Source organism: Camellia sinensis, chromosome 2 (assembly GCF_055761805.1).
Source record: "Camellia sinensis isolate YWXY chromosome 2, ASM5576180v1, whole genome shotgun sequence".
Classification (NCBI taxonomy): Eukaryota; Viridiplantae; Streptophyta; class Magnoliopsida; order Ericales; family Theaceae; genus Camellia; species Camellia sinensis.
Window position 1 is genome coordinate 111,480,890 of NC_138962.1, and position 72,089 is coordinate 111,552,978.

The 72,089-nt window shown below is 35.3% G+C and overlaps 2 protein-coding genes across 3 annotated transcripts; both read right to left on the bottom strand.

Annotated features, from left to right (window-relative positions):
• Nucleotides 1-13,395: 13,395 nt before the first annotated feature.
• Nucleotides 13,396-16,845, bottom strand: LOC145818351 (uncharacterized). The gene is made up of 6 exons (XM_082912909.1): nucleotides 16,470-16,845; nucleotides 16,143-16,358; nucleotides 14,987-15,989; nucleotides 14,810-14,904; nucleotides 14,227-14,701; nucleotides 13,396-14,098 (listed from the first exon to the last, which is right to left on the bottom strand). Exons 1-6 carry the CDS (start codon nucleotides 16,843-16,845, stop codon nucleotides 13,396-13,398), a joined length of 2,868 nt encoding a protein of 955 aa, XP_082769035.1.
• A 1,089-nt stretch (nucleotides 16,846-17,934) lies between these two features.
• Nucleotides 17,935-43,176, bottom strand: LOC114265918 (uncharacterized). 2 transcript variants are annotated; one of them, XM_082915434.1, is made up of 10 exons: nucleotides 42,687-43,021; nucleotides 36,317-36,381; nucleotides 32,336-32,386; nucleotides 31,592-31,640; nucleotides 24,802-24,896; nucleotides 24,557-24,642; nucleotides 24,403-24,462; nucleotides 24,181-24,262; nucleotides 18,471-18,584; nucleotides 17,935-18,336 (listed from the first exon to the last, which is right to left on the bottom strand). In XM_082915434.1, the coding sequence occupies exons 1-10, from the start codon at nucleotides 42,871-42,873 to the stop codon at nucleotides 18,166-18,168; spliced, it is 960 nt and encodes a 319-aa protein (XP_082771560.1). In that variant the 5' UTR covers nucleotides 42,874-43,021; the 3' UTR covers nucleotides 17,935-18,165. The 2 variants fall into 2 exon arrangements, with proteins under 2 accessions (XP_082771560.1, XP_028062591.2); XM_028206790.2 differs by lacking the exon at nucleotides 32,336-32,386 and having other exon boundaries at nucleotides 42,687-43,176.
• Nucleotides 43,177-72,089: the final 28,913 nt, after the last annotated feature.

Genomic DNA, 72,089 nt, shown 5'->3' on the forward strand with positions numbered 1-72,089 from the left:
TTGATGAAAACGAAGAAGAAGCAATTCCTCGGGCTTTGAAAAACTTGATTGACCAAGAGGAGGAAAGGTGTGCTAAAAACTTATTGAACAAGATCATTTCAATTAACATGGGTACTGAGAAGGATCCTCGCTTAGTTCAGATTGGTTCTGCGTTGTCTTCGGAGGAACGCGAGCGTTTGATCGCTTTATTAAAAGATTTTAAAGATGTTTTTGCATGGTCCTATAAAGACATGCCTGGAATTGATCCTGAGATTGTACAACACAAGATCTCTCTCAACCTCGAGGCCCGACCAGTTAAGCAGAAGCTTCGCAGGGTTCGTCCAAACTGGCATTGAATATCAAAGAGGAAGTCACCAAGCAGATCAATGTAGGGTTCTTGATAGTATTTGAATATCTGACTTGGTTGGCCAATATCTTTGCGTCGACTTCAGGGATTTGAACAAGGCTAGTCCCAAGGATGACTTCCCATTGCCACACATTGATGAGTTAGTGGACTTTACTGCAGGGCATGCCTTGTTATCATTCATAAATGGGTTTTTAGGGTACAATCAGATTATTATGGCACCAGAGGACAGAGAAAAGACTGCGTTCACCACTCCATAGGGTACCTACTGCTATAGAGTGATGCCATTTGGATTGAAGAATGCTGAGGCGACCTACCAGAGAACAGCAACCACAATACTAAATGACACGATCCACAAGAAAGTTGAGGTGTTTGTGGATGATATGATTGTGAAATCCAAAGAGCGAAAAGACCATTACGCCGCATTGGAAAAGTTCTTTAGGCGTATCAGGGAGTATAGGTTGAGGCTGAATCCACAGAAATAAACCTTTGGGGTGACTGCAGGGAAAATGTTGGGATTCCTAATTACAAAAGGGGAATTGAAGTCGATCCATCTAAAATCAAGGCCATCTTAGAAATGCCACCACCAAGGACTGAAAATGAGGTGCGTGGCTTTTTAGGAAAAGTGCAATTCATAAGACGGTTTATCTCCAAATTAACCTTGACTTGTAAACCACTATTTGGTCTCTTGAAAAAGAGAAAGAAATTCCAATGGGACGATCGATGTCATTTCGCCTTTGATAAGTTAAGCATATCTTCATAATCCACCTGTGTTGTCACCGCCAGAACCGAGGAAGCCACTGACCTTGTATTTATTAGTAACAAAGTCAACCATGGGATGTATGCTAGCACAAGAATCGGAAGCAAAGGCGGAAAAGGCCATTTACTATCTAAGTAAAAAGATACTGGATTATGAGACTCGTTACGCTCCTTTGGAGAAGGCTTGTTTAGCTTTGGTTTGGGTCACAAGGAAGTTAAGACACTATTTATTAGCCCACTCTGTAATTTTGGTTTCGAGATTGGATTTCATTAAATATCTCTTATAGAAACCAGCATTTACGGGTAGACTAACTCGTTGGTTGCTCCTTCCCTCCGAATTCGACCTCAAGTATGCCACTCGCAAATCAGTCAAAGTAAGGGTTGTAGCAGAATTCCTAGCGGGCCATCCAGTGAAAGGAGGGGAAGACGTGGAGTACCTATTCCCGGATAAAGAGATCCTACAGGTAGAAAATGAGACATGTGCAATGTACTTTGATGGAGTAACTAACCAATACGGTTATGGAATAGACGTGTTGCTTATAGCACCCGATGATTCCCATATACCCCTAGCTTTCAAACTCCATTTCAAAGTATCTAACAACGAAGCAGAATGTGAGGCATGTATTGCTGGATTAGAAGCTGCCCTAGAACTAGGAGCAACAATGTTGGACATAATCGGAAATTCGAACTTGATTGTTTCTCATGCCAATGGAGATTAAAAGGTCAAAGAAAAGAAAATGAAAGTTTATCACCAAACCCTGGACATTCTGATTCCAAGGTTCAAAAAGCTGACATTTACACACTTATTAAGAGAGAACAATCAGTTTGCTGATGCACTGGCAACTTTATCCTCTATAGTAGACATACTGATTCGGGTTAAGATGTGTTCGATCATTATTGAATAGAAGTATGTGCCTGCACATGAAACAATAGCTGCAATAGAGGAGGTTCAGGACAAGAACCTTTGGTATCATGACATTTGGAGTTTTCTGGAGAAAGACATGTATCCATAAAGGGCAAACGCATAAACGGGGAATACGGCATCTAGCCGTCCAGTTCATCATCTGTGGAAGCAAGTTATACAAAAGAGGGCATCTAGGAATGCACAAACTATGTGTTGAAGAAGAAGAGTCGAAGTGTATCATGGAAGCCACTCACGGAAGAGAATGTGAAGCACACATGAATGGTGTAATTCTAGCCGGGAAGATCCTCAGGCAAGATTATTATTGGTTAACCATGGAGAACGATTGTATCAACTTTGTTAAGCGATGTCATAAGTGTCACATTCATGCTAATCGCATGAACATTCCGCTGTCAAAGCTCTACAATATGACTTCGCCATGGTCTTTCTCAATCTGGAAGATTATTATTGGTTAACCATGGAGAACGATTGTATCAACTTTGTTTGGCGATGTCATAAGTGTCACATTCATGCTAATCGCATGAACATTTCGCCGTCAAAGCTCTACAATATGACTTCGCCATGGTCTTTCTCAATCTGGGGCATAGATGTCATCGGAGCAGTCTCACCAAAGATTAAGGATAACATTGGTTTGTATTCTACCAATTCAAAAAAATTACATATGAGAACACAAAATAATCTTTACACACCATCAGCTAGAAATATATAAACACTGTATTTCTCTATCATCTTTCAACACTCAGCATATTCAAGATTATAATCTAACAGACTACACTCATGATATCATTTATTATCAATTAACTCACCTTATTCTTGTAGTGGCCTGGGTCAGAAAACTCGACCCATTTTATTTTTCGTTGGGACGTGTAGTCGTCCTGAGTGACTTTGACTAGTCTAGGTGGTTTAGACTATCATAATGGGCTCAAAATAATGGTGAAGGAAGATTCTTGATTAAATGAATCCCTCACATTGAGGCAAAGAAAATACTAACAATAATAATCTTTCATATTCTATATATAATGTTTTATATATACCACAAATAATATATATCTAATAATTGATATTCTCTCTCCTAGATATATAATATAATATATATATATATATAATAAAAATCTATAAGGGTAAAATAATCCACATAATAATTTTAATATGGGAATAAGGGCATATTGGAGTCTAAATATATGGTACTTGATGAAACATTAAAAAAAAATTATGAACTTATTGAGCTATAAGTCTACTAAATTAGATTTATAAATAAATCTCCCAATATATTTGATATTGCCAAATGTTAACAAGTGTTTAAGATATTATTTAATATCAAATATGAATAAAAATTAATTTAAAATGTGTGAAAAGGTTGAAAAAATTATAAAATCAATGAATTGTGTCTCATGTTAGGAGGATCTTTTATATTTGTTGTAATTGTGAAGTTTTGGATAGATAATTATTCCTGATGAAAAAAATATATATAAAGGTTTAAAATGTAATAGTTTAAGTTGTTGAGAAAAAGTGTACAAAAAATTATTGTAACTATGCTTAATATAAATAAAAAATTTTAAAAAAAAAGTGTATTTAATTAAAATTAGATATGCTATTGCAACAACAAAAGCATTTTCAATTAAATTTTTCTTTTTCTTTTTTGTGGTTAAAATAGCATTAAGGCATCGTTTGGAAATAGGTTATTTTAATAATTTTTTGACTTTTTTGCGAAAAGATATGTAGAAAAGTAGAGAGATATGATAATTTATAGTGACTTTTTGACTTTTTTAATAAAATATGTAGTTGATAAACGAGGCCTAAGAGATCAAATAAGTTAAAATAATTAATAAGACAAAATATCATATTAAATTCATAATTATTTTACTTTTTTAACTTACTAAAATAGGCAAAAATAAAAAGAGTCTTCTATAGAGCCATGATAGAGACCCACTACATTCACCACCCCCACAACCCCCCACAGACATGTGGCGGGTGGTGATTGGAGGAGAAGGAAAAAAAGAAAAAAAAAAAAATGTAACCAATGAGAGAGAGAGAGGATCAAAGAGGGTGGGGGAAAAAAGGGGCATGAAACATTTTTGGTCTTCTATAATAGCCAACTTCCCAAATGAGACCATTAATGCACTCCCAAATTTGCCATAAGTTACGAGCAAGGATCCTCTAGAGTGATTTTTTCCTAAAGTTTTCTAAAGTGCTACAGTGTGTGGTTGAGATTTACTGGCAAGTCACATCAATTTTTCTGATGTGACTTGCCAGTAAATCTCAACCACACAATGTAGCACTCTAGGAAACTTTAGAGAAATTTCACTCTAGAGGATCCTTGGTGTAAGTTACTTCCATATATACTTCTTGTCATGTTTCTTAATATATGGGGGTAAATCACACTGACACCTTTAGGATCTATACTTAATACAAATTCTTTTTTCATATTCTGAAAATTACAACTTGCTCCCTGATATTTAAAGCCACGTTACAAATTACCCCTACCTTAATTGACTGTTAAGTCAACTAGTGGGTTTTGTTAATGTCAGTTGATATTTTTTTGTAAATACCAATTTTATCCTTTCTTTATTTCCCTCCTCTGTGTAATTTTTTTTTTTTTTTTTTTTTTCATAGAAACAACAATCAATCATCATTCTTTCCTTGCTCCACATCACCACCATGCATTACCACATCACCACCTAACAAATCAAAGTAGGCTTTCATGTTCAGAGAAAATTGCTTCTTTGAAACAATTAATCAAAAATGTAATGTGCATAAGATTTTTGGTGAAATAAAATAACTCAGTGCAAAACAACTAATGCAAGATCCCAAAAGAAAATGGTAAAATCAACACCCAGTCAACAAAACGTAGGCACCTCAAGTAACAACAAATAAAAGAGCACTAAAATTTCAATATGAATGAGATGCGTTATGGAGGACGGTCTGAGAGGGAGATGACGAATGAGAAAGAGAAAGAAGGGAGAGTCCTATGGAAAGAAAAGTTTGTCATTAGGTGAGATAATTTGGTAATTTTCCCTTTAAGTGCGAGGGTATTAAAGTAAATTTTGTTTTTTTTGTTAACCCAGTTAAATTTACATTAACAAGGGGTTCAATATAATTTTTGAAAGGTGGAGGAGGAATATGTATCAAACTCAAACTTCAAGGGACTATCAATATAATTTATCCTAATATTTTTCTTGTGAGTCTCAATTTGAATTCACACATATGATTTAAATTGTCTATCTCGTAAGTCTCCACAATAAATGTCATTCATACAATAAAACAATTTCATCGGATAATTATAAACATAAGAACTAATAGCATTTTATTTTATAAAATAAATAATTTAAGTTCATAATCATATTTGCTATAAAATTGAGTTTACTTTTCAAAAAATTAAATTTTTTGTTTTCTGTAATTTTTATTTTTAGTCAAAAATTTTAATATTTTAAGAATTTTTTATTTTTTAGATCTACCTAACTTAGATATACTTAAAAAGTAAAATATTTACGAAAAGAATCTTTAAAAACTCATCAAATACAATATATATATATATATATATACAATACAAAAAAATAGTACATTTTCGTGTTCTTGTGTATTTATGAATTTTTTTAAATACTTTTTCACAAATATTGTAATTTTTAGCTGCATCTAAGTTATGTGAATCTAAAAAGTAAAAAAATTACTTAAAATATTAAAAAAACTCATTAAAAATAAAAAATTTAATTTTTAGAAAATCAATCAAAACCAAACAAGGTAATTGCGATTTTGTTCATGTGTTTATAATTGTTCTATGGAGCTAATTTTTTGCATCAATGTTTTTTATTACAATGCCTACAAGATAGACAGTTTGGATTATTGGTGCAGCTTTAAATTAGAGCCCATAAGAGCATCTCCAACCATTGTTGCTATAATGCCATTGCTATTGCTATAATTTGGCAATGAATAGTGCTCTTTTGCCAAATTATAACAATAGTGCTCCAATGGTCATTTGCTATTTTGATAAATCTCAACCAACTTTCCCTTCAAATTTATAATTGTTGTTTGTAAATAGCTTTTTTTTTTGTGATTTTATTTTTGACACAAGCTGGTGTTTGTTTTTATTTTCGTTTTTATTTTTTTTTTTAGCCAAACAGAGCACAACGACTCTCTTTGGTTTCATCACCACCGTCCACCTGTTTGTTGTTATTTTTGTTTTTCTTTTTTTTTAGCCAAACAGAGCACAACGGCTCTATTTGGTTTCATTACCACCGTCCACGTGTCTCCTCTCTCTCTCTCTCACTCTCAGTCTTCGTCTCTCTCTATTTGGTTTCATCATCACCTCCTCCCTCTCAGTCTCCGTCTCTCTTTCTCTCTCACTCTCAGATATCATCTATTCTCCCTCTATCACCGAAAGTCTCTCTCTCTCTCTCTCTACTCTACGTCTCTCTCTTTTCTGTCCATCACCAGTCTCTCTCTCTGCTCTCCATCTTTCTCTTCTCCGTCTATCACCTCCGCCTCTCTCTGCTCTCCGTCTGTCTCTACCCCCCACCCTTGTCTTTATCTCACTCTTCTCGCTCTATATCTCTTCTCTATCCATCTGATCGGTCGTTCTCTCTCTCTCTCTCTCTCTCTCTCTCTCTCTCTCTCCTAAAACCCAGTTCTGACTCTCTCTTACTCCTACAACCCGCCGTCGTTTGCCAATCATCGTCGCTAGATCTGCCTCCAAAAGCCTCAGTTCCCTCTGAATCGATCATCCATGTCTCCAAATCTCACAAACCCACCTCCAAATCTATCCCTCTCCCTCTTCCTCTCCCTCTCACTGTCGTCTACCCCCATCCCTCTGTTTCTCTCACTGTATCATCTGTATCAAAAAACACAAAGATCACGTATCTGTATCATCTATAGAATCATCTGTATCAAAGAACACAAAGAAGATCATCTGTCTCTCTTCTTCCTCTCACTGTCAGGTTTTTTTTTTTTACTTCATTGTGTTCATTTTCTATTTTTTTTTTTTTTTTTTTAATTTTGTTTGCTTCAAATTGGTGAAACTGAAATTTGGAAAATTGAAAATTTGGTGATTCTGTGTTTAGTATGTTGAAATTTGGAAAGTTGGAATATATTGTTCCATCTCTGGTAATAATTTCTCCAACTATCTATTGTAATGGCAAATTTTTTGTTCCACTATGTTTTATATATATATATATATATATATATATTATTGTTTCATCACTGGTATATTATTGTTCCACTGTGTTTATTTCTTCCATGAAAATTTTGAAGCCAAATTCTATATTTGGATGATGTGGCAAGTTTGGCAATTACCAAATTTGAGAGATAAAATGGCTTTTGCCAAATTTGGCAGGGGTTATAGCGGCCCATTGGAGCAACATTTTTTAAAACTCTTGTTAAATTTTGGCAATGGCAGCTGAAATAGTTTGCTATTGAAGATGCTCTAAAAATATTGAGATGTATAAAGAGATGAAAGCATGGAGAAGAGTTAATCCCACCAAAAGTATAGAAGTTTGGAAAAATGGTATATCATATCATCTTATTATGTGTTTTTGTGTTGTATGTTACATATTATTGTGAAAAATGTTACGTAATTTTTTTTGATGAAGTTACAATCATTTGTTATTCTAAAATGAAATTACATATTTTGTGATAATATTGTATGTTTTTGTAGTGATGTTACACATTTTTTTAGTCAAACATTTTCTAACATAAAAATGCATAATATTACCACAAAATATATAACATAAAATACATAATTTTATTTCTGAACTTCATTTCTTAACTACAATTTATCGTAACTTTACCAAATAAAATACATAACATATACTACAAAAATATATAACATATACCATGAAAATATGTAGCAATAAGTGCATATGATATACACATTTTGAGGGGTACCATAGCATTAGTTTACAAGAAGTGTTAAGAGACCCATATTCACAAATTTACTCACAATAATATGGCAAGAGAGTTGGACTGTATGCCCAAGCCCTAACTTGCAATGCAGAGAAGATGACATGGGAGAAGGAAGATCCACTAGAAATTCTATGTGAATCTTGGGCTTCTTGTTTTTAAGAAGATCGTCAACAAGAGACCCAATGTTGTTGGGGTCCTTTTCAGAAGTGGGAGCTTTCTTTGTAGCCATGGAAACAAGAAAATTAGGGCTTTTGAAATTTTGAATGGAATGCAAAGAAGCTGTAGTAAAGAAAGGAAAGAAGAGAAATTGAAAGAAAATTGCAAAGCGTTGGAGATATAGCTTCTCTAAGAAGTCTTGGCGACAGGTCTTGGTGGCAAGGATTTAAAATTCAAAAAGGGAGTTGTCAACTTCCTAGCAGCGATTGTGACAGAATGGGCAGCGACGCTATAAGGACGAACGTCAAACGTCCCTTGATGCCTATCGTTTCAAATATACGTATAAAAGAGGTGCAAGGATCAAGGCAAGAAGAGGGGGGGAAATCTAATTTTAATTTAAATATGAAAAATGCTTGGGACTCTCTTTTTTGAGATCTTTACAATAAGTTATGTTAGAGATTTCAAATATTTTATCAAATATTCTACCAAACCTCTCACATATAGGTGTGAGACCCACACACATGTGGATTTGTGTGAATTCCACCCCATGTGAGATATTTGATAAAATATTTGGTAGAATATTTAGGATACATAGCATTTCTCCTTTACAACTATTGATGTATGTATAGAACCCACTCATGTATGTTTGGGGCTCACACCATCAATGGTTGAGATCCAAAACGGGTTATAGAGTCATAAAAAAATGGTCTCAATCATTGTTGTTCAAATATATGCTTAATATCTATATGAATACCTACACTTGTAAACTATGAATACCTACACTTGTAAACTATCAATAGGTCCTAATAGTTATATTTAATTTTCAACAAGACCTACTGAAAATAAGTTTTGATAAAATTATCGTTAAAAATATTTTTTTCGTGACAATTTTTTACATACGTCGCTAAAAATTGACAATTCGTAACTTTTTTTTGTCATGATTTTTATAAATTGTCACTAAAACTTACAATTAGTGACATTTTTTTATGACAAATTTTCCCATAAGACCTATTAGATAATAAGTCCACTTATTAGGACCTACACGTAAGTACCCCTTATTTGTACCCTTTCTGACAGAATGCCATGTGGCAAGAAGGATGACAGGACACTGCTCAACAGGTCGGGGGTCGGGGCAAGAATGGCCTAGAATCTAGGTGGCAGTAGTTGACTTAGTATTCGTTTTTTATTAAATAAATAATATATATGGATAAAGAAAGATCTCAACCATTTTTTACGATGTAGGAAGTGGTTGAGGCCCACCTCCTAGGAAGAAAGAAGTGATTGAAATCATCTCTTACTGAAGTATGGACGGTTAACGCCATGTTTGGGAGAAATAGTGCACACATTGAAAATCAAAACAACCAAGTGGGCCATGAAAGCTATAAAATGGAAAGATTCAACCGTTGGTCAAAGTGGTTGCTAGATTTGAGGCTCAAACCAGAGATCACGAGGACAGGTGACAAAAATTGATGTTGCCACGTACTTGCAATTAGAGCAAAAATGATAGGCCATTAGCATTAAAAAAGGACTCCAAGCACACCTTTTGCAAGGGTCGAGCACCAAAAACTCAATCTAGAGCTCATTTACACACCTTTTTTAGCAATTGTCTTTTACTTAGAGCATCTCCAACAGTTTAGTAAAATTTTCATTAAATTTGAGTAAAAAAAAGTTAATTTTCTTGATCTGATATGCATAGCTCCAATGGTTATGGTTACTGTAGTGTGCATCAAAAAAGAAAAGGGACATCTAGTGGGTCGATCGATTCAAATTTTTTTTGAACCGTTTGAACCAGTTCGCAGGCCAATTTTTGCATAAGCTGGTCAACCGGGTGGTCGACCCCGTAGTGTAAAATTTTCACAAATTTCTGCTTTAACGGCTATGCACAATGAATTAGTGAAAGGAGCAAGCCGTTCTCAGTTTGGTGAAACGTTTGATGTTTTCTCAATTTGATACTAATTTGGTGCAACCGTTGGAGCACAAAAAGCAGCTTTTTTTCATCAAATTTGAATTTGATGTTGGATTTGGTGAATGGTTGGAGATGGCCTTAAACAACTCAATTCTTGCAGTTAGTTGTTTACTCAGGTTAGCCTTAGTTTGCCTATTCAAATTGTACTCCATTCCAGTTAATAAAAGTTCAAAACCATTTTCTTTGCACCTAGTAAATTTGTTACAAGTCCTCTTCATTGGGATACGATCCAAACTAGTGGTTGTTTCTCTTAGCCATACACAGTCAAGTCTTATGGAAGTTAGAAATTCCAAACCATAATTCTAACTTTGGACCAAGTTTTTTTTTTTTTTGATCAGCGAATGTTAGTTGTTAGTTATTAGATTAGCACCTATGAGAGAAAATCTCTCCACCCTTGGCAAAGCACCTAAATGTTTGCACTTCCTTAATTCAACCCCCTAAGGGAAATTCAACCCATGACCTCCTTGGGACTAAGCCCTGAGGAAGGCATGGTGGAACTTTGAACCAAGTTCATTAGTCTTTGACACGCTCGCATTTACAACATTAGCCTAGATATTCACCCTTAGTTTCTGAGACGCAAACAAATTCTTACAATTTTTTTAAAATTTTACTTTGGTCCCTCTAATTTTATGCGTAGTATTTTTCCATTTAAAATGTTTACGACACATAATGAAAAAATCACATTACAACAAAATTGAAAGTGCAAGAATCCAATTATTCAAATTAAAACTATAGAAACTAAATTTTTTTTTTTTTTTTGGGTACACTCCGGGCCGAAGCCAAAAATACAGAATAACTCTACGAGAGGAGCCAAGCCCCCATAAATCACTTTCTAAAGCTGTAGCCAAAACAAAGGGTGCAGCTACTAAACATGTCCTGGTATCAGCCATACTAAGGGCCCCTTTTGCAAGCAGATCAGCACAGACATTGGCTTCCCGCCAAATACGTTGGAGGGTACACTCCCAGCTCCTATCCATTAGATCCCAGATTTCTTGTAAAAGATTATACTGAGGGTGCAGTGGGTTGGGTTTGGCCAAAACCGAAATTGCTTCCACCGTGTCCGATTCAATGATGACCCGATGGTGTCCTGCACTCCAAGCCATCTGCAAACCTTGCCAGATACCTCATAATTCAGCAGTCACCACAAATGCATGGCCCACCTATTGCTTGAATCCACACATCCACCGTCCTTGATCATTACGAATTAGTCCACCACATGCAGCCTTACCAGTGCGCCGACATATTGCACCATCAACATTGACCTTTACCTAGCCCAAATGAAGGTGCTGCCATTTAACGTGGATGGTAGGTACATCCTTCCCATGCAACTTCATTTTAGAATGAAACTGAAATTCCTGAACCCGAACATGAATATGCTCCACGGGTTGAAAGGGCTCCTGAAAAGCACTGTCATGTAGTTGTTGGTTACGCCAAAACCATAAGGATGAGATAGCAGCCATGAAAGTTAGGGCCCAATTACTATTGAAAACAGCAGCCCAAGGAGGATTGCCCAGATTCACGTCAATCCAAACAGATAAAGGAAGGGAAAAGAAATGCATCCAATGTGAAGGAAGAATAAGCTCAGATCAAACTCGTTTCGATTACGGGCAATCTCGAAGAGCATGAAGTGAGGTCTCAGCATGGTGTAGACAAACAGGACAAGATGAATCAACACTCAAATGTCTTTGATGTTTCATGGCATTGGTTAAGAGACGGTCTCTCCGTGCTAGCCAAGTAAAGTGCTTCCATCGATTAGGCCCCACAGTACGCCAGATCTGCTGCCAGCCCCCTGTATGAGCAGCCCTTGGGGGAACTTGCTGCTGACAAGAATGGTAGGTTGGCTTAGTGGAAAAGATTCCATTGGGGGAGTGCTTCCAACTTAAAAGGTCAGGATTGTCTGCAGCCGGTCGAACCATTATCGCACGCAAAGAATCCAAGTCTTCTCTAGATAACCAACAAGCCAATCTTAGCCAATCCCAACCAGTGCCATCCGTTCAATAGTCGCAAATTTTGAGAAGCAATTCATGTGTTGGGAGGGGAGAGAGGACACGCTGTTGAAGAGGGGAGTTACCTAACCACAAATCCGTCTAGAAATTTATTGTTCGGCCATTCCCAACGCGCCAATGGGAACCATCTTTTAATACAGAAGCACTCTTAGTGATACTAGGCCAGGTGTAGGATGAGTAAGTGGGGCAAGGATCCCACAGTTTTCTTCCAACTGGTAAATATTTGGTACGGAGAGCACTAGCCCAAGGTGCAGATTCATGTAACACACGCCAACCCAACTTGGCTAACAAGGTATTGTTTACATCTCTCATTTGTCGAAGGCCCAAACCCCCATCCCCTTTTGGTTGGCACATATCCTCCCAAGCCACAAGAGACATGCGCTGTTGCGTTTGATCACCACCCCAAAGAAAACGACGGTGATATTTGTCAATAGTTGAGCACACTGAACTAGGAAGATGGGTAGATTGCATAGCATAGGCAAGTATGGAGGAAGTGACTGATTGGATGAGAGTAGCTCATCCAGCTAAAGATAGTTAACGAGCTTTCCACCCCGCTAATCTGTCCCGAACTCGATCAAGGATGTGGTTATACGTGGTTTTGGAGACCCAATTGTGTAAGATATGGACACCCAAATATTTACCCAAATTTAAAGCAATAGGTATACCACCTTCCATACTCAGATGCTGCCCAGTTCGTCTAGGAACACTTGGAGGGAAAAATATTCTAGATTTCTGAAAATTTACTCGCTGGCCTGACGATGCACAAAAGGATTGTATAATGTGCTTAATGACCGACATTTGCCTACTAGAAGCCTCCCCAAACAGAAACATGGCATCCGCAAAAAAGAGATGTGAAAAGCTTGGCCCTTGTCGAGAGATTTTAACTGGTTTCCATTGCCGCTGGACGACTGCCTCAGAGATGCTCCGCCCCAATTTTTCAAGGCAGAAGAGAAAAAGATAAGGTGAGAGAGGGTCCCCTTGACATAGGCCTCTAGAGGGTTGGAAATAAGGAGTGACCTCACCATTCCAAAGAATTGCAAGTTGTGTCGTAGACACACATTGTAGAATTAGCGAGGTCCATGAAATAGGGAACCGCATTTCATTTAGCACATGTTCTAAGAAACTCCATTCTATTCGGTCGTATGCCTTTTCCAGATCGATTTTAATGGCCATGGTTCCATGGGTCCTCTTAGACCTTTTCATGGAGTGTAACAACTCTTGAACCAGAACAATATTGTCAGTGGCTTGCCGTCCCGAAATGAAGCTACCATGTAAGGGGCTAATCAATCTAGTTAATAAGGGCCACACTCTAAGCACCAGAACTTTGGAGAGTATCCGCATAGTAACATTACTGAGAGAAATGGGTCAAACGTGAGAGGTGATCAATCTTGGGGATAAGCGTGATCAAGGTTTTATTCAAATCCACAGGAATTTGACCTGACTGGAAAATATCCTGAATCACAGTGGTGAGAGAAGGCCTACAAACATCCCAGAAGCGTTGGTAGAAGAAAGGTTGAATCCCATCCGGCCCAGGGGCCTTAAAAGGGCCCAAAGAAAAAACTACATTTTTTACCTCCATTATGCTGATAGGGCACGCTAAAGCAGTCACCTCTTGCGGTGTTAAGCAGGGCAATGACAGAGGTAATGTAGGAACAGGATCCACAACTTCAGTCGTAAACAGCTTCTGAAAGTGTTGAACAGCTCTAGCCTGAAGCTCAATCTGGTTAGTGCACCAAGTATCATCATCATTTTTTAAAGCCATGATCCTATTGCGTCTGCGCCGAATAAGTGTCGAAGTATGAAAGAAACGAGTGTTGGCGTCACCAAACATGAGCCAGTTGGATCTTGATTTCTGGTACCAAAGCACTTCCTCTTGCAACAACAATTTATTATACTCAACGGTGAGGTGAGATTCAAGCTGCTCAAGGAAAGGATTGGACATCAAACTCAAAGCTTGTTGGATACCATGCAGTCTTGCTAAAACACGCTTTTTATTCCAAAAAATATTCCCAAACACCTCCCTGTTCCAAGTAGTAGCTGCAACCACGAACCTGTCAATTGTAAGAGGCAAGTCTTTCTCAGTAAAGTTCCATGATTGTTGAACAAGGGTTTCAAACGTAGGGTGGGTTAACCACGCAGCCTCCATTCGAAGTGGACGTCGCAAAGGGTGAGGGACAACCCCAATAAGCGAGAGATAAGCAGTGGACAGTGGTCAGAATTAATCCTGGGAAGGTGTTGAACCCAAGCTTCAGGAAAGACGGTGTGCCATGGGTCATTACAGAGAGCTCGATCAAGTCTTTCTTTAATATTCGCTAGTCCATGACGGCCATTGGTCCAAGTGAATTTGGGTCCTGAAAACCCCAAGTCAATCAAATTACATTCATCCATGACTTGAACAAAACGCGAGAGGCGCCGTTGGGTGGAAGGTGCACCTCCTTGTTTCTCAGAATTGGAACTTATTTCATTGAAATCACCCGCAATAAGCCAGGGAAGGGGGAGACCATAAGCAACATCCACAAGATAATTCCATAATTTTGAACAAGAAATAGAGTTCGGACTAGCATACAAAGCTGTGAAAAGCCAATCTACTTCATTCTTTCTTTGAATAATGACACTAAGAGCTTGGGGATGGGGGGGTAGAACATCCACTTCCACTAAATCGTTTTACCAAAACAGCCAAATACCACCAACAAAACCCGTGGCTTCAACTACTGCCATATCTGAAAAACGAGTTCAGCGAATTATCCGTTGAGCTTTATTGCCTGTAGCCCGAGTTTCAAGTTGAACCAAAATAACAGGGTCATGAGACCTAGCAAGTTCGCAGATCGTCCTGAACGTAGCATCATTGCCAGTTCCCCTACAATTCCAAACAAGGATCTTTATGGAGGTGACCAAAAAAGAAAGGCCAAAACCCAGATTAAATGTCCATCTCAGCTGACCTCGGTTGGTCAACCCGTGTTGCCATAGTTGCTGCAACAAACCCATTATCTTCAAGAACCAGGTAAGAAGCAACACGATTTTGCACTATTCCCTCATCGGAATACGGTCGACAGCTTTCACCATCCGCTGGGTCGCAGCGATGGGAAAGTAATGAGTGGTTAGAGTGGGGCAAACCGTCCGGTGGTCGACCAGGAACTGAAGTGACCATCTGATCAAAAGAGAGGGAAGGAGTGGGAGGGATGGGAGGTAGGAAGGCAGGTTGACAAGCCAAGGAGTGTCCATCCTGACTCTCTCTCTTGGTGCCTGAACCTCCTGCCATGAAGGAGCGAAGGGGGGGAAAATCTTGTAAGGATGTGGATGGATTGAAGGGAGCTGAATTTGGGGTATGGGTTGGGCGGTTGGGGGCTCTATCTGGATGAGAGGCAACCTGCAAATGGGGGTTATGTATTTTACGATGTGGGCTTTGAGGGAGAGGCTTTTTGGAGTGGACTTGAAAGGGTAGAGGGATGGGTCGAGAGGCTTGCCTAGTGGAGGGCCCAACATTGGAGTCACAGCCCAAAGAAAAAGGGCCCAATCCTATTGTATCTAAAGAAGAAGTTGGCCCAACTTTATCAAGGAAGACAGTTCCATGGTCATCCACTAGTGCTGAGAAACGATTACCCATACTACCATGTGACACTACAGCTTTACCCTTTTGTACGTTTGAATATGCATTAGTTGGACCAACTGTCCTTCTCCCACCATTACCAGTGACTGGGGGATTATCCATTTTGGCAGAGTTTGTACGACGCGTGCGGCTGACTGTACCTCGAGAACGTGATTGTGCTAGCATCCACGGTCCAAATTTATGCCCTGAACCAACACCGATGCACAAAGAGTCAACAGCCGGCGCCCCTGGCACAGTATCATTCCCAGTTTCCATCACCATAGTTGGCATTAGCGATGGGCACCCCTCTTGCTTGTGTCCATATTTCCCACATTCAAAGCAGATAAGGTGTAAACCTTCATATTCAACAGCAAATTCCACATTGTTAATACCTACCTTGGAGACCAGAGCATTCTTGAGGTTAAGCTCGACACAGACCCTAGCAAATCTCCCTCATGATGCATCCGCTGTAAGCTTATCCGTTTTGATAGCTCGACCAACCAAATTACCTAACCTTAGTAAAAGGTTTTCATTAAAATATTCAATCAGCACACCTGGAAATCGAATCCAAACCATGGTAGATGGTAGTTCATTGGCAACTAGACGAAAGTCTGGGCGCCATTTACTGACTGTTAAATAATGCCCAAGAATAACCCATGGTCCATCCAACAGAACATGAAGATAATCTGCCTTACATGCAAAACGAACCAAGTAATAGCCCTCACCTACATCAATTATATCAATAAATTGTTGAAGCCGCCAAATCTGTTTCATCCTCTAGGCCAATAGACGGTATTCGACAACACGCCCTAGAACTTTAACAATGAGCACCTTACGCCATGGAGCTCGAAGGGTTGACAGTTCTTTAGGTGGGATTGTGATTCTGGGGCAATCAGGGACCAGCAGAGTGTTATCAGCCTCGAGGAGGGTAGGTTCCTCATCATCACTGTCGCCCTGGTACCAAAGCTTGGTATTGTCGCCGGTAAGGACCTCTATGAAAGACGAACCAGGCAACCCGGAGTGAGTGTGAGATAGCTCACGAGCTTCCCCAAAGTCCATGCCGAAGGGACCACCTCCATCGTCCTCAATCTCCTCCAGGGACCCATCCTCCTGCCGGCGTTTGATTTTCTTAGTGCTCTGCCGGAGCAGATCTATTTCCTGAGCGGAGATAGTTTCACTGGCTCTTTCTCTCTCTCTAGCTCCATCTATCATTTCTTCTGTCAGTACTCCTATAGAAACCAAATTGACAATTCACTATCTACAAAATCTTATGACGTGATTTATGTGCTAGTTAAAATACCTAATCAAAATGCATTAGGTATAGGATTAAATATTTCGCGTCAACTCATATTCACTAGTTAAATGTAATTAACTTTCAAAGGTTAGCCAAAACCTATTTGACCCTTATAATTCCTTCCCTTTATTATAATGTGGGTGTTTGGGAAGTAAATTTTTTTGTAAATTTTTTTAGTTGTAAGATATTATTAGAGAAAAAAAATTATGTTTGAGAAGATAATTAGATTTTTTTGTAATTAGATGTGATATTTGTGAGAAAAAAAAAATAATTATGAAATTTGATGTGATATTTTGTTTGAATTGATTTTTTTTAATTTTGTAAAACATTTGTCTTGTAGTGAAAAAAATCAAAAAAAAAAAAATCTAAAAACTAAGTTGCCAAACACCACCAATATTCTTTCTCTTCATCATTGTTGTTGATATGACAATTCATAAACTAAGCAATATTTAGATGAAGAACTAAAATAAAAAAGAGAGTTAGTAAAAACATGAAAATAAATAGGCAAAATAAAATATATATATACATTAATAGTAATTTTTAGAAAAGTATCTAATTGCATTAGAGATGCTCTTGTACAACGCTCATCTAAAGTTTTATATGACCAATAAATTGCGTTTCTACTGCTCACATAATTTACATTTAACAATAAAAAGTAAAAGAAAAGAGTAAGTGATGGATTTCTAAAAATTAAAAATTTAAAAAAAAAAAAAACCATATCCAATTCCAAGTTCGTAGCCCTTTTTGTTGTTTTCCTAAACATGATCAGAATTCCTTTTACATTTACACTGTACTCGGTTGGGAAATTTGGAAAAAAATTTGAAAAGAAAAAGAGAAAAGATGTGTGAAACTAGATAAAATGTAAATATATTTTATTCACCTTTCACTTATATTTTTTATTTCTCTTTTTAAATCCTTCCTCAAATCTCCAAACCAAACACAGCACTAACGCTCTGTTTAGATAGCACATGATATGATACCATAAATTTTAGCAGAGGAATTCCACGGAATCAACAAAAAATATATTATCTCGAATTTGGCTAGAGGGCAATAAAAACTAAAACACATGTTTATTATTTCGCATTCAAAGAAATACATCCTCATTTTAGGAACTGAAAAAAAAAAAACAATATAGAGTACGACAAAAAACCAGAAATTGACTAAACTGTAGTTAGGCCCCCTTTGAATTCGGAGTAAGGGGGCAATAATTAAAAGCTCCAATCAAAAGGGAAGAGTAGTTATGATGACAGTTTTAAGCTTCTCAAGGTCGAACTAAGCAAAGAAAGCTTGCCGGGAGCTGTGTGCTTGTAGTCTTTCTCCAATGCTGTCACTGCCAGAGATTGCAACTCTGACTTCTCTTTGTCATCCTTGTTACGTCCTTTTGTCAGCTGTCCGATGCCAAACGTACACTAAATAACAGGAATAGGACTTTGTTTCAGTCATACAACTTGGCAACCATAAAACAAATATATATATATATATATATATATACACAGAGAGAGAGAGAGAGAGAGAGAGAGAGAGAGAGAGAGTGAGTGCTCACCAAGCAAACACCATAAAGTGCTCTGGTGTTCTTGCCACCGGTCAAGTCTATTGCAGATGCATAATATTTCTTAGCTGTCTGAAGGTTTTCCAGTCCACTAAGTGTGTAAAGCACCTGTTCAAGCCAAAGAATGCAAAAGATTCAATTCAATTGATATCATTAAGAGTTCGGCTTTCCTTAAAGTTTAGAACTTGAGAGAACTTGATAACATGCAACAAGCGTGGTTTAAAAAAAAAAAGGGCACAACTAATCCTGGGGAACCTGATTAAACCTTAGTGGATTGTACCATGCAACAGAAACTTCAATACTCTCATAAACAGGAGAGCTCTATGTGCCAAAAAATAAGAAGAGACCTATGTAGATCAAAAATACAATAATAATAATCACCTAGTCACATCTGACAGCACTTTGATGGTTCACCCAAGCAGCAGATTTAGACTATGTAGTGTAAAACCAGAAGAAGAGAAAAATAATCAAGAAGAAGAAATCGAGGACCACAATCCCAAAGTATCACTCAATATCAATGTCAATAATCAATATTATTCATCAAAATCTAATTAATGTCACCAAAAATAGAATATACAAATAATTTATTAAATTTTAAAAATTAAATTAAATTAAATTAAAAAAAAAAAAACTTTAAAAGGAAACATAAATAAAATCCCTATTTTCTTTAATTGGTTGTCATCTAATGCCTTTCTGATCCCCATCACTAGTTACTTGCAAATGTAAATCTTCAGTTTGACAGCCCCGTCCAAGCCAACTAGAACCCAAAAACAATTTAATCTTCAGTTTCAATATTGCATACCAGTTTGGGCAATTTTTGACAGCCCCGTCCAAGCCAACTAGAACCCAAAAACAATTTTTATCAAGTGAAAAATTCATTAGCGAAAAGAACCTTGAAGGGGCGAACTCTGTCCACTCAAAAAGCCAGGTTCAGAAAAGCACATAATTTCAAATGGCCAGTTGCGCTCCATTTGTTTTGGCGGAAAACATTTTTTAACGAAAAACATTTTCTGAAGAACTTTTTCCTATATTTGGTTGCATTCTTGAAACTAATGCACTAATAGTTGCGTTAATGGTGGTAGTAGTAGCGGCGGCGGGGTGAAGGTAGAGGTGGCGGCGGCAGCGGCGGCAGTAGTGGTGTGGCGGCAGCAGTAGTGGTGGTGGTGGTGATGGTGTGGTGGCGGTGGCGATGGCAGTGGCGGTGGTAGGAGCAATAGCGGTGATGGTGGTGGCGGCGGCGGTGGCGGCAATGGTAAAACCTTAGTTCAGAAAATGTTTTCCACCTTTTAAAAGTGAAAAACATTTTCCGCCCAAATAGATTTATTTTCTATTTATCATGGAAAATGTTTTCAGTTGACTTTTGTTTTTCGTTGCACTAAACACCAGAAAATGTAAAAAAACATTTTCTGAAAAATATTTTCCGCCAAAACAAACGGAGGCTATGAATCACTGACACGTTCCTAGGGCCTGCGCACGAGTTTCGGACACGCGGTGGACATGTGTCCGACACTCTCTCTAATGTGTCCTTTTTTTTTTGAATTTTTGCAGTCGGAGACACCATGGACACGCTGTGACACTTTCCGGACACGCCTGAGGTGGATCGAAGCCCTAACTGTTGGAGAGAAAGAGAGAGAGATCGAGGGAGGAGAGGAGACAGAGAAAGAGAAATAGGGACAAAGAAAGAGATCGAGGGAGGAGAGAAGACAGAGATCAAGGGAGGAGAGGAGAGAAGACAGAGAAAGAGATAGAGACAGAGATCGAGGGAGGAGAGGAAAGGAGAGGAGCCCTAACCTGTTCAGATCAATTGAAGAAGCTGAGGTATTCGTCTGCTCTCTTCCTCTTCGCCTCGTCCTCTTCGTCTTATGTCTCCTTCTTTTTCTCCTCCCTTTTCTTCGACTTCTCCTGTTCTCTCTCTCTCTCTCTGATTTCACTTTCCCTCCTTTTGCCGATTCACTTTCCCCTCTTTTTTATTTCACGCGTTTCTCTCTCTCTCTCTCTCCTTTATTTTCTTCCCTTTCTTTTTTTTCTTTTTTCTTTTTTTTTTATCCTTGTTTTTGTTAAACCTAAAATTTATAAAATAAATTATTTTTATTTAAAAAAACTCATTTTTATTAAAAAAAAATTTAAAATATGTTTATTAATTTTATTATTATTGTAATTGTATAAAAATTAATGATTTTCTTTTTATTTTAGACATAATAAATAAATAAAACTATATATATTAAACGTGTCCCCAGCGTGTCGTGTCCTCTATTTTTTCAAAATTTGCGTGTCCCGTGTCCGTGCTTCATAGAACGGAAGTGGAAACATTGGATTCCAACATCTCAATCTACGTCCAATTAATAATTAATTTTACAAGCCCGTCACTTGAAACTCCATTGAAAACCTTTCCGATGTCTAATTCCAAAACCAGTCGGTAAGAGGTTCCAAACTCTAAAAGAACTTTTTATTTCTATTTTATCACCCTTGATAGCAACAGCTATCAACATAGGTAAATTGGAAAGCCCTTTAACCAGTCAGGGAAGATGAGCTAGTTATACGGGTAATGTACAGTGAGGTTTACACACAGGTTTCCAGTCAAAAACTCGATCAGTCTTAGAACCATCAAACAACAAAGTCCAAGGAATGAAGAAACACAAGAGGCCAGGCCAAATGCAGATTCATTGTCGATTTCTAGACAAGAATGATCACCAAGAAAATCTGACAGGGCCGATCTTTTCACAACTCTTTGAGGAATGTATTGAAAGGAAAATTCGATTAATGCCAAAGCCCATTTGCCAATTCGGCCTCTCATATAGGCCGAGAAAGCAAATCATTAATGAGACCAGTTTTGCAAACCAAGTAAACTAAAACAAGAAGCATATAATGCCTCACTTTTATTGTAGAAAAATACACGACATAATTTCTCAATTGGATTGTGTCTACATTCAACAAGAGTTAGAAGCCGGCTGAGATAATAAACTGCCTGGTCCTTTTCACTGTCATTATCCTGAGCTAATAGACTCCCAATAGAATTCTCATATGCAAAAATGTAAAGCTTCAAAGTTTTATTCTTAATAGGAGGAGCTTCAAAGCTTTATTCCTAGTAGAATTCTTCTTGAACCATCATAGTTTGGTCTTTTGAGCCCAAAAGATTTGTTCCGTAAAAAATCTTTCTTCAAACTTAGCTTTTAATTCAATCCTTTCATTCCTCAAGTTTCCATCCAAACCATCCCTCACCTCAATAATATCCAGCTCTTCTATTCTTTGGGTAAGCTCCTTTTTCCTCTTGCTCAGGCCACCAAAAACCTCTCTATTCCACTCCTTCAATCTCTCCATCATTTTCAATTTCCTCATGAATTTGAAACCCTCCATCCTTGACATCTACAACCTGTCCACCAATCCTCAAAATTGTCTTTAAAAGAATGATGCCTCTAACCACATTTTATAAACCTGAAAGATGATGGTCCCCATTTAAACAAACTCTCAATCACAACAGGACAATGATCAGAAATGATTCATAGAAGTACACCCCCTGCCTTGTGTTTGGGAAAATCTCATCCCATCCTACTGAAAACAAGAAACAATCCAACATACAACAGACCACCCTCTCGAAAAGATTAAACAAGTGAATCCAACATTAAGAACACAAGGATCAATCAAACCACAATCTCTAATAAAGAAGTCAAAATCCCTCTCCTCTGTTAACTGAGGTCCCATTGAGCTTTTATGATAGAAACATAACCACATTAAAATCTCCCCCCACACACCAATTGGAATAACACAACCCATATAGACCTACAGGCTGCTCCCACCACTCCTGCCTTCTCCCAAAACTATTAGGACCATATACCCCAAATAACCACCACTCATTATCAATATTCCTACACCTAACTGACCATTGTTTGGTGGTGTCGATGGTCTTTCTATTCACATTTTCCAATTCTTTATTGATCTTGTCATTTGGCTTGGTCCCTTTATCGTCAATTGGATCATACAATTCCTTGTAGTAAAGAATGTCCTCCATTTTAGGTTTCCAAACCAAATAATTCGGACATGTGAATTTAACCATGGTGTTGGGACTTCTATCCATCTTAAACACAATAGAATCAAGATATCTGATATTGTGTGGGTGCAGCCTATAATAGCATTTATTGCATGCATAAGGAAGTGCAAGAGATGGCCGACGCTCATTCTTTATTATCTGAATAAATTATTGAAAAGATGCATGCATGACTGGATATTTCAAAGCAAGTAATTGCAAGAGCAAGGTCAATGGACTCATTTAAATGCATCATGAGCTTAGAACTCCAAATAAGAGTAGTTACCTTGCTTGGTAATTCGAATGGTCGTACATGCATAGAAGCATTTAGATGTTTCATTCAGCACCTACAAAAAGGTGGTACTCATAGTGTTTTGGGTAGAGAGAAAATATAGTAAAAGACTTTGAACCATGGTTTTTTTAGAGGCTTCAAATGAAACATTACTCTTTAAATGCTAGTCACAGAGAACTATAGCCTTCATTTTTAGTGTTCCACTGTGGGTTCAACCACACCAAAGGAGACTTTGTGCGAGTTGTGCTGTTGAAAGTGAAGTTATTGTATTCAGTCAAGTGAGGTAATTTACCGTCTCCCTTGTATTCTGTGTTTGATTATAGTGGATTCATAGGAGCCTAGGCCGTGAATGTAGGCAATTGCCGAATCACATAAATTCTTGGCGTTTCTTTTGTGGTTGCTCTCTCTCTCTCTCTCTCTCTCATTTAGTCTTGTCTATGTATTCTTCTTATTATTCATTTGGCTTTGGCATTATATTATTGGTTATTTTTCGCAAACTTCTCTTTGGCCCAACAATAAGAATTTCCTAGAATAGGATGGTGTTTGTTGGCAATCTATAAGGTCATCTAACATGTTATGTAAAATAAAAACAATCACCCAACAAGATAACCATGAGCCACAACTTTATATCCCATACTCTCACACACCAATTTACTCAAACATGTTGCTGACTTCTTCGAGCCAGATACCCAATCAGATATTCAGCTTTTGAAAAAGATACTACATTACTACAGGGGGAGCCACATGAAAAACACTAGTCCCACTCCTTGGATCCAGCCCAATCAGGACAGTCTTATTTGCTTCAACAAGAGCTCGGTTAAAGCTTACAACATCATCATCTTATGATATGTTTTAGAATGTTAATGACTTCTATAATCCTCAGTCAATCGAGAAAGAAAGAAAGAAAAAAGAAAAAAAAATCAGAGTTGATTCTGAAGGAAATGAAGCAATTTTCCTTGGATAGGTAAAACCAACCACTTGTCTAGACAAATTTCAGAGAAATAGGAAACAAGCCAGCTGTGTAGATTTGAGCATGTTTAGTCATACACCGTCTACATCCTTCAAGAATGCTCTTTGGCCTAATAAATTTAAAATTGTGGCAGTGATCACCAAGATTTTGATTCCAATAACAATCCAGAATTTACCACTTTCTTGTCAATAGCATTCTGTGAGACAAGCTAAATCATACCTAATGCAACTTATGTAAAATGATGTCCCACGAAAAGTTCTCACTAGGGCTTGTACTGGGTAGTGTTTTGTGCTTTAACCCTAAGAGGAAAACAAGAAGGAAACTCCTTATCCATGACATATGTCTCTACAACTATTACTTTTCCCGGGAAACAGATGGATTTCCAAAAAAAATATAAAGCCCTAAAATAAATTCCACTTACATCGGCATAGGCTAGGTGATACAGTGGATTTGTTGGTTGAGATAAGATCAGCTCTTCATAGCAGAAAGCCGCTTGCTTGTACCTAGTTAAACCATAAAAGGAAAAGAAAAAAGAGAACACATAGCACAAGCTAAGGTAACCTATAAATTCTCCAAACAGTAGAGAAATACTCAATATTTAATTACTTGTTTTCCTGTAAAATACAAACTACAAGTATCTCACATTTGTAGAGAGACATATATTTCAGCGAGTTCCCTCCAGGCATCATGATCTGCCATAAATCTGGAAATAAAAAATAAAAAAAATCAAACCATGCAACCACACAAGTTAGAACATTGATAAAATTGAAAACGTATGCTTTTGAGATCTTCCTCACATTTCCAGATATTTATTTAGCCATTCAATGGCCCCTGAAAGATTGCCTTGGGCCTTTGCCATAGCTGCCCTCCTCTTGTGAATTACCTGAATTAGAATAATGAAAAAGAGTTGACGTGTAAGACATAGGGTTAGTTTTTCTATCTCCACTAGAAAGGACAGCATCCCTTTTCTTGCAAAGGAAGAAGTTGAACCATTCGATTAAAAATGAATGTCAGCTCGTGAAGAACCTGTATAGGAACTTACTTGATCCAGTGGATTATCCTCCAAAAGGCTTGAGTAAGCTTTTTCTGCCTCCGCCCACAATCCCTTAGCTTCAAGCAGCATTGCTTCTAACCGACCTGTAATTATGCCAAACTAGTACTATAAACCATGGCAATTCAAAAAAAAAAATAGGCATTTTCTAATCCAGGCTGCCACACCCTTTTGTCACTAAGAACTATTACGTCAACTGCATTCACAATATTAGAGGAGGATCTTTTAAGAGTCTTGAACAAGTATTTCAATAATATATCCAGCAATTCTATAAACAAATATATCAATTGATGTAGGACAGCGCTGAATTTTGAAAGCAGAGAGTAATTTAGGGTTTAAAGGGTTAAATTGAAGGCTAATAGGTAGGGGAAGGGATTAGGGTTGATTTGGGAGTGATTGAAAGGAGTTTTGAGGTTGAAAAGTGCACTTTGAGAGGGCTGTGAATAGTAATCCGAGAATAGTAAATTGAAACAAAAAGAAGAAGAAAGAAGAGAAGAAGATAGGTCTAGGTATCGCACCTAGATTTCGTAGGCATCACACCTAGGGTTAGGGTTGCATCAAACAAACCAAAAGAGGCTTCAAAGCTCTCAAAATTCTCTAAAATATCAACTCTATTAAAATATAAGCATTACATGGCTTTATATAGAACTAGGAGATTTCTTAAACCAATTGTGAAAAAAATAAATAAATAAAAGAACCATGATTGGTGGCTAGAATTTCATCTTGCCCCGAATGGCTTGAATTTTGGCTTGCCGATCGACTAGCCGGTCATCTGGCCAGTCATCCGGCAAGAAGGTTGATAGCCGCAATCGACAATGTGACAACCGCAATAAACAAGTGTTGCACTGTTCATCTGGACGGTCGCTCAGCCAGTCGTCCGGCAAGCACAAATTCGGGCCATTCAGGCAAGCTCAATTCAAGCTACCAAGAATTATTCAAAAAAGAAACTACTAAAATATCTTTGACTTCTAAAATTAATTTAAGACTAAGCAAGAAACAAATACAAAAACTAATTAAATAACTTGACCCACAAGACGACCCTCGCTTTGGACTCTAGCCTTTACTTGAGTAATAACTAGATCTTCTTGAGGCTCTTTTGCATCATCAATAAGTGCCTCATTATCCTTCAAAATTTAGTCATCCTTCATCTTAGGAAAATTCTGAACATATTCATTGGCATGCAATTTCAATTGTGTACGGTTTTCATCCCTAAGAACAATATTTGGTTTTGGTGCATCTTCTTGTGGCTTTTCATCATCTTCTTGTGGCACCTTAGCCCTTTGTTTAGGAGTTTTTGTTGGTTTCTCTTGTTAGACAGTCTTTCCATTTTGCACAAGCTTCAAAACTATAGATTTGTCCTTAAATTTTACAAAAAACTCAAATTGCATAACTATTTCAATAGCATCTTCGAGATCTTCCAAATATGCATGAGACATCTCTGTTTTAATTCCAAATCTCAATCCACTTTTGAAACGAGTAATAGTCATCCGTTCACTTTCGACAACTCTAGACTTGATAAATAACTCCTTATATTTTCTTGCATAATCAATCACATGCATATTACCTTACTCAAGAGCATACAATTGATCAAGAAAATCATCTTGAAGATCCCTTAGACGAATATTTTCTCTAAGAAGCACTTTACCTTCTTCCCAAGTCAATCCACTTGTATTGGATCTCCCACAATGTGAAAATATCATGGCGAAACCTTAAGCTCTGATACCAAACTGATGCAGAACAATGCTGAATTTTGAAAACAGAGCGAGTAATTTAGGGTTTAAAGGGTTAAATTGAAGGCTAATAGGTAGGGGAAGGGATTAGGGTTGATTTGGGAGTGATTGGAAGGAGTTTTGAGGTTGAAAAGTGCACTTTTAAAGGGCTGTGAATAGTAATCCGAGAATAGTAAATTGAAACATAAAAGAAAAAGGAAGAAGAAAAGAAGATAGGTCTATGTATCACACCTAGAGTTAGGGTTGCATCACACAAACCTAAAGAGGTTTCAAAGCTCTCAAAATTCTCTAAAATATAACTCTATTAAAATATAAGCATTACATGCCTTTATATAGAACTAGGAGACTTTCTAACCAACTATAACCAAAAAAGGAAACTACTAAAATATCTTTGATTTCTAAAACTAATTTAAGACTAAACAAGAAACAAAAACAAAGACTAATTAACTAATTTGACCCACAAGACGACTCATGGGCATATTCGGAAATTCTGCAAATTACCAAAATACCCCTAAGCTTAAAATCCTAGAAAACATAAATATAATTACAAAATAAGACTAATAATACTAGAAACATAATTATAGAAGATTTCTATCAGTTTCTCTATGAAATCATGCCAATGTCTAAATATTATCACTTCTTTAAATTTAACCTTCCTTGAGCTTCTTATATTCTGCATCATCAATCTAACTAGTAGTTGATGTATAGTTCAAATAGAAACTACCCTTACTGATCCAATAGGCAACAATACGTCCTTATCAGCGGGATCAGTCCACTATCAACTGATACATCCTGCGATTGTGTGACAAACTTCACCACAACAAGAAGTCACATAGAGCTCTAAAGGATTTTGAAAACCATCTCTCTCTCTCTCTATATATATATATATATTTACCCCAAAAAAAGTGGGCACAGTACTATAGGACTTAACTGAGAAAGTACTATGTCCTGAATTACTGACCACGAACCTAGTACTTTCTCAGTTAAGTCCTGTAAGCTATCTTCCAATTCATACAATTGATGCAATGACCACCTATAATGTCTTAACTGATGAGGTAGAAACAACCAACAGGATGCAAGGTTGTACCACAAAAAGAACAAAATCAACAAACTTTTGTTAAGATGGATACAATCGTCACAAGGATAAGATATTCTATCCAAATTTCCAAAGGAGAGAACTGGTTGTGCTGTGGATTTAAATGGTTCCACTCTGTCTTGCAGAAAATCCGGAGTAACGTAATTGAAGGAATTAAGTAAATGAGTCATAGCCTCATAGGCTACACAAGGAAAAAACTGCAACATATCTTTTATATTTCATTGTAGACAACTTGGTGATTGTGGATTACCCCATTTTAGATCATTATTATAGGTACATGCATTCCTAATCCATGCAGCCTATCCGCATCATTACGATGCTAGACCTCACCAACACAAGGCAACTGAATAGAACACCACGTGGAGCAATAAGGTGTCGCCACATGTCCAACTAAAAAGCCCAAACACACCCATTCTTTGGCCAAGCATGCCCCACCCTATGCTGTGACCTAATTAGGGTTTCCTTGGACTCAGAAAAGTGGCTCTCTAGTCAAGTAACTTATCCTCCTCAACTTATAAGACCTCATAAAGCACCTACAAAAACCTATGAAGCACGGACATAGACACAAGACACAGGACACGACACGAACACATGGACACGCAAATTTTAAAAAAATGGGGGACACGACACATTGGAGACACGCTCAATATATATAATTTTTTTATTTATTATGTAAAATTAAAAAAAAAATTATTCTATTTATTTATTTTACTTTAATATCAAATATCATTCCCAAATTAATTTTTTTTGTACAAATAAAAATAATTTATTCTATATGTTAATGCTTAGCAAACAAGAATATTAAAAAATATAGAAAAAAGTAAAAGAGGGGAAAAAAAGATTTTTTTATTACTAATAACAAAAAAGGTACACACACACACACACAAAAAAAAAAAAAAAAGAAGAAGAAGAAGAAGAAATAAAGAATAAAAGAGGGAGAGAGATAGTAACACGAAGAAGGGAGAGAGAGTCTAACAAAAAAGGAGAGAGAGCGTCGAACAAGGGAGACGAACAGAGAGAGAGAGACGAAAGAAGCGATACATAGAGAGCACCGAACAGAGGAAGAGAGAGAGTCAAAGAAGATGAACAAGTTTGCCAATGAATAAAGAGCACCGAACAGACGGAGAGAGAGAGAGTAAAAAACACACAGATTGGAAGAACATACATCGATCTAGCCTCGATCTAGGGCTTCAACAAGTTCTTCACCCTTTCTCTTTCTCTTTCTCTTTCTCTTGCTCTCTCTCTATCTTCAATGGGTTAGGGTTTCTTTCTCTGTCTCCTGGGTTAGGGTTTCTCTCTGTCTTCAACATGTCCAAAAGTGTCCAAAAGAATGTCTGGCTACAAAAATTCCAAAAAATAAAAAGAGGGCACGTTAGGTAGAGTGTCCGACACCCATACGTTGCCTCCGGAGAAGTGTCCGTGCTTCATAGAACAAGACTCTCATAGTAACTTGTGCTCAAAGAAAGACCTAGGGTTAGTACCTTGGTCATGGTTCGTGGGGTGAACCTAAGCACACACAGGAGCCACAACCTTAAAACGCTCCCAATCTTATTAATCAATTCCAAATAATACCATGCCAAACACTCTTACTTATAAGCTAATAACCCTAACAGAAAAAAGTAAACTAAAATCCCTAATAAAATAAAAAAACCAAATATTAATAAGACTCATAATTAAAAAATAAATATAAATACTAAAGACATCAAATTATAAAATTGTAAATAAAGCCTCCATGCCAAACTTGTTGCACGCATGCATGAATATTGAACTCCATGTTCCACATCATCCTCCCCGACTGAGGAAAAAACTCAACCTCGAGTTCCCTTTTAAATATTGAATTCATCCATGCAAGTGAGTCAAATACTTCGATTATGCTAACTTCTTTATTTTCTTCAAAATCCAATTAATCTTGGTTTTCAAGTTGTTGACGACATCCACCAGACATGGATTGAACACGCAAAGAAAATCCTCAACACCAATCAAATCAACTTTGTCTAACTTGATTAAAGCATTGGTTGCTTCATAGGTCAATAGGAAGCTCTTCTTTTGGTAAAACCCTTTTTGGTGTAGGATGTGATTGCCCTTCAATTATGACTGCTTGGTCTTCAATACCTTCTGAATTTTCTGTCAAATACACATCACATTTCTCATGCTTGGGAACTTCTTGATCAGGATTTTTCATTTGATCCTCACAATCCCTCTGCAGAATTCCTAAAATATCCCCTAAAAAGTGAGCCAATAATTTGTCCAAAGTCACTAGTATGTGACTCATCTACACTTCCTATCCTCTCTCAAGGGACCTACTCCTCGACCAATCTTGGAGAGAGGATTCCTTTGAAGACATCTCTAAGCCATAATAAGCAATAGATGCAGAGTCATACATCAGTTAGCCGTTGCAGCATCTATGAGCACTCCAGCACCTAATACAAATGACCTCTGCATCTCATTGTAGGCCAAAAGTTGGCAGCCACCTATCCCCAAGTCTAATAGAGCACACAAATAGGCTCCATTTGACTGCCCCTCTGGACTGACTCTTCTATAGAGAAAAGACCTCCACTGGTCCTTGTGCAATATAAAAAGAAAGATCACTTCACCCATGCACTAACTATTGTCCAACGTTCGCTAGAACCAATATTGACCATCCAAAGCCTCCAAGTATATCTAAAAAAAATTACCAATGCATGCTGTCATGACCAACCCTTCTTTAAATAGAAGGCCTCCTCCCCTATTTAATAAGAAGAGAGATCATTCTGCCCAGGTACTAACTATTGTTCACTAGACCTAAGTCCTCTACTGCCCTTCTGATCTCACCCAGCCCTTCTCCAGTGATCTTGAGCCACATTGGAAACCACCATGACTTCCCAAAACGATTCACAACTTGCTGATCCTCCACTTTGACCATAGTTATTAAAGTGTGTAAAAAATATAAGACACAATGACTTGACTTATTTTCCAACGCAAAACCAAAGCTTTCAAGTACATCTGAAAAAACTTATCATGGAACTTTTTTGCATTATGTATTTGAACTCAAAAAACCGAAATTACACATAAATTACAAGAAGGTGAAGAGTGTTACTCTGTTCTGCGCAATGCACATTTCTAGGGAGAGAACTTGACACTTAATTGAAGGAGTAGCTAACATTGTTCACAAAATCAAAGGCCTATAAATCTCTCCCTTGATGATGCTTTGAGTTTTCTAGTTGTTCCTTCTTAGAGACGGACAGGCTTCATGGTATGTGCCACATGTACATGGGATGCACCTCAATTGGTGACTTTTTAACTTTTTAATTAATCCTTACATATACTACTTATGAAAAGAATAGAGGGGGGGAAAAAACAAAATAAATTAAGTCTAAAGTTCGAAAGGGCCCTAATAAATATCTTATATGAATCACTAAAATATCATTTTATAACATAACCATTAACCACTTTAATTCTCATCCCATTTATTTCTATAGCCTCAAATTTCAAGATCTCAAATCATATATATAGGCCTCATCCACCCATGGCATGGTGTTTGTGCATGTGACTACATATTGACACAACTTATGTCAGTTGGCCACCTTTTGGGGCAATGTGGTCTCATTCCAGGCATTTGTTTAGAAAATACCACCATTTTGCAGCAATGCCACTGTCGCTAGAGTGACTGCAGGCAGAAGAGGTACCCAGAATAATGAAAATGATGTCAGTATTGAGCATATTGTTTTTCTGAGATATTTCACTGGCCAGGATATTTTGACATAAAATATGGGCTATGAATTTAAGTCATGTCACTCAAAAACGACCAACTTATTTTTGACATAAAATATGGGCCATGAATTTAAGTCATGTCACTCAAAAACGACCAACATAAGTAAGCGTGCAAAGGCTACCTATTCCAATAATAATAATAATAATAATAAACAAATAAATGAATTTCAATGCCATTATATAGCAATAAGTTAGTTGAACTCACCAACCCTCTTGCTCTCAGGGAATTTCTTTTGTAAAACCTTTATGCAGTCCTGCATACGAATTCATGGTATAAATTGCATCAACTTCATGTTCAACTGATTGAATACCAAATATAACTGCCAGTCCAAATATGCATACGTAGATGCAATGCCAGATACATAGTTCAAGGAATGATGAGAGAAGCTACATGCATTTGCTTTTATTTGACAGGTAATTATTTGACAAATAAGAAAAATCACCAGGACTTCCAAGGGGCCACAACATATGTATACACATTGTGTCAAAGTGAGCAAGAAGACCATACATCCACTCGGTCTCATTACATGAAAACGTAACAAAACTAAAATAAATAATCCACAAAGATAAAGCATCACCCTTACAGCCCAAAAACAATTACAAGAAGAACATCCAAATGCTTCAACTTCCCCATTGTGTATACTCCCCCTCTAATGAGACCTCCCACACTGATCTACCTATAACTCCATACCCTCTTCTCCAACTATTCAAATTTCAACCACCCATCTAACCAAAACCCAGTGAGACCTGAATAGTGAAAAGAGAAGGGACTACTTCCTCACTCCCCAGCAGTAGAATAAAAGAAACTAACCAACATGTCATGTTCACAAGATAATACCAATACAAAGACAATTATATCCAGAACAGAGTCCAGCAATTGATAGCGTCTACTGCAACATGTGAAAAAGCAATGGATACTGTTCTAAATTGGAGTAATGTACCCCCATACCTTACAAGTTTTAGCCCAATAAATATGAACTCCTCCCCAATCTGACATGATCTGATGCATATTAGGCGGTTAATCTATAAGCATGTGTTAATGAAATGGTTTTGGGAGTGAAAAAAAGTATTTATCAAAAGAACTATTTTAACTACATGTAAATAGCATGTCTATTGTGATATCTCAATTAAAAGTTAATAGGACAGATGAAGAAGCTATAACTTGCGGAAAAGGATGCAGGATGGACAACTGAATTTCTGTTAAGTAAAAAGGTTCCACCATTTACGTATAGGAGAAAGCAACATGGCCTACTCTGTTCACTGACAACATAAATTTCAATGTAAAAACCAAGTAGAGGAAAACAGTAAGCAATCATGAGCATTGCATACAAACTATGCAGAATCCTGTATCAGATTTTCATTTGGCTCAGTAAAAAGAGAAAGGAAAGAATAAAAAACACAAAAAGGAAGGAGAATTTCCAAGCTCAAGCCAAGCCCCAAAATTCTTGCTCAGGCTAATTTATTGTACTCAAGAGGCACACGAGCTCAGGGTTGCTTTGGGTACATGCCCTACAGTTCGAAAACTTATATCTTACTAATTGTTAAATACTCAATTCTTAAGTTAAAAATTTGGAAACTTATAGTGATAAAAGAATAATTCATTCTGGCAAATCAAAATGTGGCATCACCTCGAATTTTAAGTCAGATTTCCAAATAATTCTTAAGATTCATTTAAATTTTACTGGAAAGAAAATGAAAACTGAGTATTGCCCTCAAGTTCCTCCCCCGTGAAGTGGCAAACAACCTTGTCTCATCTCTTTTTTGTTCACATGCATTTTCCTCCATTCTCACTGCAGCACGTGAGACCCACTACTAAAATTTTCAAGGGATTCCATTTCCAAGCTCGGCCAAGCTTCAGCGTCAATCAACACTCTACTTGGCATATTCCAAACATTACCTATCTTGAGTTCTAAACTCCTCTTCATCATGATGTGCCTCTGCTGCGATTTGCATCCCAATCCCTCCAAGATGGTGGCCCCACACATTCAAGGGTTCCAAAGTTAACCACAAGAACAATCACCTTCGCAATCTCATAGATCCTCTTTGTCAATAGAGGGATTGTTAACAACCACCAAAACACCTAGCTCCATTGTCAGACCTCAGCATTTGAGTCTCTTCTCTTGACTCGTCCAGTTTAGAATGAAAGTAGCTATAAAGCCCCTACTACCTAGTTTGTTTGATTCGAAAGGCAAACATTGTTGGCAAATTCAACGATTTCTTACAGTTGAATTTCATTCAATCCTCAATGCAAGCTAGCTCTTGCTTGTGTTTAGTGAGAAGGCTACCTAAAATAGATATGAATATACCCCTAGTTGTGATTTCTTCCTTGGGATATGTGAACCAAGTCTCCGGTAAACAATGTTAATCATGATTCTCGGAGGTGAGCGGATCAACGAAAGGCTATTTCTAGCCCATCCTCAGTAGCCACCTTAGTTAATTTGCTTTTCTTCTTGGAAGATCTGTTGATCATGGTTCATGGAAGATGATCATCTATGTGTCTCTCCAAATGGGTTTCCTCTCTTAGTATACCCACAATCTTCCTTCCATGCATCAACCAATGAAAATTGCTTATTTGTAAGTTGGATATTGAGAAAGCCTACAACCATGTAATTGGAAACTCCTAATGTAATGTTTAGGAGAGAATGGGATTCAAGCGAAAATTGAAGGGTTGAATCCAATTATGTATTTCTTTTGTCAGGCTCTCAATATTAGCTAGTGGATCCCCGCTTCGCTTTTTCTAGACATCAAGAGGCTCGCATTAGGGAACCCTAGTATCCTTTGTTGTTCATCTTGATTATGGAGGTGTTTAACAGTACAATTGAGAAGGCAATTTATTGGGCATTGGAACAAAAGTAGGTGAATTGATGGATTTTTATTATTGATATCCCATTTACTTCATATTGATGATACTAATATATTTTTGGAGGCTGAGGAGCAACAATTGAATATCTTTGTTGTGTGCTTTTGTGTTTTGAGGTTGTTTCGAAGCTGGAAGCATGAAGTAAATTTGGAGAAATCGGACCTTATTCCTATTTGTGATGTGCCAAACGTGGGAGATTAAGTTGATATCCTTGGATGCAAAGTGGAGTCTTTGCCTTTTTCATACTGGGTTCTTCTCAAGAGGAAGGGTATTTGGGATTTGATTATTGAGAGATTTCATAGGCAATTTGGGAAATGAAAGAAACATTATTTGTCCAAAGGTGGGACATTAACCTTGATTAAAAGCACCTTGTCCGACTTCCCTACCTAGCTCATGTTGCTCACTATCACAGCCTCGGCAAATCAACATGATTTCCTTTAGGGTGGGGTAAGGGATGAGTTCAAATGCCATCAAGTGGATTCGGATATTGTGTGTTCTCCATTGAGAGGAGGGCTGGATTCAAAGGTTAACAATCTTCAACCAAGCTTTGTTGGGAAAGTGGTTGTGGATGTTTGCTTGCAAGAGGAAGAGATAAGAGTGGAGTACGAACATGCGTGCATGTAGGAGGCAGGCATCAGAGAAGCTAACTATGTTTTGTGGTCTAGGGTTGTGGAAAGGCATCCATAACAGGTGGGGAATAGTAAACAAGCAAGGTTCTAAAATCATTTACGGCATGGCAAAAAATATGTTGGAAGTGACTTATTGGGTATTTCTACAGCATTCCTCATATTGTTCACATTGTGACAAATAGAAAGGCAGGTATCGTGAATATATCAAGGTATATGGCAGCCATGTATTTTGGGATATTGACCTTAGCAGGGAGAGACCTAAATAATTGAGAGATTGGGGGAGGTATTGGATCTTCTTGGGCATCTTTATGCTATTCCTTACTTTGGTGATGTCAGGGACAAAATCAGATGGATGAGGTCAAATTACAAACATTTTGAGGTTAATCAGGGACCAAGGTGGGCAAGGTGGGTATGTTTTCCTTGGAAAGGGAGAATGAGGGACCAAGGCTCCTTCTAAAGTTGAATTTTTTTTTGTGTGGGCAGCAGTGTATAGAAAGATTTTGACCATTTGACAACTTGATTAGGAGTAAGTAGATCCACGTTAGCTGGTGTTGTGTTTGCACACGATGGGAAGTCTCATGTTATTCACTGTGAGGTAGCACAAGATTTGTGGTCTTTTAATCCTTCATTATGTTTGGTTTGGAGTGGGCTTTCCCTTGGAAGGTGGGGGGGCTTTTTCATTCTTGGAGAGGAGGGCAAGTAGAAAAAATGAGGAAAGGCTTGGTGTTTGGTGCCTTTGGAATTGGTGTGGATCGTGTGGGGAGAACATGATAAAACTTTTGATGGGAGAGAGGAGTGGTTACAACTTCCATTGCATCCTCATCCCCTCCTTATAGTTGTTTTCGTTCCCTTCGCCTCTAAATTTTTAAGGTCTCTTTCAAACTCTCAAGACTTTAAAAACCATCAATGAATCAAAACAATTTAGAAGAAACCATTACTACATTGTTGCGCCAAAGGGCTTATCCCTTCAACTAGACAAATGTGAGGAAATTTTATGCTCAAAGAGGGGCTTCTTGAGCCGCACTTCAGAACAAATGATGCACCAAATTCTATAAGTTAGTATATTTAGAAGTTGAATAGGTAGTTCACAGAGAAAGCTTAAGCTCCTTTAAGCAGATGATGGAAATCCAATGATTTACAGATCTCAGATTTTATTCCCTCTTTAGATAAAGACTGCTCTGAAATAGACTTAAAGACTGCTTAAAGCTACTGATATATCACATAGCAAGTAACAGTTCAGCATGGAACTCGCTATCGAAAAAATTATTCAGCCTTTAGAAAGGCCAATTAAGCTGTCTATGAAGATCTCCATATTCTAACATTATATTAGAACTTAAAGATAAATGAATGTGTGCAGGTTCCAGAGTAATCAAATGTTCAATAGAGACAAATGAGTTGGAAAGCAATTCCAGAACTAAATAAAAGAAAGAAAAATCTCTACCCTTGCAACATCAAGGCATTGGCTATCCATAGCTGCAATAGCAACCTGCTCATACAAAGTCCATTCTACATAACAAAAAAAGGAAAGAAAAACACCCATTAATATGAGGTTCAAGCTAAAAAACGGAGGGCATCCTAAGATGTCCATTTCAGTAAAAATTTATCATTAGAAAGTACAGTTGACCATGATACTAATTACTGATAAAATTTTTACTGATACTACTTCATCATGATACTAATTCAATGATACTAATTCGTGATACTTATGATACTAAAATTCATCATGATACTAATTACTGATAAAATAATGCAAGTACAGTTGACCATTCAATGCTGACTTTAATACTCTTAGCCTCATAATTTAGCTTGTGTTTGGTTGTGGCTATCTCATTTTGCGACGATTGGATAGATGAAATTCCAAGCAATACATGATCAACATCTGCACAAAGTACAATTGGTCCCCTACCAATAATTTGAAACATGAGGCACCTTCACAGCCTGATAATAATTGTGCACAACAGAGAAACTTTCTTTGAACTGGTGAATTTTTTACATTCGCATGTTTCACTTTGGAGAAAATCACATTGCCAACTTCAACATGAGTCGGATGCTTGGATCTCCACAATTCTCTTTTAATTGGGTTATTGTTTCAACCATATACAAATGAATTATCTTTTACCTTCCAAGGGAAAGGGAAAGAATTTAACCGTGGTGCACTTGCAGGAAACTCTTTGTCGAGGACTTGTGGACCCCTAGGGATTAGTCGGGGTTTGATCCGGACACCCCAGTGCCAATCAAGAAAAAAAGGGAAAGAATTTATTTCCATACATTTTGTTACCTGTAGTGAACAGCTTCTAAGATAGAATAAATAAAAATGCTGTAACAAGAAGAACAGAAGAGAAAGTTGGAAGCTTGGGGGGGATCTTAACCAGGAAAGTTAAATTAAAAGAATTAACAGGTTGGGGGAAACAGCATTGCAGTGACACATCTTCAATTTGCAGATGATACCATTTTCTTTTCTTGCTTCATGGCAGAGCAGAGAAGTCTACATCATGTCTACAATTAGAATAAAAAGGAAAAACAGAGTCCATACTTGCCAAAGTGTGCAAGTACAGGGTCAAATAAAAGGAGTTGAAGAATCAAGAGGAGAAGCCTACCAAGAGAAGCCATGTGTCTAACGGTATACCAAAATTAAAGTATAAGCTCAAAATTGTGGTTAAATACAAAAATAACTAAAGGCTCAAGAGGGACCCCCTAGGATGGGAACAAAATTTTCCAACTTGCACATAGTAAATTTTGATAAGAATCTAAATGGATGATCCATCGGAACTTAACCTTCAAGAGACAGCTTCTGGACCATGAAATTTGTTCCAAAATTTATTGGATAATCATACTTGGAAATTGGAAATATCTAAGTCAGTTGTGGCTTATAAACAAGAAGATGAGATAACAAGCAAAGGACAATCATGATAGAAGGTTAGACTTATATTCATTCCCTCTGCTCCCAGTGCATAAATTAGTAGTTGACCCTCCCTAAACCTCACAGTGCGGGGAACCTCATGCACTAAGACTTCCCTTTGAGGGGATAATAAAGCAAATAAAAGAATTGTTAATTGCCAATGCCTCAATTGATTTGTGATTATATTATTTGAACCTATGTAACATAGGCTCTTCTACATTAGAGAAGTATTATGTTGGACAAGTGACACTTGAGTAAGGGTATGAGATAATATGTGTCTAACATGCTTAGTTGGATATGGACCCAATAGTATGCCTAAATAGTCAAATTTACCATGGAACTATACAAAAGGCTCAGATTTTAATAATAATAATAATTAAAAAAGTAATTAGGAAATATGAAATCTAGTCGGGTCCTAATGTCCTTAGACATGAGAATTAAATGAATCGGGCATTAAGACGCATAACCTCACATAACACCCCACCCAAGTCCAAGTAATATAGATTTGAACTAAGAAGCACGGACACTTATAAGAAGGTGACATATCTATGTCGTGACGTGTTCGTGTCAGACACTGACACTCTTTGGACAATTCTCCGACGCGTGTCCGACACTCTTTAAAATGTGTCCTATTTTTTAATTTTTTTTAAAGACCCGGACACTCTTTGAACACTTGCGTGTCTATCACTTAAACACATGTCTATCGATTAGACACGGGTGAAACTATTTATAAGTTTCAACAAAACAACTTAAGATACAATAATAAAACAAGAACCATATGAATTTATAGGAATTAGTGTCATATTGCCTTTTTTTTTTTTAATCTTTGAATGATATATTCATATATATAACATATAATAAATATATAAAATTTATATTTTATGCGTGTCCCTTACGTGTCGTGTCCTGCATTTTTTGAAAATTGGCGTACCGGCGTGTCCGTGTCATATTCGTTTCATGTCGCATGTCCGTGTCCATGCTTTTTAGGATTTGAACAAAGCAAATCAAGCATAAGATCTACCATTGCAAGCCCCTATATATGAGTAGAGGGTTGTTAAGATCCCTTTAGTCCTCCAAAAAATGTCTTTTTTCTCAAAATTAAACGAGGAAACTAAATAGAAACATAATGCTTCTCATCCTCAAGCATCATATATGTTGGTACTTAAGTTCAAATTAAAGTAATTTTTGGGACAACCCAAATTATGGAAGATGAAAAATTTAGTAATTATGTATAGAGTGCAAAACAAGTTATGGAAGATGAATTATGCGAGTAATTATGGGGCATTTTAAATTCAATGAAACTATTAGGATCCATGGACTTGGGTACGGGTGTCCGGTGTAGTGCGTATCTAAAGGTTGGACTCATTAGATCTTAAATTTAAGGATACGCGAACTCAACAAAAAAGTCATATTTTTATATTTTTAATCTATTATGTGAGATAAAATGGTACTATATGTAACATACAACGTCAAAAAGATGTTTTATAGCAATTACACAACAAATGATACATATAAGATAGTTTTAAATACAAATATATGAGAAGTGTCCAATGGAAAGTATCAGACGCATATCCCACACCTTTGTCCGAGGGTCGGGTGTCCAACACGAGTATTTGATTTATTTTGTAGAGTTCATGTAACATAGGGATCCAATATGTATTTGCATAGCTATTATTAGGGGTGGCCATCGGCCCGATGGCCTGCCCAGCCCGCCCAGCCTAGCCCAATATTTTTAGAGCTTAGGAAAAATATTTAGCCAATAGGGCCGAGTTGGGCAAATTCTTTAAGCCCATTTAATTTTCAAGCTATGTTTGGAATAAAGAGTTTTAGCCCAGCCTGGCCCGCCCATTTAAAAATTATCAATTTTAAATTTTATATTATTTAGTTATAAAATAAATAAATAAAAATTAAAAGATAAAGAAAAATACATACACATATATATGCTTTCTATAATTTAAATTAAAGCACTTTTTAAAAGATTATATTTATTTTATAATTAAATTTTATTAATACCATAAATTCAAATAGTTATTAAAAGAGTTTAAATAATTTAATAGTCGTTCAAGAGAGGGAAAAAAAAATTAATAGTTCATATTTATTGGGTTAAGTGGGCAGGCTTAGGATTTAGACATTCTTTTAGGGCAGGGCTTGGGATGACTAGGTTAGGCTCAATGTCGGGCTAGGCCGCGTTTGGGATGACACATATACTTTTAATATATAATGTCAGCCTGGCCCAACCCGGTGTTTGTCCATCCCTAGTTATTATGGTTAAAGATAAATAAAATGTTTCTCATGGAAGACAGGTTGGTAGGATAGGAGTTTTTCGGATTTTTGGTAGAGATTAGAATTTGAATAAAAAATTATCTTTTAGGCTTTTCCTATTTATTGTAATCATGTAGATGTCGTATGGCTTAATTTGGGAGGAAATTATTTCAGTAAACAGTCTGTGCAAACACGAGAGAATTATTTATACCTTTCTAATGGTGGACTAGAGATCTTGGCTGCCTCCAAACAACCATTTTATCCCTCCAATCTACTTTTATTCTATTTTTGGTAATCTTGAATTTGATTCGTAATAACTGGAATTAGAACCTCCAGCCTAGTTCATGCAGTGGAACCAATCAAGATTCAAAATGCCATAAAAAGACCTTCGAAGAATGGAATCCATTGAATGAATCATAAAAAAACTTGATTGAATTCAAGCCCCGTTTGGCAAGAAGGCTTTTTGGCTAGCCAAAAAGCCAACAAATTCAATCCCATTAGTAAAATGTCACATTATACGCATCAATCAATCACTTTTTCCCTCACAACTATCTATTCAGTTAAAATATCATTCCAAACAAATTAATTTTTTTCACCTCATAAAAAAGTCAAAAAGCCACTCAGAAAGCTAAGTTTCCAAACGGGCACTCAATATATTACTAAAAGAAGCAAGAGTTGAAAATATTGCTCAAACTCGAAGAATGAAGCAACTAACGAGCCACTGAATTTTCAAAAAAAAAAAAATCTTGCAATGATGACAGGTTGCTCAAACGCTCTAAAGGGCTTCATGACTTGAATTCTAGTTCATCAATCCAATATTCAAGGGAACAGTCGATGCATTCATTTACAATAAATACATAAGTGGATGCAAATTTTATTGTGGAATGCAAATGGTCACTACTATGGTCAATTTTTTTGACTCATGCAGATTTTATGAAGTCAAAGTCAGTCATCAAAGTCCTACGTTATTTTTCTTGAATTTAAAATTTCATGATAATTCTGTTGGCCACCTCCACCGCTGGTTTGGAATGAAGACCCAACATTGAGGACAAGGTTAACCACAATGGGGGTATTTTTTTTAATAAGCAAATGGGGGGTAGGATATTTATAGATTTAGTGCACGTCTCTCTCATATATTTTGGTTGTTGATGATAATTTGATAGGATAGGAGTCGTTGGTGATGGTTTGGTAGACATTAGATTTTGAATAAACAATTATCCTTTGTTATTAGAATCTTAGGATTTGCGATTCGATTCACAATTCATGCATAGATCAATACGAATCTATGAGTGAATGTGAATCTATTTTAGGATAAAATCTATAGTGCATCGCACAATTCACAATCTATTCAATATTCGATTCACCTTTTATGATTCAAGCAATAATTGAAACTATCGTGCCGGATAGATTCCAACCTTTTTTAGCTCCCATTTTTTTTAGTAAAAATGACGTAATACAACTTCTAAGGATATTTAGTGTGAAAATAACCAATATCCATACATGATTTGTTATTTTTTTTGGTAATTATAAAGTTTTAAATAAGATCAAATAAGACCCAACATGTCCTCAAATTTTTTTTTTCCCTCAAAAAAATGTCAAATACATCGTCTACGGATGTTTAAGGTTAAAGTAATTTGCACTAATGAATTATCTATTATTATTTTAGTGACATAAATATGGTTCAATATTACATGGGCCAAGTTAATGGTTTCACACTACTTTTCTTTTTCTTTTAGAACAATAAACATTCATATCTTTTAAAGTGTGTTAAATTTTAAAAGAAAGAATTTTACTTAAATTTTTCTTCTTAATATACTCCACAGGGTTCCTAGGTCCATTTTTAAATTGTCACAAGAGATTACATTACGATTTTTGAATAATTTTACAGTGCTGCGATTTAGACTCACAGCTCTTATTATGAAGGCAATACCTTCCCAATTAGACAGTGTAATCATATCCTCATATAATAACTACAGTATAATACATGTCAAAATCAATTTATTTCATATATACAATTGTTTAACATCATTTTTTATAGTTTGTACTGAATCTTAATGATTCTCGATTCTATTCACGATTAACAAAATTATAATTTTGATTCATGTATGAATCTCAATTTGACAACTATGCAATTATCTATACATGTATTTATCATTTTAGGCTTTTCCAATTTATGTACATGTTGTGCGGCTTACTTGAGGAAATTATTTCAATCAAACACTGGGGATTAGCCATATCGTATCCCTCTCTGATGGTGAACTAGAGGTCCTGGCTGCCTCCAAACAGCCATTTTCTCACCATGCAAGTAAAGTGCAAGTTGCATAGTATTAAATTCATCGACAACTTCACAAGAAACCCAGATAATTGCCCAAACAATATCAGAAATAAATATATGACAATAACATAGTATTAATATTAAGACTACAGTGATCAGAAGCCATAAAAAGGCCCAGTTTTGCATCAAATTCGAACACAATCAAGCAAAGTTGATTCCAAAAACCTCACAACAGTTTAACCAAAGATCTAAAGTACCCAATTACAGAATTTAAAGCTGCGTACTTTTGGGACCCCAATTCAAATCTAGCAATTAGGTATTACGAATTACGCGTTACATGGATTGAAAAAACAAGTTTTTTTTTTGTGTGTGTACCTTCAGGGCCGAGACTAGATCGCTTACTAGGGTCGTTCAAGATCGACAAGCCGTGCTTCAAGACCTTGTCGGAGCGTCGAAGCTTGAGCTTCCGAACGAGACAAAGGTACTCCCAAGCACCTCCTCCTCCATTGTCCACCTGATTCTCCAACCTGTTCACTTGTGCTTCCTCTGTTTTGCTCACCATCTTCACCAATTCCTTCAAAGATATATCACTCTCTCTCTCTCTCTCTCTCTCTCAATTTGCCTAGCCTAGTATACCTGTACTTTGTTGTGTTGTCGTTTATCTCCCACTTGGGATGTATTTGGAGTCGTAATCATGAAGCGGAGACCACAATACAAATCATTCGCCGTCGCAATGTGGTGGGCCTATTAACTCCCACAAATCAACCCGGACCCGACAGCCCGCCCAAGTACAAATGCCATTGATACGAGTCCGCATGGTATGGTTTGGTTTTGTTTGAAGTTTTTGTTTGGTTTTGTTTGAAGTGAGAGCTCTCTTTTGACAACATGACCAGAAAAAGTCAGCAATTATTTAAGGCTATTTTGGAAAGTTGGCTTTTAGTCACTTTTTTAGATTTGTAGTAAAAGTTAAAAGTTGACTTTTTTGTCTTTTTTTTCATTTGGGAAGTTGGTTTTTAGTCAACGGTGAAATTACAATTTTACCCTCATGGGTCAAAATGTGTTACATAGGTGAAGTTGTAAATATTTTCAATAAATGGGAGTAGTTTGGTCATTTTATTATGATTTGACATCATAAAAAAACATTAATCAAAAAAGTCAAAAGTCACTTGTTACCAACTTTCCAAATCATTTGTCTAAAAAAGTCAAAAGTTTGGTTAAAAGTCAAAAAGTCACTTTTTACCATCTTCCCAAAATAAGCCTTAGGTCGAATTATGTTTCTATTTATTTTAATTTTTTTTTTAAATTAAAAAAATTAATAATTACTTCTCAAAACAAGTGAGTCCAAATTTATTAAAGTTGAAGATCTTAACTTCATGATCAAGTTAATTTATATTTGGACTCATTTTGGTAATGATCTAAATTGTTCATCTTATATAACTAAATTAGTTTATTTTTAAAATAAAATTTTGATTTTGAGTCTTGATACTTTATTTGTACAATATTTTAACAATTAAAAATTAAATACAAACAGATTTGCTAATGGTTGATGAAAATTTTTGTAGCTGTGTGTGATTTTATGTAAAAAAATAAAATAAAAATAAAAAAAAACTCATAAGAATAATTTCTTTCAAAGTTATAAAAAAATAAAAATAAAAGGGTGCATTCTGAAGCTGAAATCAAATTCTTATTTGTGTTAATTAAATTTATCAAAAATCATGCATTCCACTTGTATCAAAATATTGTTTTCTAAAAAAAAATAAAAACAGATTATAACTCATGGTGTATTACATTATAATATGTCTTACAAAAGAATAATATTAATTTAAATTTAAATTATTTATTTTAATTATCTTAGCCTTATTATTCTATAAAATTGTTACTTGAATACTTATATGTAATAAATTTAGTTAAATTATTTGTTTATTTTGACAATTTTAGTTTTATAAAAGAGTAATTATCATATAATAATTTTATATGATATATGTTAAATTATAAGATAGTAAAATAAACACTCAGTTTGATATTAAAAATAATAATTAAATTAGAAAGAAAATTAATAATATGAAACTAAAATTGATTTTAATTATTTATTTTTATTCTTATTTTTTTATTTATTTGAAAAATAAAAATATATAGAAATAGAACTATATAAAATTTATTTAAAAGATTATATATAAATATGTTGTGAAAGAAAATACATAAGTTAACTATGTAGAGTATTAATTATTTCTTTAATATTCTTTTTAAATTATTCAAACATATTGTATATAGGTATATAAAATTTAAATAAAATATACATGTTTTATAATAAATAATTTAAGACATCAATAAGATAGGTAAAAAATAAAAAATATATAAAATAAAATTAATTTGATCAGTGCGATGCACATAATTAAACACATTCTGTGTTATTTTATTTATTTATTTGTATATCGAAATAATTTTCTTTTCAAATATCAAAATAATTAAATTAAAATATCAACTATATAAAAGAAATTTGACAACGACAAGACTAAATACAAGATGAAAAATAATCTGTGCAATGCACGGGAATTTATTTTTTAAATGAAAATTTGATTTTCAATCTTAATACTTTGTGTAAAAAAATTTAACAATTGAAAGTCAAATACAAACAGATTTGCTAATGGCTGATGAAAATTTTTCTCACTATGTGTGGTCTTATGTAAAAGCTCAAAAAAAACATTGTTTTTTTTTTTGAAAGTTTTTTATTAAAAAAAAATTGTAATTTCAATGTGAAATCAAATCATCATTTGTGTTAATCAAATTTATCAAAAATCATGAATTCCACTTGTATCAAAATATTTTTTCATGAAAAAAAATAAAAATAATAAAAAAATTCTATAATATACAAATTATGACTTGGTTATAACTCATGGTATATTATTTTGATTATTAATCGAAAAAGACTTTGCTAATTTCTTATATTTTTTGTAATGTATGAAGTAGTGTATTGGGTCTTCAATTATGTTTCAAGTGATGTTTCATTATGATCTATTACAATACTTTTTTATGACAATATTTAAATATTTTATTACACAAAAAATGTTTAAGGTGAGTTGACTCAAAAGTAGGATTTATGCTTATATCAGTAAAATCGTAAAAGTTATTCACATCAATGCATAAAAAATTACAAATCCAAATCATAAACAATGTCCTAAAAGAAAATCAGGCACGAAACATCTATAACCTTAATAATTTTAGTTTTTAATAGGGTTTTGATTAATTATGTGACACATCGTAATAATCACAAATTTTTTATTCCATCCTAATTATTTTTGCATATCGTTTATGGAAAAACTCATGAAGATGCATTACTAGTAATATTATAAATTCAAAATTTTTAATTAAAAATTATTGAAGAAACTTCAAAAGGTGCCTTAAATATATACAATCGTTTTCGATAAATCATTATTCTTTAAAATAATACTCCACACTATTTAGCATTTAGCATTTGTCAATTTATATTCTAAAAAGTTAACGAAAAAGTATTGAGTTTCATTATTTTAATCAATTAATATCAAATTGGACGCTACACATGTATGTAAATCACTTATAGAAATATGATGTCTGACATAAAATCACAATAGAATTAATTTTAATTAATGTAATAATATTTTATACCCTGATATGTGTTACAAAAAATAATATTAATTTAAATTTAAATTATTTATTTTAATAATTTTAGCTTTGTTATTCTATAAAAGTGTTACTTGAATACTTATATATAATAAATTTAGTTAAATTATTTATTTTGATAATTTTAGTTCTATTGTGCTATAAAAGTGTAATTATCGTATAATGATTTTATATGATATATATATATATATATATATTAAATTTTAAGATAGTAAATAAACACTTATTTTAATATGAAAAATAATAGTAAAATTAGAAAGATAATTAGAAATATAAAACTAAAATTGATTCTAATTATTTGATTTTATTTTTATTTGAAAAATAAAAATATGTAGAAATAGAATTATACAAAATTTATTTAAAAAATTAAATATAAATATGTTGTGATTGAATTAAGAAGAAAATATATAATTAAATACGTAGAGTATTATTTATTTTTATTTTTTTATTTAATATTCTTTTTGAATTATTTATACATATTGTATATAGGTATATAAAATTTAAATTAAATATAAATATTTTGTAATAAATCATATTAAATAAAAAATTAAATATAAATTAATATTAAGACATCAATAAGATAGATAAAAAATATAAAAGAAAATTAATTTGATATGTGCGATGTACATAATTAAGCACATTTTGTCTTATTTATTTATTTATTTATTTATTTGTGTGTCGAGATAATTTTTTTTTCAAATATCATAATAATTAAATTAAAATATCAACTAAAATAAATCTAACAATGACAAAACTAAATACACAATACATGTGATTATTTATGTCTAATCAATTTAATTTTTTGTAAATGTGTTCTTTTCAGTTTGTCATATGAGATTAATGGTACAAATCATTGTCATATGTACAGATTAGTCCCAATTTCAGATATTCAACTTTAGTATATTCGAACTCAACGCTAAATCACAATAGATGCATTGTTTAGGCCCGTGGAACTTACTATAAACTCAGTTTTGTAATTCAAATCATTCATTTTTGTAAGATTTTTTTTCTATATATCACTCATAAAAAACTAGATCGGTCTAATAATTGTTACTTATTCAATTTATCGCATTTATTATAAAAAAAAATTATAATATATTTTCAATAATAAACTTGTCGTCTATTTTTTTGGAGACAACTCTTATAAATTGAATAGGTTACAATTACTAATTTGACCTAATTTTTTGTGTGGATAATATATATAAAGGCCTTACAAAATGAATAATTCGGATCATCAAAACGAGACTTATAGCGGGTTTCACAAGTCTGGACAACATCCTCTAATCCAAATCTTGAACAGAAAAAAAGTTTAGGCCAACCATTATCTACAGTTTCATGAAATTACATAACCAAATTATGAAATACATTTCTGTTCAATTTTTTTTTTTTTTTTGATCAGCAAAAGAAAGCTTTATTGATGGAAAAGCAAAACATATGCAAGAATACATCAACAAAGCAGGGAAGTGCACTGAGCATCATAGCTATCCTCTACAATCTCAACTAAGTTGGCACCGCAAAAGAAGCAAAATCATTTGCTAGCACTTGACCCAAGATTGGTGAGAAACCAATCAAGCAAACAACAAAAGAGAAAGAACAAAAAGAACAGAAAAAAAAACACCCTCTTCAAACAATAGCCATTATAGACCGGGGCATTAGATGGCATGAGTAGCAGGATAGCATTTCAATAGCAGAAACCAACACCAGCCATCAATCAAGCAGACCATCAAAGCATCACAGAATCACTCTTTGATCATCCTAACCACTTCATGCCCTTACTTCCAATTGTTGGCTGCTCACTCGCGGTATCACAGCAGACTACCCCAACCAAGAATACCAGCAAATTTACAGCAACAATGCAGAAGCAAAACACAGAAGCAGAACACACAGAAGGGAAGCCACACACACACAGAAGCAGAACACACACACAGAGCACTCAACAGAAGCAGAATTCATCAAATGCACCTCCTGGTCTGGTTCAATTTAGCACCAAAATTTTTATGAACAAGCGCCAAAAGGCTTGCCTTTGTCTTCTTCTTCTAAGTTTTGCATTCATAGTCTGTAAGTTTATTATTTTATTTAATATTTTATTTACTGCATTTGTTCATAATTACTTTCTATTTTTATATTAAATGTATACACTAAATCAAACAAGTACACAATGTTTTCCAACAATCTTAAAATTGATTACGAATCTATTTAGAGTTTTTTTTTAAAATTTTATTAAATCATAACTGTTGGAAATGAAATTCATTTATGCTTTGTGAGTAAAATATAATTGGTTTTATTTTTTACGATTTCAATTTTTTTGAAACCATTTGTTTTAAACCAAAAAAAAAAAAAAATTTATCTTTTTATTATATTGTTTATTATCTATTTTTATTATATTGTTTATATATCTTGTTTGTTTTTCCATATTACTGGTTTGGTTTTCTATACATAGAACTCCAAGATTCGTTTTCATCAGATTTCGAGTTATAGTGTTTTTGGGAAAAAGAAATATGGTTTGATCTTAGGAACCTCTCTTCATTTGAATTGTTATTTATAGATGTAGCAGTTTCTCTAATCTTTTGGTAACTGTTGAAGGAGCAACAATTATCGTCTCATGTGCTCCATCATCCTCACCCATTTTTGTTAAGCCTCGTTTGGAAACTCTCTTTCTTAGTCAAAAAGTCAAAAAGTCAAAAAGTTATTAAATTAGTCAAAAAGTCAACAACTCATACCAAAAAATCAAAGATTCTATTTTCTCTCTACTTTTTGCACATCTTTTCGTAAAAAGCTAAAAAGTCATCCCAAACATACTAATTTTTTTAGCTCGTATTTTAGTTAAATAACCAAAAAATTATTAAATTAACCTGTTCCCAAACGAGATCTGTTGAATTGCCACGCATCTAGCTTTAATTGAACAATTTGATTTTAGGCTCCAACATACCCCCCACACTAGTATAATCAAGAATTGGCTATGCTGGTGGAATAACTGCAACCCTCCATCTTCGCAAGAATTTAGCTAAATTTCTTGAAACATGGGTCACTTTAAATTCATTCATTATTTCTTCAACCGTCTTGATCCATTCATTTTCTTATTTAATGGACCTTCAGTGGGTGATAAATACATACATCATTGGACATTTCATTTTTTTCATTCTCCTTCCCTTAGTTCTCCTTGCCTTTTTCTTTAGTGGCTGAATACTTATTGGCAATATATGATACATATGATTTTCTTGAAAGTAGTGCACAAGGTACTCAAAAGGATAAGACTTCCGAGTTAGAGCGGAAGACAATTCCACATCTTGACCAAGTACTTAATATCAACCCCTGGGAAAACTATTCATGATCCTATTCCTTAAGATGATCATGTTTCCTTTGTCTACTTCTTCGACAAGTTAGGGTAAGTTGGAAAAAATTGACAAGTTTACTTACTCATACCCTCAACTCAACAAATCATTTAGCGTTAATCAAAATTTGATTTATGTTTGGCTAGTTCTCCTACTGGTGTTCAGAATTTAATGGATATTTGTTTTCCAAGATAAAACGATCGACGTCTTGTAGAAATAATATTAGCATGTAAACCTAGTGAATGTTGTTCTGCATGCTCTCTCTTTGTTGAAAAATCAGACTCAGGAAATATGAAGAGTAAATACAGAGAGGGAGGAAGCAGATGGTCGAAACAAATGGTCGAATTTGATGCCAAAATTGAAGTGATGGGATCTTTAAAAACAGTTACAATCATCCCCTAAGAATTATAAACCTCCAAAATGGCATACCCTTCTAACTCAGGAGACAATTTCTAGAGTTAATTTTCATTCAAATTTGCTAACAAATCTAACTATGAAAGTAAATATAATAAATTTCATTGTGGTTAAATCACAACAACTAAATGCCAAAGATGTTGGAAGGAGAAAAGAGTGAACCGATTATATCATACTTAGATTCTAATGTATTGTCATCATAGATAAGTGGCCTTTCAAAGTTCAGAGAAGAATATAGAGTACTTTAATGGAGGTCACATCAATACACCAATTATATTTTCTCTTGGGAGAAAACTTCTACTTAACGGGTACAAGGTTTATTTCCTGAGCACAAAATTGGTACATAAGAGCATCTCCCATTATTCACTATATTTTTCATCAAATTTTTAGCTTTGAAAACTTTGGTAAAATTGAAATCCAATTCATCATCAAAAATTTCGTCTAATAAAGGATGAATCAAAATTTTCATCAAATTTCCAACAATCATTTTTACTTAAATTTGAAGAAATTGTTAAAAGATAAAGGATTAAGATCATTTGGTTAAATGAGATTTTTGGGATAGGTAAGGCATTTGCAAAAAGATTTGATCCAAAATTGAGTTATGCTATTTGTTCTTACCTTTTTTCTTGAGTGCTGCTATTAGCACCTGTCAAAATTCTTTGGACCTCCCATTTTATAATTTTTTTTTATTACAATTATACCCTAAAATAAAATTACATTAAAAGACATTATGAAATGGAACACCCACCTATCAATAATAACTAATACTCTATAATATTGGACACCCACCCACACCCCCACCCCTACCCCCACCTCCACCTCTAACTATACGTATTCCATGTTTGTAAACCTTAAACCTATTACTTTTCATAACCAATTAACATAAACCATAAATCTATTATTTTTCATAATCATCTTAAATCCTGAATGTGTCATCTTCATCACCATCATCAACGCTATTGAACTTGAAAGTTTTACTTCAAGTATAACGTATACTTCATCACTTATTTCACTGTGTAGAGCAATGGAGGACAAGGACAACATTCTCGGTCGTTTATCTGTCTTGTATTAACATTCTCGGTTGTTTTCGGTCGTTCTTGTTGCGTTCGAGCTGTTCGGTACTGGTTTGCTGACTGTTACAATTATGTTCGGTAACACAGTACTGAACATAATCCTTTCGTTCAATACATAGGGTTCCGAACATTAATGCAGATAGTTAGTTATGTAATTTTCTTTGTTAAACTAACTTAGAATGGAAAAGAGTGAATTTGAATGGATTTAAGTTACGTAATTCATGTTATTTTAAGTTGTGAATTAGAATGAATTCAAGTTACACAGTGATGAACAAATTTTGTTCGGACATATAGTGCTGACAGGATCATTATTATTCGACAAAACAATTCTGAACAAAATACATTTTTTCGGCTACACAGTGGTGAACAAATTGGGTGGGTGTGCATTTCATTGTGAAAATATGGAGATTAGTTTTCTATTCTGAAAATATTATGGAAATATTATGGAGATTAGTTTTCCATATATATACATTGTTTTCTATTCCTACAATTCGCATCAATCTTCACTTTCTCATCTGAATTTCTCAATCAATGGCAAATTCCAAAGAGACCCATGTCGTCGAAATCCTAATCGACGAAGAACACCAACCCCACAAGTAAATGCATTGTTTTCAGGAATCACTTTTTAGATGTGGTTAATGTTGGAGAGAGAAGAGAGAGAAAAAGCTAGGGTTTTGAAGGGGTTTTGAGAAAGAGAGAGAGAAAAAAAAAAGAGAGAAGAGAGAGAAAAATCTTCACTTTCTCATATGAACAAGAGGGGTTTTGAGAGAGTGAGAGAAAAGAGAGAGGAGACATCACTGATGAGGAGAGAAAGAGAGAGAGAAGAGAGGAAGGCAGAGAGTGGGTGTGGTTGGGGGTGTGAATTGCGTGCATATGTTGGAATGGATTCAGGTGGGTGTGCATTTCATTGTGAATATGGGTAGATTTGGTAATAAGTATGGTGTCCAAAAAAATATTATTAAAATTTAGGGTTTAGGGTTGGGGTCCAAAGAATTTTGGTAGGTGCTAATAGTAGCACTCTTTTTCTTAGGGCCCTCACCTTTTTCATTTTTCTTTTATTCCAATTTTGTCCAAATATAAAATTCTATATTTACTCTCATCTCTAACCTTCCTAACCCTAATTTCCCAAACCCTAACCTAAATCCCATCTCCCACCTCCAGTCGTGTAACATTTTGGATCCTTAACCCTACTTGTTGCGTGAATTGATAACGGTTACCTTGTACTTGTGTTATTTTCCAACCCTTGGAAATGGTAGATTTACATTTAACCTTTAATTATTAAAATCGAGGCTTTCTCCTAGGCATCTAGAGCCTTAGTTGATATGTTAACATGTTGGTTGGGTAAGATTGAGCAAAAAACGTCAAATTTGGATATTTGCTTTTGAGTAGTCTCCACTCTTTTGCACTTTTTTCTCTCCACATTTTGAATCTTAATGTGAGGCTAAAACCATTGGAAAGTTTACTTTCGGGACTTCGATTAGACACAATAACAACCCAAAACAAAGACTCTACAAAAGAGATGTCTATTCGAAGTTCGGGCTCAAACGCTATCAACATAGTTCGATCGAGTGCACATTTGACTGCTCGAGCAGTTCGTAGATCCAAATTGCTTTGTTTTTCAAAAATAGAGATCATGCAAGCACCCTCAATCATTGCTCGAGCGTACTTTTGATTGCTCAAGTGATCTATTCGACTTTAGTGCGTGAAAAGGCATGTTTTGCTCAGATTTTTGTGCCTATACTATATATAGGAGTTCTAAACAATTGCACATCACTTTTCTCTCTCTATTATTGAAATCTTTTATCCTATCTACTTTCTCTCTCTATGAAACACATTCCACTCTTGATTTCATCTACTTAAAGGGAGATTTTCACCTTAATCCTTTGGGCAAGATTGTTAACCTAGTCAAGGGCTCCGCATTTATCCAAGAAAATATGGGTTTGGGTGACGTTGAATTCTAGGGCATTCTCCTTTTCTTCATTAAGGTAGGGATTTCTTGCTTTTGTTGAATATGCGCTTAAATGTGAATATGTGGTATTCTATTTATGAAAAACATGAAAGGATTTTGCATGCATCTCTTAAGGACTAGGGTTTGGGTATGAAATTGGGATTTTATGATGAAAGGTTGGTTTTTCTTCAATTATCTTATTTAAATCCATGCTTGGGATTGAGGATACCATAATGTATGTAATAAATGGAAAGAATCCCCAAATTTCTAGAGATAAACCCAAATTTTCTTAAGTTTGTATAAGGTGGGAAAAAATGGAAAATGAATGAACATTTTAGAAATTGAACTTATATATTGGTAATTGGAGTTATGTTGAACATTGCAAACATGTGAATTGAGGAAATTGATTTAGAATGTGGAATTTGAACCACTTATGTATTTTTATTGAATTGATTGAGAAGTTATATCATATTGTTATTGTTGGCAATCGATTGAGGATTGTATATTGTGTTGTTGAATTAATTATTAAGCTTTACTAATAATTGTTGAGTAATGAATCCGGGTAGTATAGCTTGGTGAATTAAGCTAGCGAGAGTGTCCTAAGTGAAAGATGGAAACCCATGCGAGAGTAGGTACCATATTTCTTCTGGTTAATACCCAGTAAAGTGGGGGTGTTATTTGGTAGCCCACGTTTTAGGGCCATTAGCAGATACTAACTTGGGGATTCATTACTGTTGCTCTTATATTAAATTATATAATTGTGGGAAATGACATGGAGCGCACACACGCGCGCGCACACATACACACACACACACACACATATATATATATATTCTCGACTAACTGTCTTAACTTTATGACATCTCAAAGGAACTATATTATGTATCACTTGCGTCATGATCATGCTTCATTGCTGCACATATTCCTTAAGCATAGTTGTGGATTTGATGAGCCAAGATGCTCTTTTTGTTGTTTTGTGAAAGGGCCTAGGGCCATTGATGTAATTAAATAGTAATTATTTGAGCAACCCATTTGACAGAGGGAATGCCCTCTTTATTTTGTATAATGCCTTAAGGCAATTATTTTATTTTGTGAATCTAATGAACTCGTGCACATGCCTTATTTTCATGTTGATGTCGAGATGTGATTATAGGTCACATGTATATGTGTTTTGTTGAACCATTCATTTATTGAAATGAATATGTATACATATTCCTTTAATGTATTCTTATTTCCTTAATGCATTCTTCTTAAGCACATATTTCTTCATTTCACCCTAAACCATATCCTCATTCTACCCTCGTTAACTTGAATCTTGTGTAATTATTTGGGACGTTACAAGTCTTCACTACCCCCTTTTTCCCACTTCTAATCGCCCATCTCTGACTCTTCCTTACCACCACTAGCCTCGCATCTCTGCCACCATTCACCTTTTTCTGTCACCACCCAAAGTTGATTGACAACTTCTCTCTCATAGCCCTTTCACCCTCCGCACAATGCCCCAGCTCTCGACGTGCTTTATTAAGAGAGAGAAAGAGAGAGTAAGATGTTTTGCAATTTAGGGCTAGGGATTTTGCAGCAGCAACAACAATAGAACAAGAACAAGAACAAGAAAAAAAAAAAGAGAAAAAGAAAAAGAAATGTGAATTGCAATGGCAGGGATTGTGGTAGTGGGTGTCACGAGGCAACGGGAGTGGAAGAGGGTGGCACAAGTTTTGCAATAGGCAATGAGGTCGCTGGTGGAGATTAGGGCAAGGTTTTCAATGGGGAAGTCGGGGAGGGTAAGGTAGGAGGGGGTTGTCGTGAGAGGGGTTTAAGAGGTGGTGCTAGAAAACATGATGGGCGGAGAAAATGGGACTCCGGCGATAAAGGGCTACTAACAGTAAGAGAGCTAGGAAATGAAGAGTTGGGGGCTCCAAATAAGTGAGATATAGTTCGAATTATGATTGGGGGTTCAAAGAAAAAATGAAAGAGACTTATTTAGGTGGGTGAGGGTTCAATGAAGTGGGGGGGTTCATAGTAAAGAGGTAGGGGTATTTAGTAGCACTTAGAAAATTTTGATTCTCGCCATTAGAGTAACCTATATCAAATTAAGCTTTTTGATTTAAATTATTGAATAAATTTAATGAGAAAAATGTGAAGAATTGGAGATAGGGACCAAAAGGGTGCATGGTAAGCATTACTTCATAATTATACCATAAAATTTTATAATATAAATCATAAAATCATATAATTTCTCTTACCACAAAAAGTGTAACTTTTTACTTACTACAAAAAATATATATACTTTTATTTTAGGGTGCAAAACATAAATTGTTCATTTGTAACATTTACCACAAATTAACATAATGCACCACAAACATTCAACATTTTCACTACAAAAATTAGTAACTTTCTCACAATGTCCCTTTTTTTTATTAATTAGCACCAAAAATTTCCCATCAAAAAGCTCTTAGATCAAATGAAAGGACCTTGTTTAGAAAAACACTTATTATCAAGCGAAACTCATTCCTGTAGATGGTAGAGTTTATAATTCATATCTACTTGGTGGTTTGGTAATCCCATTCTTAATCTCTATGAGAATCAAAATGCACAAATGCAAGGATATCTAATGGTCACAGATTAAACTAAAAAAATGATATATTAGCAGGGTCAGCCCAGCCCTAGGCCATTGAAGCAGTTGTCTAATGTTTTCACTTTTATCAAAGGATTTCAAATTTATAATTAGTTACTTGTCTAAACTCTGAAAAGTAAATAAAAAAAATAATCTTAAGTGTAATAAAGAAACTCCTTTATCAAAGGGCAAGGTAAAAAGAAACCACTCCTAGTCTAAAGCCCTTGATAATATCCAAAGTCTTCAATAGCAAAACTTGATAAACCACCTTGTCCAAAACCCTTAGTAATAGAGACCCTTGGTAAAATACTTGTCCAAATGTCTGGCATACACATAAATCTTTATCCAAAGACCCTAATGAAAACATGTGGTTTTATCTTTCCCATTCAAAAGACTAAAATAAAAGTTTTTTTTTTTTTTTTGTCATTTTTTCCTTTCAAAATTTTTCCTCTGCAAATCTCTTCATAAATTCAAGATTCTTATATTTGGTAGAGGCAAAAGAAGGAGAGTGAAGAAATATTGTCTTCCACTCTCAAAAAATCTTCAAGCATATATACATGAAATTAGAAAGCAAAATTCCGATTTAAATTTAGGTACATAAAATGCAAATTTTTTAACTCACCTTCGTTGGGATCATTCTACAATGCGCACCCCTTTTTGAGGTATGTACTATGCAAATTATGATAGCTATGATAAAATTTGTGGTGTTGATACATAAATGTCATAACTAAATCACTTTTAAATCATAATTACTGATCTAAAAAAAAAAAAAAAAAGTCATAACCAAATACCACTTGAGGCATGATTAAAAACTTTTTTAATCGTAACTAAAATAATAATCATAACAGGTCATAATTAGGCCTCGTTTGGGAACATGTTATTTTAGTAATTTTTTGACATTTTTTTGGCTAAAAAAAAACTAGTATACTTGAAATGACTTTTTAATTTTTTACGAAATGATGTGCAAAAAGTAGAGAGAAAATGAAAATTTTGACTTTTTGATATAGGTTATAGGCTTTTTAGATTTTTTAGTAACTTTTTGACTTTTAGGATAAAAGTGTTGCATGCTTAAGTCATAACTAAATACCACGTAAGACATAATTAAAAACTTTTCAATTATAATCAGATAAAAATGATAAGAAGTCATAATAAAAAATCACAAAAATCATAACTCAGCACATCGTACATACCCTAAAAAAAAAAGGTGTGTATTATAGAATGTTGCCTTTCACGGTTTATCCTTTATCTCAACTAAACAAAGAAAAATAAATTGTTTATTTCCTCCCCTCTTTTTATTATCTTTTCTTTATCCTTCTATTTTCCCCACCAAACCTGGGATAATTTAAAAATAAATATATAAATAAATCAAGAGTGGAAGTAGTAGGTGAAAATACAAAGAAAGAAAAAAAGCAAAGGATGCATTCAATTATTTTTCTGTTGGGATTTTAAAGGACAATAGAAGATGGCTTTGGTCATAATTAAAATCATAGTAATAGAGTTATAATCTTAAAATACAACCAAATATCATATGTATTCTAATCAGTTTTAATTTGATAATTTATTGACTCTACTACCATAAAGAACCATAACCAAAAATAACAAATTCATATTTAACACTAAGTAAGACTATAACTTGAATATAATATGTACCTTTAAAAACAAGATGACTCTTAACAAATGATTAATGTCCAATCTATAAAATAAAAAAAATGAAGAGTGTTTTTCTTTGGTCTTTTTGTTTTGTCTTCTCTTCTTTTATTATTATCCTTTAGTGGGGGAGTAAACCTTAGCTTATGACTATAATATAGCAATGGGTTTCAATAACCTAACCATAATGCTCATGGCCATTCATATCGTGGGCTTTGGTTTCATAAAAGGTATCATATATTTTGCTATAAAAATAAGGGGGCATTCGGGCAATAAATTCAAATTTGAATTTTTTTTTGTCCAAAAGTTCATGCACTAAAATATTTAGTTTATAAGGATAAGGTTCTACGAAATGACCAAATATCCATTCCTACGCATATACGCTTCTTATGCATAGATGCATAGAACAAGGATTGTATCTATCTGTTTAACCTATTTAAATTTTTATTCTCTTTTTCTCTTTTCATCTATCCCTCTGTCTCTCTCACTCCTCCTTATGTCTTTCTCTCTCCACCATTGCCCACAAACCTCCTATCTCTTCTCTTGCGATCCCATTACCACCACCGCAATGCGTTGCTTCAACGCCGTTGACTCCACCATCGATCGTCACCTCATCTAAATCGGTGTCTCCGACGTCTTCTCTATCCCTAGCGACTTCAATCTCACTCTTCTTGACCACCTCATCTTCTTTTTTGCCTCGTCCAGATCGGCCTTCGAGTATTTCTCTCTCATCATTGGAGCTTATAGTGAAAATCTCCCAGTTCCAGTACAACGGAGATCTATTCGTGGCGGTCTAGCACAACGAAGATTTGGTCGAAGTGACCACATCTGTAGCATAATCGAGGAATGACATCGCCGACCTTGCGAGCTTGTAAAATAGTCATACCATTAGGGTTTTGAGTGTGAATATATATACATTGTGTATATCTGTAAGTAGGAGACAGAGATGACTTCATTAGAGAAAATATCAGCAACCGCAGGAGACAAAGATGAAGGTCAGGGCTTCGGCGGTAGCGGGGGCCAAATAGCCGTCGGTGAAGAAGAAAGAGAAATGATAAAAAGAAAGAGAAGTGAAAGAGAGAGTAAAGAGATAAAAAGATAAAAAGAGAAAAGAGAATGAGTTTATGGAGAGAGAAAAAGAAAAGAGGAAGAGAGAGAGACAGATATAGAGAGAAAAGAGAAATCAGTTTGTGGAGAAAACGACCGATAAAGAGAGAGAAAGATAGATAGATAGATAGATAGATAGCGTGGCTATTATTTTAACAGATAAAAAGATCAACAGATAGGAAATAATAATCTTTGTAAATTTGAATAAATAGGAACAAATAAGCTTGGTGGCTTCAACATATAGATTTTTGAACAGATAATTTTAGCAAATCGATTTTTTGAACTGATAACTTCAATAGATAAGAATTTCAACAGATATTTGAACTTATAATTTCAACAAATAATTTTTTTTTGAACAAATTGAACAGAAAGGTTAAAAAAAAATTCAACATAGAAGGGCAAAACTAAAAATTAAATGTTTTTCAAAACAACAAAAGGTACTTCTCGCCATAATATTCGAGAAAGCGTGTACTTCTTAGCCAAAAAATTATCCAGTGGACCCATTGCCTCAAGCAACCTTTAGATTGGACTTATCACCAATTTTCTCAAAAATATATATGATATTATATAAGCATGGATCATGCCAAAATACAAATTTTTTTTTGTTGGGTTTCTTTTTTTGGTTGCCAACCAGAAAAAAAAAAAAAACCGTTTATTTATTTATTTATTTATTTATTTTATGAAGAGCATATATATATATTACAATTAAGAACTAGCTTGGTTTCATTTTTCTGAAAACACTTTTCAGAAAATTCTACTTTCTTATTTTTCGTGTTTTTTTGTTTTTACTAAATTTTTTTAATATTTTAAGCAATTTTTTTTACTTTTTAGACACACCTAACATAAATACACCTAAAAAGTAATAAAAAAATTGTAAAAAAAAATATTTTAAAAATTCACTAAATACCAAAAATATAAAAAAATACAAGAATTCAGTATATTTTTTTTATTTTATGTATTTATTAATTTTTTAATATTTTTTCATAATTTTTTTACTTTTTAGATACATCTAAGTAAGGTGCATCTAAAAAAATAAAAAAAAATGTTTAAAATTTTAAAAATATTCACTAAAAACAAAAAAAAATACGAAAATCAAAAAAGTCAATTTTTTAAAAACTTAATACAGAAAATTCAAACCAAACAATAATTTTCTTAGTCAAGACTATATAAGACTTGGTCCCATATTTGCTAAAGTGTTTAACTGCTAGAGAATTCAAAAATTACTATAAAAAATTATATTCTATACTCACTTGATTGTTAATATCACACTTATATAAATATTATGTAATTTTTTTGAAATTTTAAACATTGCTCGTAATTTAAAAGCCAAGGTATGAGATTTTTTTTTTTTTGTGAACAAAGCTAAGGTATGAGATGATAAGCCATCCATCTCCGTCGCCTCCCCTCCTCATCCTTTGACCAAATAAAATGAAGTTCTCTTCTTATCACCCGTTGGCAAGCTGTTGGTTTTTTTAACTTCATTTGACATTTTTATAAAATTTTAAAAAAAATGAAAAAATTATGAAGAAAATTCTAAAATATGACTATTGTAACAAAATCAATCATGAGTTTTTAATTTTATCAATTTAAATCTTAAACTTTTGATTAATTTTCAATATAGATCATTTACTTAGTTAAGTAAAGTTGAGGAAAAGATAGTATTTTAGTCTAAGGTGGTGTTTGGCAAGTGGTTTTGGGTCTAAAATAGTCACAAAAAATAAAATAGGTCATTTTAGCCACAACAGACAAAATATCACACTCAATCCATAATCATTACACTATTCTCTCACAAAAAAAGTCAAAAAAACCAAAAAGTCATTCCCAAACCAAGCTTTTTAGCCCAAGCTAAAATAATCAAAAAAATCAAAAAGCCAAAAAACCAACCCACTTCCCAAACGGAGGCTCAATAAATTTGATGTGAGCATATATAAAATGTTTAAAATACTATTTTTTGTTAAATTTAATGACTAAACTTTTTTTTTTTAATTTTACTAAATGAAAATAGGTAGATGATTTAGATTAAAAACAAATCAATAAAATTTAAATTGAAAAAAAATTAAAAACTAAAAAAAAAAATTGTTATAAAAATCAAATTGTGAGATTTTTTTTTTACTATTTCTTATACAAAAATTGATGTGTTTAGAAACTTTAGTAGCTTTTTAATTTTTTTTATGAGTGACAATGTTGAGTATTTTTGACTTTTTTTAATTGAAGATAAATAATTCTTTAAACTTTTTAATTTACTAAGGACCTTTTTAAAATATCAATCTTATCTTCAGAGTACGGCCGAACCGCTTCCCCTTTCCATTTAATCACGGACGAAACTGACCTTTCAACCCGACTAAAGCAAACGACTTTACTTTTTAGAACCAGAGAGGTTTCAAAAATTTTATTAAAAATTTTATCAAATATTTTATATGTGTATAAGATTCATATTATGTGGGTCCATATGAGATCTTTGGTAGATATTTTGATAGAATTTTTACGTTGTATTTAATTGATGATTTGAGAAGGTATTTAAAAAGAAAAATATAAAAGATATGTAAAATATGAATTAAACATATTTATATTTCACTTAATTTCAAATACTTTTTCTTATTCTCTTTTCAAATCATTTTATAAATCTCCTAACTAAACACAGTATTACCATCTCTAACATTTTTGTTGCAACAATCAATCCAACGTGTAAGGCCTGTTCATATTCCATATTCAAATTGCTTGGTCAACTTTTTAACTTTTAGGATTCCTAGCTCTAATCAGCAATGGGCAAAATGGGATTAGAGCCTTACTCCTTCAATTTCCCAAACAACCTCTGACTCATCAATTAAGCTCAATAATAATAATAATAATAATAATAATCAAGTAAAAAACTATTTAACAAAGTGTCGCGTCCCAATTTCAACTCGAGAAGGTTTTTTTTATTAATCAATAGGGCAGTAATTACAATTATAAAATATATTAAATTGAGCAATTGAAATTTTTTTTTTTTTTTTTGAACGGAAGATAATTGAAATCTATCAAGGCCTCTTTTAACAAAGAGGTTAAAAGTAGTTTTTTTGACTTTTAACCTTTTTAAAGTTATATCATCTTTCTATTTTTTTATATATTTTTTCAAAAAAAAAAAAACAAAAGAATTAACTTTTAACTAGGGGTGTAAATTTGTCCTGGTCAAGCCCATGTCGGGCCTCGTGGACTCCCGCCAAAATTCAGACCAGGTCGGGCTAGCTCATAGGCCAGAAAATTAGGCTTAAACCCAAGCTTAGGGGTATTCAGACCTTAGGCGGGCTGGCGGACTGAGCCTCGGGACGGAACGGTGGGCCTAGGCTCAGGCTTGGACAGGGCTTGAATAAATTTTTTATATTTTTTTTCACCAAAATTTTATTTTTTTCCTATAAAAAAAGACACTAAGGCCTCGTTTGGCAACTTACATTTTTAGCCAAAAAGCCAAAAAGTTACTAAAAAAACCAAAAAGTCTATAAATTTCACCCTACACGCCTATGTACAGTAGCTTCACGTGATGGGTGGCAGATGCGGTGTAAAAAGACCGTTTTGCCCCTCATTGATTTTCGTTATTCCGTTTTCACCCTCCCTTTATGTCAAACATTGATGGGAATCATTTCAGAGCTACGAATCGTTTCAGAGCTATTATCAGAGAGGGTGTACTACCTTCAGCTATTCAGCGACATCAACATGAAGAGGGTTCTTCGTTCAACACCAGAAGATAGTAGAAGCTCTGATCTGAAGAGAAAGAAAATCGAAGCGACGACGACAGTCCGCGAAGGTCCTCGGAGAAGCAGACCATCCCCTGACGATTCCTCCAGCCGCAGGTATGCTCTTCTTCTCTCTCTCTCTCTCTCTCTCTCTCGCTCTCTCTTCAGCATCTCTTGTTTCTGTTTCGGAATGTAACCATGACTCGTATGGTCTGTTTGTGATATATGTATGAACTCTGTCTCTCTCTCTCTCTGTCGCACTGTGTCTGTGTGTATGTGTCTCGCGCTTTGTCTGACCACTTCCATATTTCAATCTGTCGGTGGAATTCAGATTTGGGCAATTTTTTCAGGAACTACCCTACACACTGCCATGTTTGGGGTTTTAGGGCTTCCTTTGAACTACTGACACCACTTTACAAATTACCGGGTTTTTGGTGGGGGGGAGGTGTGGATCTGATAACCATGACTTGTATGCTCTGCTTTTTTGTATATGGATGAACTCTGTCTCTCTGTGTGTCTCTGTGTGTGTGTCTGTGTGTGTTTGTGTGTGTCTCTGTGTCTGTCTGTGTGTGTATGTCTCACCACTTGCCAATTTCAATTTGTCTTCTAAAAAAAATTTCCTTTTCGTTTGCTCTTTGTTTGTCTCCCCTAAGAAAAAATGTCTCACCACTTTCTTTTTCCGTTTTCAATTTGTCTCACCACTTGCACCTGTAAACTTTCTTTTTGTATCTATGCCATAGTTGATTTTCATGATTGAACAAACCAGTTACTTTTAAATTTATTTTTTAATTTGCTCTTTGTTAAGTGTTGGGTCTTCTGCTAAGGTTGCATGGCTTTACTCTTTTCTATTTGAGAAAGAAAGTATGGGGCCTCTTTCAAATCGGGACTGCCACTGCTTCAGTGGCTTAGGCCTCGAGGCCTAAAGTTTTTTAGCATTGTGATTCATGATGAGAGCGTGTAATGAAGTAAATCTGATAGTTCTTAAATCACCAACCATAGTTTCATTGCTTCCAATGGATTAATAGTTTCTATACTTGATCTTCAAGCAAGAATTGACTCATGTGCACAGTATAGGATTATGGAATGGGATTGGAATGGTATAATTTTGTGTGATGGATCACACCATGACAACCAATCAGAAACCATGGATATCAGATCCATGTGCTCTCATATGCACAAACTTTATTTTAAAATTTTTGTGGTCTTTACGATTTCCTGAAAAATAGGGATACATTATTTATATATGGTAAGGATTAAAATGTTTTTTGTGATGTCGGAATCCTAAAATTAATAAATTTTTAATGAATCTTTTGATTAAGGTAAATTATGAGATAGTGAGTTCAAAATTTTAGATGTAGTAGCCAAACATATTTTCTGAGAAATTGTAGCACTATTTTACTTTAGATGTACTAGCCAAACACATTGCGTTTTAGCCTTCCCTTGACTGCATAACATGGATTTATTGCCTTGCATGATGTTTGAGTGATCAACCACTTTTGGTAATATCCTGGAGAGTTTGGTATATTGTCCTTTTCAAGTTGATTTTTTTATTTATTAATATATACATATTTGATTAAAAGAAGGGGTGACCATTGGTATTCCGGGATTTAAATGTGATGTGGGGGGGGGGGGGTTGGTCCATTTTGTTACCCATTTTCGTATAACAAATTTATGTCCTTAACAAAAGTGTCACACCCATTGACCTACTCTTGTTGTGCTTGTCATGTCCCGAAAAAAGTCACGAAAGAAACCATGGCCTCATTTATGTCAACTGCCACATCAGCAGAACTAGCCCGTATGTGTGCATGTGGGTACGGGCACTGTGTTGTAAAGATTTCCCGTTCTGCAAGAAACCCTGGTCGTGCGTACTACCAATGCCCTCGTGGAGTGGTGAGTACAAGCACGTTTCCTTTTACATTTCCTTCTTAAACCGTTACTAATTTTTTTTTTTTAACCTCAGCCATGTGTCAGTTGGATTGGGTGGTGTGACGAATTTGGGCGCCAAAGGGCAGCTGAGAATGAGACACAGAATGTCACTCGTTTTGAGGGTCGTTTCCGTGACATTGAACAAACTTTGCGTGTACTTACAGTAGTGACATGTGTCCTTTGCATCGTCGTCATTATTTTGCTGTTTCGGATGTGAGATATGTAACCATGGTAGCAACCGTACCTTAATTTTGTTAAGCGCATTATGGTTTGTGGCTGAAAAAAAATTATGAATGTCTGTTTTGTTCGTAAACATGTATTTTCCATCTAATTCCGCTACTGTTTGTTTTTGTTTCAAGTAGTAATGTCTTTAAATGAATCTATTGGGCTATATTTTCTGTCTAATACCACATTTCTGACATAAAATTGTGTTCCTCATATTGGTAATACGCACAATTGTTAGTGTATACATATTTTTATGTTGGTTCCCGTGTCACGCTATTGTTAGTCGCATGGCGTCACATCGATCTACGCCTCGTACCCCTTCCGGAAAAGGGAAACGCCAACAACCCTATCATAAAGCAACTTGGGATGGGGAGTCGACACGGATTTTCTTGGAACTGGTTGTGAAGGAAATTGAAGCAGGAAACCGGCCACACATGTCAATCACTCCAAACGGGTACCGTTCGTTGTCTAAGACATTTGAGGCAGCAACTGGGCGGCTGCATTCCCTCAAACAACTTAAAAATAGGTACAATCTGTTGAAGACCGAGTGGCGTGCGTGGTGTAAGCTAATGGATTGCCGGAAAGGCCCAACTGGAATTGGCTTTGACCAAGTAACTGGGCTGTTCAATGCTTCGGCTGATTGGTGGGCTAAAATGGAAAAGGTAACAGTTTATATTTTCTTTTTCGTGTCCGTTATTGCATAACTAATATCTCAATTTTTGTATGTGTATCATGCTGTCCAGTGTAGTTTAAAACATTCAATTTTCTAACTTTACCTAATATTATGATAACTATAACATAAAATATGATAGCAACTAGAATTTAAATTAGAGTTGTGTTGTCTGTAAAATTGATTTTCTTCAGCATTGTGAAAGTGTTAACGGAGTGAAGCAAATTCAAGATAAAACTCAATGTGCAGTGTCTCTCGTCCAACCACTAGAAGACTTGAACCAAGTCATGAATCAGAGTTGCCCAAAAAAAATGAAAGTATTATTTAACATTATTAAGATGATAGAACAATAGAGGGACAAGAATAGTAATTAAAGGCGACTTTTGTTTCTATATGAATCAATATTATTACATTCCAATTCCGTCCCAATAACTCCTAAGAAAAATCTCGAATTGGATCCCAAATTGACAGGTCAGTAAGAGGACTATCATATATATATATATATATAGTAAAATAGTAACCACCTAACAAAGTCTTATGAATACAAATAAATAGAAACGATCTGCAATAAAGCTCATAATGGATGGTTTCATATTGGTATTGATTATTGAAATAAATTTTGTAACTGATTTATTAAATATATGAAACGTATTTTATTTGTATTTAAATATTCTAACAATTATAAGGTGCTAGTGGAAATCATTTGCAGGTGACAAAAAAAGGAAAATATTTTAGAATTCTGTTTCACAGATACTGAATGATACAGCCACATTTTGCTGTGTATGCAGAGCACTTTAAAAATGTTTGAAGTACAACATAGCAACATTCAAAATCAGAAGATAATCACATGATAATTGAAGTTAGCATAAAAAACTTATTAAAATCACATGATAATTATGTTTCTTTTAATGTTAATGAAATTCTGAAATCAGATGAAGAAATTCAGAATTGAAATGAATTATGAAATGAAATGAATTCTTATATTCTTCAATTGTGGCATGAAAGCGTTGCACTGAAATGATTTCTTGTTTCTGAAAAAGAATTCTGCAATCGAATGAAATCTAAAATTCTGGACTGAAAGGAAGATTGATCCTTCAAGTAGTTGATCAGTTAGTCCCATGTACCAATACAAAATCTTGGTGGAAGATAACATTTTGCCTTGTAAAATGCACATTGTTATAAGACAAATAATGAGTTTAGAATTGACTGAACTTCCGGAAAAAAAACAAATAAAAAATTCAGTAAATACTTGTATTGATTGTTTGGTTCAAGTTGGTTTTCTTTTATCCTTTAAGTAAATAAAATATGTTGGACTATAGAAGAGAGTAATGAAGAAAGTGGAAATAGTAGATAATAATAAAACAGTTTGAGAGACTCACAAAAGCATATGAGATTTAACTAATGTGGAGGAAGGGTAAAAACACATCCTTGGCACTATGATGCTCCTTCTACCAATCTGTGTCATAACTTTCAGCTTGGGACACCATTCTACATGAATTCCAATGGAATTGAAACCATATTTCCTTGATAGATGCTCTTCAATTGTGATAGACAACACACAAGCCATAACTTTTGTGTATATATATGCAACATATTTAACTACTACTTTTGAACTGCGAAACACTCTAATTCATTAAAATTCCAGGCATCTTACAACTTATACAAACACATCTAAGATGGTGACCACACAGATTACTCTTTTAGATCAGTTGACCAACATATCTAGTCTTTTATTTATCTCTCTTGGGTTGAGATTGATTAGGATGAAAGTGGTGGAAAGTGTGAGGCAGAAAATAAAAAAAAAAACAAAAAAAAACTGAAACTTCACTTGCATTTATTCAATATGAGAGTAGTGAAAAATGCAAGAAAATAAATTCCTTGTATAACCCATTTGAACATAACAACTTTTTGAGCAATATATGTATATCATGAAGTAGTCAACTATTATAAGTTTCGCACAAAAATTTCCTCCTACCCAAATGCATAGTAGAAAATAAATTAATATATGTTGTTCTTCACTTTTATTTGATTGGCAGCAATCATCATACTTGACAACATTCTTGTTTTTTTTTGTCAATATGTTCATTGCAACATACTTCACATTACTGTCAACCATTGTTATAACATTAACAAACTTTACTGATTTATGCACCATGTTGCATTGCATTTTACTCAATGACAGTAGGCTAATGCTAGTTACATTGTGTTGATTTACAGATTGACAATGTATGTTGCAAGTTCAGAACCAAAACCTTGGACCATCCGGACTTGATGGAGCGCGTCTTCACTGGCGCTGCGGCTACGGGAAAAAATGCATGGACACCCGGCGAGACTCGTAGCGCAATGGAGTTGGACGGAGAGTCGGACAGTCCAGATTTTTCAAGTGACAGCAATGACCTACGCGCATCGGAAATGGCAGCCATGATGAACTCTGCGCACATCAATGCCACGGGTAGTGGAAGTAAGCGGAAGCATTCCTCGGGGAAAACATTGCAAAACAAGCGCATTACGGGGGCTGAAGCGTTGGCAAGCAGCATGGACGACTTGCTAAATTCTGTGAAGACTCAGAGCAAGGAATTAACTGTCAACCACGTCGTCGGGGGCCATAGTATTACTATGGGACAGGCTGTTGGACGGCTGTACGAAATACAGGGACTAGAGCCTGAAGATGAACTTCTCCATTTTGGAGTCATGCTTATGGAGGTTCCGAACAATCGGGAAATGGTAATGAGTATTCCCACGGACCAAGGCATAATCGGGTGGCTACGAGCGAAGAAAGAAGACAAAGATAGGAGTGGGGGTGTCACTCTTGCGCGTTTGCTGCGGAATCAAGGAGTTCGATTTTAAATCTGCTAAATGAAGGACTTTGATTTATAATTTCAGTTGAATTCTGAACTATTTTTTTTTCGTTTGTTGTGTTTAATTTTAGTTGAATTGTGGTTTGAAGATGGTTTGGGTATGGGTCGTGCCTCTGGCTTACGGAACCTTAAGAATTAAAATGGGGATATGTTTGTGGTATTTTATGTTTTGTTATGCTATAATGGCTGCAGGGTTGGGTTAAACCTTGGACCTTCTATTTTATATTTTATATTTTGTTTTGTTATGCTATAATGGCTGCAGGGAAGTGTTTAATTTTCTGAATTGTTTATGTATTGCCCAGGTGCCATTGGTTTTCCACGAATTGTTTATATAGGTTGGAACATGTGTGTTGCCCGAATTATTTATATAAACTGACCGAATTGTTTGTATAGGTTGGAACATGTGTGTTGCAACACTGAAAAATAATAATTTTTATTACAAATGATGAACCACTCACATGATGTGAATTATGAAAATCTCATGTTCCTTTCAATTTTAAATTACAAAGTATTGCATATGCCTTTAATTTTAGAAAAGTTAACTGAAATATATACTTTTTTCAGCTTGTTCTTCATGCCATGCATTGTAGGGGTTTGAACATAGATATACACTAGTTACTTCCTTTTGCTATAAAACATTTTTCTTTATAAAACTTTCATGGTCAAACACATGTGCTTGATACTTCTTCATTTAGGCAGTTGTTGATAATGTTTTATGCTTGTACGTTGTAGGTATGAACAATGACGATGACGACTCCACACGGATGGATGAAATGTTAGAAGGGGTCGCAGCTCTCGCGAGACAGTGGCATGAGCAGATGAATTTAAATTACGTTGAAGCCTACAGAATTGCAACTGATTACTACAAGGCGTACGTTCTTAAAGTTCCATGCCGTACTTCCATATTGTCGGGGAGGGCCTGGATTACGGAATTATACGAGGGTCACAGTGGCCGCTTCCGGTACGAATTGTGCATGCCCAAACAGGTGTTCCTTCGGTTATGTACGACATTGGTAAATGACTTTGGGTTGCGTGTACCCGAGCGGCCGCACGGCTTGGAAGTGGAGGAGAGTGTTGCAATATTTATTCATGTGCTAAAAAACTTGCCAAACCGGGAGTTACAAGAACGCTTCCAACATTCCGGTGAAACAATTTCACGGCATTTTCATACCGTCTTGAAAGCAATGAAAAAATTCACGGTCGTTCACTGCAGGCCCCCTGCTAATTTCCAGACGCACAGGGATCCTATTTTGCAATCTCAACGACAATATTTGCCATTCAAGGTGTGGGAAAAGATTTGTGACGTTATTCAAAATTATTTGAAAAAACATGGTTGGTAATTTTTTTGGTAATTGCAATTTTTTCGGTTCATATATAGGATTGCTTAGGTGCATTGGATGGGACACATGTACCGGCATGCATAAAGGAGTCAGAAGCAGCCTCATATTTTAGCCGAAAGGGTTGTCACACCCAGAATATTTTGGCGGTATGTGATTTCAATATGTGCTTTGTGTTTGTGTCGTGCGGGTGGGAGGGCAGCATGCACGACAGCCGGGTTTTAAGCAACGTAACGGAGGATCCACAATAGAATTTTCCAACTGCAACTGATGGTGCGTACATCTGAATCCACAATACAATTGTTGTAGCATAGTTCTTGTTTGGTAAACATCTGTATGTAAATAACGATGCATGACCGGGAATTTTTTTTGCAAAACAAAAAAATATGTATCGAACAAGCTCAACATAAAGGTAATATCTATCATTAAATGCAAATATAATTAACCTCAGTAATATATATGTCAAAATGTATCAATTTATTTTCTATCACTGTATTCCCATTATAAATTTGATTTATGTTACCATTGTAATGAAAAACAAAATTTGATGAACCACTGACCATGTGGTAATTTATATATGACAGTTTTTACAATGTCCATGATAAACTCGTATTGTTATGTTCTTATTATTGGTTATGGGGAAATAAAAGAAAAATGTACGGAAGAAGTGCCCTTTCATGTGAACATTGATGACGAGTATTATCTCATTTACATGTGCACTTTCACAGGTCGCTATTACCTTGTGGATAGTGGATACAGCAATAAGAAGGGCTTTCTGGCACCATACAAAGGCAACAGATACCACCAACCGGAATTTCAAAGGCACAATCCACGGAACCGTGATGAATTGTTCAACCGCGCTCACTCATCTTTGCGAAGCGTGATTGAGCGTACATTTGGCGCATGGAAGATGAGGTGGAGATTTCTAAAAGACATGCCTCGATTTGATTTTCGTAAAGTGCAGGTGCCATTGGTTGCAGCGTCCATGGCTTTGCATAATTTCATACGAAGAAATAGTGTGGACGATAAGATTATTGTTGCTGTTACCAATGCGGCCGAGTATCGATATCCGGACATGCGTGACCGCGACGATTTGGCTGCCCTTGACGATGCGATGATGCCTGGAGATGATGATGTTGAGATGGCGCAGTTGCGGGCGCGTATCAGGGCAGAGTTGGTTGCAATTTGGCGAAATGCTAGTTAGGTGGACATGTTATGTGATGCATGTCATCACTATGTTGTGTTGAAATTAATTGGAGACATTTATTTACGTACATAATTGGTTAGCAATTATGTATGACCATGTATGTCACTGTTTTTGTACAACTATCGAGTACTGACTTCGTTATGATTTTAGGTTGCTTATGATTTCAGGATGCTTACCAATTACGATTTGATTATTACTTAATTTTTTTTGGTTTATTGGGTCATGTTTATCATTTTATATTTTTGGTAACGTTTACGATTAGGTTGGTTATATTTTTATATTTTCATAGCAATCAATTATAATTGGTTAGCAATTAGGTTGCTTAATTTTTTTCAAATAATTTTTATATTTATTTTCGTTATTTATGACAATGGGATCACACACATTATAATTGACCAAAATTTAATTACAAAAATAATTGAATGAAAAATTTAATTGGACAAAAATAATTGGGTAAAAACCTAATTCGGAAAACTTTGAAAAAGAAATGGAAAGTATTAAAAAAATAATTTAAAAATACTAGTTGGCAAAAAAATTATTTGATCGAAAAAAAATTGAAAAAAAATTTATTTGAGAAAAACATTACTTGAAAACAAATTTGTAAAATAAATTATATTTGATAAAAAAATTAATTGAAAAATGAAAACGTTTCCTCATTTTTTTGATTTAGGTTTTTTGTCAAAATTTTAAACTCATTTTCAACCAAAAAAATTATCAAACAAATTTTTATTACAGTTTGTTAATTTTTTTTAAATATAAACTGAAAACGGAATGGATGTCTGTTTACGGTGGGTGGTGGGTAACAGGTGGTGGTGGGTGCTGGTGGTGGGTGGTTGGGTGACGGTGGCTGGTTGTGGGTGGTAGCGAGTGGGTGGTGGTGGTGGTGGTGGTTGTAGTGGCGGTGGCGGGTACATTGTGGGTGGTGGCGGGTGGTGCTGGTGGTGGGCGAGTGGGTGACGGTAGTGGGTGGTAGCGAGTGGGTGGTGCTGGCGGTAGGTGGTGGTGGTGGTGGTGGTGGTGGTGGTTGTACTTCAGCAAAAGATTTTTAATCTGTTCAAGGTAATGTTGATTTTTATGTGTTTACAATTTCAATTATGCTGGGTGGGTTGGTGACGGTGACAGGTGGTGGCGAGTGGTGGCGAGTGGGTGGGTAGGTGGGTGACGATGGCGGGTGGTGGGTGGTAGCGAGTGGGTGGTGGTGGTGGGTACTGGTGCCAGATGGGTGGTACGTGGGTAGTGGGCGATGGTGGTGGTAGTGGGTACTGGTGGCAGATGGGTGGTACGTGGGTAGTGGGTGATGGTGGTGGTGGTGGGTGGTGGTGGAAGGTGGTGGGTGGTAGTAAGTGGGTGGTGGTGGGTGGTGGTGGTGACGGGCGGTAGACGGTAGTGACGTTGGCGGGCGGTGGACGATAGTGGCACATGGTGGCGGGTGGGTGGCAGGTGGCGGCGAGTGGTGGCGGGTGTGGGTGACGATGGCGGGTGGTGGGTGGTAGCGAGTGGGTAGTGGTGGTGGGTACTGGTGGCAGATGGGTGGTACGTGGGTAGTGGGTGATGGTGGTGGTGGTGGGTGGTGGTGGAAGGTGGTGGGTGGTAGCAAGTGGGTGGTGGTGGGTGGTGGTGGTGGTGGTGGTGGTGGTGGCGGCGGGCGGTAGATGGTAGTGACGTTGGCGGGCGGTGGACGGTAGTGGCAGATGGTGGCGGGTGGGTGGCAGGTGGGTGGCAGGTGGTGGCGAAGGGTGGGTGGTGGTGGCCAGGGGGTGGCAGGTGGGTGGTGTTGGCGGGTGGTGGGCGGTGGTAGCAGGTGGGTGACGGGTGGTGGGTGGTGGTGGCGGCTGGGAGGGTGGTGAGTGGTGGTGGCGGGTGGGTGGTGAGTGGTGGTGGCAGAAGACGGTGGTGGGGGTTGGGTGGTGGTGGCAGAAGACGGTGATGGAAAATGGTGGCGGGTGGTGGCTAGTGTTGGGTGGTAAAAAAAAGAAAAATTCAAAACTCAATACGGATACGCGATTTTGTGAAGTTTACATTTTGTGGCCAAATTTATAAACAGAGACCACTA

Excerpts from the sequence above, each read along its gene's own strand:
- LOC145818351 (XM_082912909.1), bottom strand. The coding sequence starts at position 16,845 with ATGATAGATGGAGCTAGAGAGAGAGAAAGAGCCAGTGAAACTATCTCC. Across the intron at positions 15,990-16,142 it reads AAACCTTTTACTAAGGTTAG|GTTTACACCTTATCTGCTTT; the intron begins GTAATTTGGTTG and ends TTGAATATGAAG. Across the intron at positions 14,905-14,986 it reads ACACGGGTTGACCAACCGAG|GGGAACTGGCAATGATGCTA; the intron begins GTCAGCTGAGAT and ends TTGGAATTGTAG.
- LOC114265918 (XM_082915434.1), bottom strand. The coding sequence starts at position 42,873 with ATGGTGAGCAAAACAGAGGAAGCACAAGTGAACAGGTTGGAGAATCAG. Across the intron at positions 36,382-42,686 it reads ATCTAGTCTCGGCCCTGAAG|AATGGACTTTGTATGAGCAG; the intron begins GTACACACACAA and ends TTTGTTATGTAG. Across the intron at positions 24,897-31,591 it reads CCCTGAGAGCAAGAGGGTTG|GTCGGTTAGAAGCAATGCTG; the intron begins GTGAGTTCAACT and ends GCATAATTACAG.